General features: G+C 37.5%; 1 long non-coding RNA gene across 4 annotated transcripts; it reads left to right on the forward strand.

Annotated features, from left to right (window-relative positions):
- Nucleotides 1-13,920: 13,920 nt before the first annotated feature.
- LOC134484559 (uncharacterized) lies at nt 13,921-54,059 on the forward strand. Of its 4 annotated transcripts, XR_010062007.1 has the most exons (3): nt 13,921-14,886; nt 51,084-51,141; nt 53,631-54,059. It is a non-coding gene; the product is annotated as an uncharacterized LOC134484559 (long non-coding RNA). The 4 variants fall into 4 exon arrangements; XR_010062008.1 differs by lacking the exons at nt 13,921-14,886; nt 51,084-51,141 and adding an exon at nt 52,858-53,130; XR_010062009.1 differs by lacking the exons at nt 13,921-14,886; nt 51,084-51,141 and adding an exon at nt 52,858-53,113.
- Nucleotides 54,060-72,089: the final 18,030 nt, after the last annotated feature.

Here is a 72,089-nt window from a genome sequence, read left to right on the forward strand (position 1 = left end):
TGTATAATGAAAGAAAAATAGAATTCCATTTTGGTGTGCAGACAATATGGAAGATTTTAAAATATAAATTACAGTGATACTAAAACTAGAGTATTGTTTGAGTCATGAGTCACACAAACATTAAGACATTGATTATATTTTCCTCAGAAGTGTTGTTTTGAGTCTACTTAGAGGTAGGAAGGGCCATTAAGGCCAAAGTTTTGGAAAAAAAATGACCGAGAAACTGAAAACAAAGCCTAAAATTTTGAAGAGACACACAGTCTTTTCATAGTATTTAAGTAATTCTTCTAAAACTTCTATTACTTTAAAAGGAAATCCAATAGAAAAATACATTAAAATATTTTTTAACTATCAAAGGAAAATAATTTAAAATAATTTCATTGCTCCCTAATGGGGCGATATTAAGATGCCAGGTGTCCACCTAGTGCTGAACTGAGACAAAAAAAGCAGGAAACAATTTTTGGTATCTGCATCAAGTACATACAATCTCAACCTAAAAAAGAAAAAAAACGCTAGGCAAATCCAAAATCAGAGACATTCTACCAAAGTAATTATTTCTCTTCAAAGGTCTGGTCATAGAAGATAAAAATAGTAATGAATTATCACAGAATAGAATAACGTACAGTATGTAATAATTGAATGTCAATGGATTTCTGGATTGGATATGGGCATAGAATATAGAAAGTGTACAGTAGTACAAACATTGCTTTTATGATTTGGTCAACCTACTGTGGTACTTGTAATATGTTTTTTTTTTCAATTATCTAATTTTTGAGAATTAGTTATTAGATGGATTATGTAATATAAAATTCAGGAGTGGGGTACGATACAAAAGAGTATTGTTTCCTATCAATTAAATCTGATATTTTTCTGTATATTTTGACTTCTGCTTATTTTTTGTATTTATTCATTTTATTAATTTCTTTATGTCTCAAATGCTGCCCTCCTTCCTATTTTCCCCCTCAGAGTCCCTTACCTCAACCCCCATCCCTTTCACATTTCTTCTTTTAAAAAGACAAAACAACAGTAACTAAGGCATGTTTACTCCCTGAATAGCCATTCATTTGAACATGTATTAGAAAGTCTACAACATTGATAGTGCAGATATCAGAAATAGTTCCTAAAATGATCTTCAAAAATTATATATTCTCCAGTTATCAGCTATCAGCTATCAGGTATCAGCTTGACAAAACTGGAAGAAATCCAGAACATGAATATCCTTGTTCATATATACATAGAGAAAAATGATCAGACAACAAGAAAAACAGATAGCAGCATTCCTGGATTCAACAGAAGAGGACCTCAGTTCCTGTAATATATTCTGCATGAGTTTAGAGACTCTATGAGCTAATACTTGAAAATAAACACCTACAATATCCAACAAAAACTAACCACAAACTGAAACCTTTATAAAAGTTAAACAAATATGTGGAAAGTATAATTTTTCAGCTATGTATGAGTATACTAAGGTATATTATATGTATATTAATAAAATTTAAATTTTATTACTGCAAATTTTTATTACAATTTTTTAAATAAATAGATTTAAAGTGACTCAGGTGATTGCTAACTTTTTCTGGCTTTGATTATTATGGATTAATACAATTTTTATTTGACTGTGATTATCACTTTGAATATTCAGGTAAATCAAATGATTTCAACAAGGAACAGCTTAGTACTCTTTGTTGTACTTATGTAAGTGTATTACCTGCTTGTCTACATGTGAGACATATGCATGCCTTCTGCCCAGGAGGTTGAAGAGCATGTGAGATTCCGTGATGCTGAAATTACAGCCACCTGTAAGCTGTAACATGGGAGCTGGGGATTGGCCCTGGGTCCTCTGCAAGTACAGATAGTGCTATTAATCACCGAATCATTTCTTCATATTCAGCAAACGCCATTTTTTTTGTAAATATAGTGCCTAAGCTGCCTGTCTTCTGCATAGACCACTGTTGTCTCAAATGTGATAATTTAATATTAAATTCACAGAATTGCTTCTTACCTTCATATATATATATATATATATATTCTCACACAGACAACACACTCACACACACACACACACACAACTGCATCCTTCCTTCAAGTAGACCTAGTTATTTATATAGTTATTTGTTTATTTATGCACTTTACATACTGCACTCTGGCCCCCTCTAGTTCACACTTCTCACAATCTATCTCCCAGCCCTTTCTCCTCTAAGGAGTTTCAGACCCCACAGGGTTATTCTTTCATGATGCATGTCCAGTCTCTGTGATGCTAGTCACATCCTCTGCCACTGAGTCCAGACACATCAGTCTAGATGGATAGGGGTGGGGAGGTTGAGGTCATATACAGAAAGAGGCCTAGACCTGGGGTAAGAATGTTGCCCATGAATCAATGGGTTTTTCCTTACTTGAGACTCACAGCCTCAGTGATATCCACCTGAAGAGCCCTCCTCCTGTAGCCAGAGAGCAACCAAAATGGAGTGATAGAGACACTAACTTTTGACCCAAAATGTATTCTGACCACAGGAAATGCAGGGTCCGTGCATAGAGCAGAGAGTGAGGAATGGTCATCCAATGGTTAGTACAGATTGAGAAGTCCCCCATGGATCAGCACCGATCCTTGACACTATTAATGACACTCTGCTATGCTTGCAGACAGGAGTCTAGTCTCAGAGACTCCACAAATCTGCTCACTCAGTCAGATGCAAAAACCCATTAGTCAAACCACAGTTGGAGCTTGGGGATTCTGATGGAAGAATAGAATGAAAAAGTTTATGGCCTCTAAGGACATAGGCACTCCACAGTCTTTGTCTTCATGTGGATACCTAACAACTAGAATTGGAATTTCCCAAAACATATTGTCTGTTGATGGGATATCTGTTTCTTTAAAATTCATTTATTTACTTACTCACTTTACATCCAAAAATCGGTGCTCCGTCTTCATGGGATGGCAACACTCATTTTCGATGGCACCTGTAAAAAGACAAAGCTACACATTTGCTACCTATGTCCTGGGGGCTCAGGTTCTGTCCACTTTCACTCTCTGATTGGTAGTTCAGTCTTTGGCAGATCACAAGAATCACTGTGAGTTGACTCTATTGTTCTTCCTATGGAGTCCCTCATATCATCTGGGCCTCAATTCTTCACCTGTTTTTCTTTGTTTTTTTTTTAAGATTTCCCAAGCTCCAGCTAGTGTTTGGTCATGAATCTTTACACTTGTTTCTCTCAGCTGTTGGGTGGAGTCACTCAAAGGACAGTTATGCTAGGAATCTGTCTACAATCACGATAGAGTATCTTTAATAGTGTCAGGGATCGGTGCTTGACCACGAGGTAGTTCTCAATCTATGCTAACCATTGGTTGGACGTTCCTTCCATGTCTGTTGTATCTATATTTGTCTCAGAAGATCTTGTAGGCTGTGTTCATTTTGGTTTGAACGTTTTGTGGGTGTGTTTTCTTCCGTGTCACATCATTGGGAGTCATGCCTGGCTACAGAAATGGCAAATTAAGGTTCTGTATCTCTATTGCTAGACTCACCCCAATAGACACCCTGGGGATTCGCCTTTTACCATTCTCTGGCAATTTCTAGAGATGTGCACCCCACACTTGTGATTTCCATTCCCTTTTCCCTGCAATCACTATACCTAATTCTTCCAAACTCACTATACTTAATTCCTCCAACATACTCCCTTCTCTACCTCCCCTTCTATTCAGTTTCCTCCCTCCCTCCATCCGCCTCAATATCTATTCTGCTGAATGCATTTTAAAGTCAATATTTAGGAAAAAACACTAAGCAAGTATAGGAAGTATTCCATAAGTACTTGTGGTGGAAGTTTAGGCAAGACATGAACATATTTAATTTTATAGAGGCCTAAATTACAACATATATTGTTAGAAGAGACACTGTCTACATTATATTCAACATGAAGGAAAACCATTTATATATTCTTTTAAGTTATACAAGAGAATCTATTAAAAGTGTTACACACATCACACAACTTTATTACTTTGAAAACTCTCTTTATTGCAAATATTTACACAATGAAAAGTACAAAGGTTTAAACTCATGTGAGTATACTTTGTTGTAAAGTTAAAGTTTATATATACGGGTTGATGACAACAGCCATCTCAGATTCACAGGGGATAAATACATCAGGGAGTTCTCTATTACCTTACCTGTCTTCTTTCCTTTATTCCTGATGAAGACTCAACTCATCGGCAGCCCCTGCTGTGAGAGATAGATCATAAAATGCCTAACGGTCTACAACCCAGAGTACATCGATAGAAAAGATAAAAGACAACATCTCCAAATAGTATATGCAATCGAAACTTTCTTGTAGTTTTAAAAAAAAATTCAAAGAACAAACCACATCCGAGGTTATAACCACATATTGGAAACGGTAGCTGTAGGAAGCATTCAGGGGATTTTAAACATCTGCACCTAAGATCGAAACTGCCTCCGTCAACATGAAGGTTTATTCCTTTGGCAAGAAAGTCAGTCTTTCTCTTGACAGTCGTGCAGTCTGTCCTTCACTAGAGTGACGGCCATGCTATATGAATGTGTACAGATAAACACATACCGGTTTTCACATCTTCAAATAATTTCAAGAAGAACCTGAAAGAGAATATATAATGTTCCAGAGAAAAAAATACAGGAATTTAAATTAGCCAGCATTAATATGTTGTTAAAATTTTCTGCCTACAATATTTTAATAATTTTGACTCTTCCTGCTATAAATGAAAAGATGGTTATGTAATGTCTACCAACCCCCAAAACCTGTAATATTGTGAAAACTGTCTTATTTCTCCATAACTTGGGTCTTTGGTCACCAACCTTCTCATTGCCTATCTAAATTCTGTTCCTCAAATAGATCAGAAGACTATGTGAGGGTGTTACTCTCATGTAGAAGACCAAGGAACTTTCTGTACTTGCATGTATTTGCTCTTGGGAACATGTAAATGAAACTTTCAGTTTCAAGAACTAAAACATGGCCGTCGAATGGGACACACATGGAAAATAATCTTCCTGCCATCAGTGAACATTAGCACACTGGTAACAGCACAGACAATAAAATAATGTAATAATCCTGGAATAGTAATAATAATAATAATAATAATAATAATAATAATATAATGATGATTATTTTAATAATAATAATAATAATAATAATAATAGAATAATCCCCTCAAGGGATCACAGACTAAGTAAAGTAAATATTGAGACATGTTTTTCAAGGGTTATTTTACCCATGAAAGCTATTTTCACTAGGACAGACTCCTCATACATGAAAATCACTCAACCTTTCATGACTTCACAGAGAGATTTGAGAACCAGGGTGGTCTTTTCTTAGGACAGGAGAAAGATTTGCCAACTTTCCAAAAAGAAAAGCAAACCAGACAGTCTGTGTGAGGATGGTTAGCTTGTGCATGACTAACACACACACACACACATACACACACACACACACACACACACACACACACACACACACATAAACACACATATCCACACACACACAGACACACACACATACACACAGACACACCAAGAGAGACACAGACAGACAAACAGACAGATACACACACACAGATACACACACATACACACACATAAACACACATACACACACATACACACAGAGAGACATACACACATACAAACACTCACACGCATAAAAATACACACAGAGAGACACAACACAGGAACACACATACACACACATAAACACACATACACACACATACACAGAGATAGACACACACAGATGCAAACACACACAAACACTCACACACATAAAAATACACACACAGACACACAGACAGACACATAGATACACAGACAGACACACAGATACACAGACACACACACAGACAAATAGACACACACACACACACACACACACACACACACAGACATCTCTGATGTATGCTTCTTAGAGTGTCCAGGTGCAAAAGGATGAAGTGGCCTCTGGAATTAGTCGGTCAACAGAATCTTGGTCTGCCTGCAAGTGAGTTGGGGGTTGCTCCAAGGTATTCAGTGTCACAGCTCTGTTAGAAGGTATTCAGGGACGCGCTGTGTGCATATATTTTACTCAGGTTGAACAAGGGCTACACAAACCTTGAAGATCGGGAAGGGGTTTTCAGGTGGATTTACATCGATGGAGGCTTAAGGTACCAGAAGGGCTCATTTGCTTGAGCTTTTATAATCTTTTTATAATCTCTGTCCCAGCATCGGTCTGTTATTCAGGGATCTCCATTTGACCTCCTCAGAAACCGACTCCACTGAATGTGCCCCATCCCAAAACCTGAGGTTCCATTTGCTTGATTTCAAAAGATTGAAGGTTCGGACTCTGCGTTCTCTATCAGATTAAATACTCGGGAGGTTGTTCTCTAGACGCCATGAACTAACAAGTGCATCCATTGAGTTTCTGCATTAACCTATATGTCCCCCAGTTCTGGCCGGTTCTCTCTGCACAGCTCTATCCCTCCTTCTTCCCCACCAACCTTCAGCTCCTGTCTCAGTCGTCCGCACTTCAATCACAGAATCTGTTACAGTTTTCCTTTCAGAGAGGTTGATGCTTTCCCTCTCACCGGCCTTCTCCTTTCCTTTGTCCTCTCTCCATTTGTGGATTGTAGATAGAATATGATTTGCCTCACACCTGATACCATCCATAGGTAAACACGCGCCATGTTTGTGTCTCTAGGTCTCAGCTCGCTCTCGGGCTGTTTTTTTTTTTTTTTTTTTTTTCTAGTTTCAACTATTTTCCATGAAGCTTCATGATAGCATGACCCCATCCCCATGAGGATATGCCCCACTCCCATGATGTCATGCCCCACCTACACGATGTCATGAGCCACACCCATGATGTCACGCCACCATCCCCGTGATGTCATGCCTGTGCCCCTTGCAAGAATGGTTGTATATATTCACCAGGTAACATTCTGAATGCTGCACTGTCACCACACTCCTCCAGGCTCCCACCATTTACAGTCCCTCTTTCTATCCTCTCCCCACCTTCTCTGAGCGAGTGGAGTGCCCTAATGAGTGCACCCTCTCCCCTGGCACATCAAGTCTTTGCAGGGTTAGATTCATCATCTCCCACCAGGTCCTGAAAACGAAGCTCGAGTAGGAGAACAGGATCCAAAGACAGGCGACGGGTTTAGTGAACCCTCGTGAAGACCACTGTGCTCCTCTGCCTCTTTCAGTCCTTTCCTCAGCTCTTTGGTTAGACTCTCTGAGCTCTATCCGATCTTTGGCCGTGCACCTCTGCTTCTGTGTCAGTCGGCTGCTCGGTGGAGCCTTGCAGAGAACAATAATGCTATCCTCCCGTCTGCAAACATGTCAGTGTTTGAGGTTTGCCCGTAGGATAAGTCTCACATCCGGCTACTTATCCTTTGTCCATTCCCTCATTTCTCTTCCATCTCTGTACCTGTGTCTTTTATAGAGAGGGCAATTTCTGTGTCAAAATTTTGGGGGTGGCTTTGTGTCCTTATCCTTCCACTTTTGGTCCTCTGTGGCTATGGAAAGTGACCATTTCAGTATTTGTATCCCCACTGCTCCGAGTCTCAACTAAAGTCACCCTCATACACGCTAGGGTAGCCTCACCAATCCCAGATTGCAGGCAAATCTTAGAGATAGCACCCACCCTGGACAGTCACTGATTTCTCTTTATTCTCTTGGCCCTCTGTCCCTCTTGCTCGTCTCTCTCAAGAAATGATTCTCAAACCCCATTTCCCGTCCCATCCCCTCAGCCACCCATTCCTTTCCTTCCATCTGCCTCCTCTCATTATTTTATTCCTCCTTCTGAGTGAAATTCAATAATTTTTCTTGGGTCTTTCTTCTTGTTTAGCCTCTTTGGTTCCTTAGATCTTAGTGTTTGAATTCTGTACTTTATGGCTAATACCCTCTTTTAAGTGAGTATGTACATGTTATTTTGGGACTCAGTTACCTCATTCAGAACAATACTTTCTCATTCCATCTACTCCACCGCATCTTCACAATGTCCTTATTTTTCATAACTGTGTAGTATTCCATAGTGTAAATGAACCACATTTTCTGTAGCCATTCTTTGGTTGAGGGGCTTCTGGGTTATTTCTATTTTCTGCTCATTATGAAGAAAGCAGTTAGAACATTATGGAGCACATGTCCTTGCGGTATGGCAGAGGTTTTTTCAGATATAAGGCCAGGAGTAGTATAGCTGGGTCTTTAGGAAGAATATTCCCCATTTTCTCAGAATACACTGGATAGATATGCAAAGTCATTATTCGAATTTGATCTTCCCCCAGCAAATGTTATCTGTATCCTGATATTTATCTGCTTCCTCAAAGGAGGTTGCCGCTGACTAGTCCTCTTTCATGGATTAAGGAGATCGCATATGAACCTTCTGTCCCTTTTAACTGTTCTTTAAATGTTAAAGCCTATGACAGTGAGCCAGAGGGGAAAGTTGATACTGGAGTACTGAGGGTGTGGTTAGGTAGAGAGTCAGAAGAGGGTAAGAGAGGTATAGTTTATTACTATATAATAATTTAATATACTAACATAATATATTAGTATCAATTATATTTTATTATGATATAAATATATAATAATATAATGTATTAATAAAATATGACTATATTATTTATTTTAATAATAATATTCTTTAATATGTTAATATAGTATATTATTAATTATATTATTATAATGATTGTACATATCACTTTAATATATTAATTTATTATAATAATATTTTATATATGTGTATATATATATGTATTTATATACAATATAAATATATATGTGTTTATATATATACTGCATGGTATGCAACATCCACAAAGTTAACTCCAGGTGGAGCTCGCACGTTAATGTGAAATGCTGAGGGCAGAATATTTTTTTTTTTCAGTTCAGTTTGCTTATAGAGTGGATCACTTTGATGGGTTTTCATAGATTGATCCACTCCTGCAGCCTCAGGAGGTAGCCTACATGATGGCACTGAATGGCGGTTTTGATATGCCCTTGGATTTTATTTTCGAGCATTTTACCTAGTATTTTTTCCACCAATGTTGGTAAGGGAAATTCTTCTGAAATTCTTTCTTTGTTGTGTCGTTTGTGATTTATGTGTCAGGGCGACACTGGTGTCATGGAATCATTTTGGCGTTTTCCTCCTGTTTCTGTTTTTTTGGTGTAGGTCGAGAATTCTTTGAAAACCTGGTAGGAGTCTGCACTCAAACAATCTGGCCCTTGGGCTCTTTCAGTAGGGAAACTTAATTACTGTTTGTGTCTCATTAGGTGTTGTAGAGCTATTTACAGAGTTTATCTTACCTAAATTTACCTGTGGTCAGTGCAATCAGTCTACACAATCATCCACTTTAAAGTGAGAACTAATGATTATGTGACTTTCATCATTGTACATTGATATGGCTCCCTGTTCATTTCTGAATTTGTTATTTGGATGCTCTCTCCTCCTATTACATTATCTGTCTGAGGATTTGTCTGTCGGATTGATGTTCCCAAGGAACCAGCTCTTTTTTTTTGTTTTTTTTGTTTTGTTTTTTTTTTTGTTTTGTTTTTTTGATCTTTGTATTCTCTTTGTTTCTGATGTATCACCCTGAGTCTGATCATTTCTTGCTGTCTCCTCCTTTAATATGTATTTGCTTCTTTTTATTTTAGAGATCTAGGGTGTGCTGGGAAGTTGCTAGTGTGGGGTCTCTCCGGTTTCTTTATAAAAGCACCCTGTGCTGCATATGCAGGTAAGTTTGGAGAAGTTGTGCCTTCATTTTCATTAAATTCTAGGAGCACTTTTTGTTTTTCATCTCTTCCGTGAACTGGTGGATCTTAAGTTGCCAGCTATTGAATTTCAATGAGTTTATACACTTTTTCTTATTGTTGAAGTCCAGTTTTAATCCATGGTGATCTGAGAAGATCCAATGGTTAGTGCAGTATTTCTGTATCCATTGTGGCTTCTTTAGAGTGGGAGAACATGTTCATTTTAGGATAAGGTTCCATGTGGTACTGAAAAGAGAGTGTGTACTTTTGTGTTTGTGTGAACTATTCTGTAGATATCAGTGAGGTCAATTTTATTGAACCCCGTGTTTGTTAAATCATTTATTTATTTATTTTTTTAATTTCTGTCTCAATGGCCTGCCTTTGGTGAGATGGGACATTGATGTCACCCACTATTAATGTGTGAGGTTCGATGTGATATTTACGCTTTAGCAATATTTCTCTCACCAATATTTCTGCTTTTTGTCTTTGGCCTATAGACATCCAGAATTGAGATGTCATTTTGGTGGATTTTTCCTCTGATGCATATGAAGTATCCTTCCCCGTCTCTTTTGATTACTTTTGGTAGAAAGTCTGATTTGCTGGATGTTAGAATGGCTACACCATCTTGTTTCTTGTGTCCATTAGGTTGGAAATCTTTTCCAACCCCTTGGTCTGAGGTTGTGTCTATCTTGGTTGCTGGATTGTTTCTTGAGTGCAACAGAAGGATAGATCCTGATTTTAAATCCATTGTGTTAGCCTGTGTCCTTTTACTGTTGAGTAGAGGACATTAATTCTTAAAGGTATTAATGAGATGTTGCGGGAGCAGGGTTTTTTTTTTTTTTTTTTTTTTTTTTTTTTTTGCTTGCATGTTTTTTTGGTTTTTGTGTTTTCGATTAGGATGTTTGAGTATGTATGTGAGTATTACATCTGTTCAGTAGGGTGCATGATTTTTTTTTTGTTTGTATTTTTTTTTGTGTTTTTGAGGAGCTATTGGAGTATGCATGTGAATGTGAGATCCTTTCTGTAGGTTATGCTGTGTAATTATTAATTTCTAGGGGGAGGCAGAGATGTTTCAATTTCTGAAAATCCATCAATATAATTCACTATATAATGAAACTGAAAGAGAAAAATCACATGATAATCTCATTAGATATTTAAAAAGCTTGCAAAAATATTCCAACCCACCTTCATGTTAAAAGGGTGAGAGCAATCAGGGATACGAGTCCTATGCAGAAACATAATAGAGGCAATGGACAGCAGGCCGGTACCCAGCATCAACCTAAATGGAAAGAAATGTAAAGCAATTCCATTAAAGTCAAGGACAATGTAAGGCTGCACACTCTCCCTAATTAGTATAGTATTTGAAATTATATCTAGGGTAAAAGCATAGTTCAAATTTGGTTCTGAAATGGAGTATTGCCAAGGCCTGTGAAGGAGGAATGGCACAGAGCTTTAGAAATCCTGGGGTATGGCCCACTCTTCAGCACAGTCTCGTTGGACCTTGGTGAGTCATGAACCCCACGAGGATTTCAGGCAGAGTGGTGCTCAGTTATTGCACTCATCCTCTCTTAATCTAAGAAGTGCATGAAAATCCTCATGGAGCTTTCTACCACTCAGAGGGCAGTGCCATTGGCATTTGCAATAAGAGTGATACAGGTCTTTTAGCAATTTCCTCTAGGGTAGATCATTGCTTCTATCATTGCCCGAGGAAATGTAGAATGATTAGCGAGGACCACAACCCATTAAAAGCTTTTGGAAAAATAAAATTGTTTGTGAAGCTGGCTAAGATCTTTTCCCTACTGACTCTGATATAAAAAACAATGTATGGAACAATTTGTAGTTCGGAAAGGCTGGGATCTTTTAAGGTCAGGGATCAAGAACTATGGCGGCACAGGCTAATGGTGTGACTGTCACAAATGCTGGACTGTTGATGACTGCTTTCTGAACCAGTTTTACCCTCAGCTTCCTGATAGGATTTAATAAGGTTTGCCAATCACAGATGTGCATTCTGATCATTTAAAGCAGATATAACATTTTTATACAGATGTTTAGATTTCTGTTTCTAAAAGATTCTTACAAGTATCCTTTTAAGGATAAATAATACAATACTTTACCATTTCTCTGTGAATTCAAATTGCTTACTTATGAAGTTACGTTGACCTTGGGAGCAATTTGTTTTCTTTAGGTGTACTATATAATGTTTGTTCTAATACAGTACTGGGTATCACTTTTTTCATCACTAAGCAAGAGAAGAAAACTAGAATATGATCACATTTGTAATACAATATTCAATAAATTAAAGGTCTATAGGGAAAATACTGCCCGTTGCGAAACAGAGAAAACCTAGAAAATTGAACTGTATGTCACAGGAATAATCCTGGGAGTATAAATATTATCTAGAAGAATCACCTCCACTCCATCTTCCTAAATCTTTTCTACCCGTGACATGCCCCTGACTAACTTTCACCATTCAGAGCATGTAACCACTAATGAAGAAAAGAGAAGTATCTAACTTTATAGAGAGATGGAGTACGTAAATGTTTCCACTGTGACACAAGAGACTCTCCTGGAAAAGGCACTCTTGAAACTGGTCAATGTAAGGAAAGCTGTTCAGCATGTAGGCCATGGGCGTTCTAAGAGACATTATCATTAGGCCCTCTCTGAAAAATCTCTTGTAACCTAGAGAGCCCTAGCTACTTTTGTGAGGGCACAAGTGTTGTCCTGATAGCATCTGCCTCTCAGATATTTCTTCAGTACCCCTAGAGCTTACTAATTGGCCTTTAATTCAGAATAAACAGACATTTTTGAAGGGAGAACAAAGAGGATGAAGAAATCAGAGACGTTCAAAGAAAGCTTCCCTTCTGTTTTGGTATCAAAAAGGAAGAATTACCTGGTCCATTTGAGAGCTCAGTGAGTCCGGGGTAGGTGTTTAGTGGGTTCCCTGAAGAGACAGCCTTCATCTCAGCTTTCCACATATGGGAATGAGGACATGGGAGCCTCTCAAAATCATCTGGACTTACCTGTTCTTATGGTTCCTGGAAGTCAGAGAGTTTATATCATTCATTTCTTTATTCCAAAAGCCAAGGGATGGAAAGGGCACAGTTGTTTTCCTGAGAGTGCATGGCCTTTATTCTTTTTGACAAGAAGAAAAGGGACTTAAAGAACACAGGAAGGACAAGTTTTATAACCCTAGCTCTGTGTAAACTCCTCCATGCTTTAGATTCCTATAGTGCAGTTTGTGCCTGACCCTGATATCTGGGATAGAGAAGAGCTTCTATTTTAAACATCATCATCTCAGTCCTTCAACTATTATTTCTATGACTGTCATTACCTGATAGTGACTCATTAGATTTCTGAGTCAATAGCTGTAACTAGCTGGTAGTTTTCTTTTCTTTTATTTCTTATATCTTTTATTTTTTACAAATTTTATTTCTTTTTTTAAATTGTATATTTATATATTTATATTTAAAATACTGTTTCCTTTTAGAATTTCCTCCCGTACGATCCCTAACAGGTCCCTCTCCACTTCTTCTATAAACCATCCCATTACTGTCCCTTCACATTCCCTTTAAATGCAAGTCAAACCAAGGGAGGACCAAGGGCTTAACCTTCCTTTGGTGCCCAACAAGGCCATCCTCTACTACAAATGCAGTTGGAGCCTTAGGTCTTTCCATTTTCCACCTTTGAATATTGGTCTCGTACCAGAAAGATCTGGTTCATTGGCATTTTTGTTCTTAAGGGTTGAAAGCCTTTTCAGCTCTTATTATCCTTTCTCAGAATCTACCAACTGGAACTCCATTTCCAGTTTACTGGTTTGCCATTGACATTCACATTTGTATTTGACATGCTCTAGCTTTGTATCTCAGGAAATATCTATATCTGTTTCCTGGCAGAATGCATTTCTTAGCTTCATCAATGTTATCCAGTTTTGGTGGTTGAATATATATATATATATATATATATATATATATATATATATATATATACTTTAGGTGCTTCCTACACCTATTAGGTTAGGTGGAATGATTACATGGATTCTGCACAACTAGGTCAAGAATGTAGAGTTTGCAAATGAGTATATCAAAGAGACTCCCTCCTGTACTTATGAAGGTATTGAGTTGAGGTTTCACTATTCCTCAAGTCTTTCTTCCCCCTGACCATGCTCCTGTTTCTTATATATGACATTAAGGAAGAATCATGGCAACACATCTAAAACCTTCAAGTCTGGCCATGGGAACACAGGAAGTAGATAGTGTAGTACAGATATCAAATGTGAATAGAGAAAAGAATTGTATACTCCATGTGGTCCTTTGCTTTATTGATGTTGGTAATTTTTGAATAACATAAGGATTTGGGAATTTATAATTGAAGTAGGTACACCATATTTACACTGTTATTCTCAGTCTATAGATGGGCCCACTTTGTTTCCAAAATCATAGCAGAGAATGGAATTTGAAAACAGAATTTTTGAGTACATATTCAGGAATATTTATAATGTCCCCTATGAAGGAATGTACAATAGGAAAGTGAAATACAATATTCATTCAACGAAAGGTGTGTAGGTAAAGTACTGGCCTTTATAAAATTAAGAAAACCTAGAAAATTGAACTGTATGTCACAGGAATTGACCTGGGAATAAAAATATTATCCAGAAGAATCTCCTCCACTCCAAGTTCCTAAATAATTTCTATCCATGCCATGCCCCTGACTCATTTTCTCCATTCAGAAGTCACTAGCTTTAGAGAGATGGAGAACGAAAGTTTCCACTGTGTCACAGGAGACATACCTAAATTGGCACCCTCAAAACTGGTTAATGTAAGGAAAGCTGTTTAGAGTCAGGCCATGGCAGTTCTCAGTGACAATATCATTAGGCTCTCCCTGAAAAATCTCTTGTATCCTTGAGAGCACTAGCTTCTTCTGTGATGTAATAAGTGTTGTCCTGACTGCAAATGCCTCTCAGATATTACTTCAGTACCTATAGGTTTTACTAATTGGCCTCAAATTCAGGGGAAACAGTCATTAGGGAGGGAGAACAAAGACGATGAAGAAATCAGAGATGGGGAGAACGAAGCTGGTCTTCTGTCTTGGTATAAAAGAAGGAAGAAATACATCATCCCTGAGAAATCTCACTGAAGCCTTGGTAGGAGTGGAATATGTAAGTTGAAGAGATAGAATTGATCTGATCCTTCCACACATGGGATCAGGAGCTGGGAGCCTCTCAGAAGAATCTGGACTTCCCTGCTTCTAATGGTTCCTGGAAGTCAGAGAGTTTATATCATTAATTTCTTTCTCCCAAAAGCCAGGTGTTTGGAAGGACACTGTTCTTTTCCTTAGAGCTCATGGATTTTTGTTCTTATTGCCCAGAAGAAAATGGTCCTAAGGAAGAAGTGAAAAATAAGTATACTTTCCTCAGCTCAGAGTAAACTCCTCAATTATTTGGATACTTATAGAGCAGTAAGTGTCTGATACTGGTATTTGGGAGAGAGAAGTGCTCCAAATTTGATCTTCATCATCTCAATCTTTCCACTAGTATTATTCTGACTATAAATCCCTGACAGGAACCCTTTGGATTACTGACTCAATAGGTCTGATTAGCTGCTAATTATCTTTTGTTTTTTTTTCCTTTTTTTTTTAGCAAATTTTATACCTTTTTTTTTTTTGGTTCTTTTTTTCGGAGCTGGGGACCGAACCCAGGGCCATGCGCTTCCTAGGTAAGCGCTCTACCACTGATCTAAATCCCCAGCCCCGTATATACCTTTTTTAATTGGATATTTCTATATTTACATTTCAAATGTTATTTCCTTTCCCAGTTTCCTGTCCTTAATATTCCTAGCTGGTCCCCTTATCCTTATCTATAACCTTTACTGTGCTTTGACATTCCCTTTAACTAGGGAGAACCAAGGGCTTCTCCTTCCATTGATGATCAACATCGCCATACTATGCCACATATGCAGTTGGAGCCACAGGTCTGTACATAAACAGTCATGGAATATTGGTTTAATAGCAGAAAGCCCTGGTTAATTGAACTTGTTGTTCTTATGGTGGTTGAAAGCCCATTCAGCTCTTGTAATCCTTTCTCAACATCTACAAACAAGGGGTCTGTATTCAGTTCTCTGGTTTGCCACTAGCAATCACTTCTGTATTTGACATGCTCTAGCTGTGTCTCTCATGAAAGATCTAAAACCATTTATTGGCAGAATGCAATTTTATCTTCATCAATCTTATCTAGTTTTTGTGCCTGATATATATATATATATATATATATATATGTATGTATATATATATATATATATGTATGTATGTATATGTATATATATACACACATATATATATACATACATACATATATGAATACATACATATATATATAAGTGAATACATACACACACATATATACATATATATACATATATATACATATATACATATATATACATTTATATACATACATACATATATATATATATATATATATATATACATATATATATATATATATATATATATATATACAATTTTGGTGGATCCTACAACTAGGAATTTTGGTTTAATATTTGGATGGATTCTGCATAACAAGGTGAAGACTATAGGATCCACAAGTGACAATTGCAAATAGACTCCCTCCTGTTTTTTATAACCTATTGAATTTGAGGTTTCATTGGACCACAAGCCATTCCTATCACTGCCCATCACTCAGAAACTGATGTGTGGCCTGAAGAAAGAATCATGGTAAAACATCCAAAACCCTCAAGCCTATCCCTGGGAACACAAGAAGGTAGATATTAGAGGACTGATATCTAATAGAACTTCAGAACCACATTCTATACTCCATGTTGTCCTTTGCTTTACTGATGTCTTGTAATTAATGGATAAAATATGGATTTGGGAGTTGATCATTAGAAGTAGGTACACAATATTTCCACTCTTATATTCACTCTATAGCTGAGCCACGTTTGATACCAAATTCATTGCAAAAAATGGAATTTGAAAAATGAAATTTTGAATACACATGCAGGAACATATATAATGTCCCCTGTAAATGAATTTACAATCAGAAAATATAAAACAATATTCACTCAATTAAAGTTCTGTAGGGAAAATACTGGCACCAGCGAAACAGGGAAAACCTAGGGAATTGAACTTTATGTCACAGGATTTGACCGGAGAATAAAATTAATCTCGAGAAGAATATCTTTCCTCCTGTGTTCCTAGATCTTTTCTACCCATGACAAGCCCCTGACTAACTTTCTTCATTCAGAGCATGTAATCACTAATAAAGCAGAGAGAAGGCTCTAGCTGTACAGAGATGTAGCATGTAAATGTTTCTACTGTGTCACAGGAGACACTACTGGAAAGTGCACAACCAAATCTGTTCAATGCAAGGAAGCTCTTGAGCAGGAGGGTATGGCAGTTCCATCATCATTAGGCCCTCCTTGAAAATTCAATTGTGTCCTGGAGAGCCGTAGCTTCTTCTGTGATATCACAAGTTTTGTTTTGACAGCAACTACCTCCTTCCATATGTCTATGGTTTAGTAATTGGCATCTAATTCAGAGTACAGAGCGATTTGGGAGAGAGAACAAATAGGAAGAAGGGATCAGAGATGGGGATGAGGAAGCTGGCCTCTTGTCTTGGTATAAAAGTAAAGAAGAAATAAGTGGTTTTTGGAAAACACCCTGAGCAGATGGCTTTAGTTCTTTTGTTCTTCTATGGGTTAACCGAGCTCTTGGAGAAGTTGGTGAACATCCTAAAGACCTTTTGGCAGATGGTAAAGTTTCTAGATACCCCTTTTTGTATTTCAATGATCCTAGGGATTGTATGACTAAAGGTAATTGTTTTCTAGGACGAGTGCTAGAGCAAGATAGATTTTTAGGTGCTTTAAAAGACATGGAATTTTTCTGATATACTTGGACTAATGGCACAAGGTCTAAATGATTTTTTTTCGATGTGGACTTTCCCTCAGACCTTTGGTAATATAAAAAAAAAGGTTTTATATGTTTGAAGTCTAATTTGCACAATGACAAACCACTTTGAGCATGGAGAACACTTTCTGGAGCCCTAGAGAGGGGTGAAGAAATTCTCTTAAACCCTAGGGTAGACGGTGAACATGCCTTTTTTGTAGAAGGAGGAGTTACTTGAGCATCTTGGGACAATATGGAATGTCCAGCAAGTCCTTTCAAGGAATGGCATCTTTGCAAAATCCCTTAATATTTTTTGGAAATTCCATGGCCCTTTGGACAGATGGAGAAGGTTAGGACTCACCTGAGGAGAAGATGTAGCTTTTGCTGTCTCTTTGGCTGCAGAAGATGGCACAAGATCCCTTTTGGCAGAAGGGGGATGTTTGAAACTATCTTCTTTAGAGGAAATTTCTCAAGACTACATCAGAAGGATCAAATCTTAACCTTTTTTTTTTATAGAAACTGGATGCCTGTGGTCCACTTTGGTAGAGGGAGAATGTCGCCTCTTTATCCCCAGAGTGGACATGTTAAATAAATCTACTTAGGTATATGGGGATAGTTCTAAAACATGCTGTTCAGATGCAGTAGATCCTAAGACATCCTTCTCAGATGAGGAAGGTCTTAATGTACCGTGTATACGTGTAGAATCCTTACTGTGATATCAGAATGGAGGGTATGTATTAGAGCTACCTCTGAAAATGTGACCTCTCCCTGAGCATCATAGACATATTCTAGATATTGTTTTGTAACTGTGGAAGTTCCAAGAGAATTTTTCTTCTGCTGGAGAAGTGGAAACCGACTTTCCTATAGAAGTGTCAGGTTCCCTAGCCTGCTTGAGAGGCAAAACAGGCTCTAAAGCCCCTTCAGAAGATGAGGTAAAATCCAGAGCTTTTGAGGTATTTGGCAGATGTTCTGGGTCTGCTTGTGGGTATAAAGAAGGAATGGCAATCTTTTCTGAATATTTGGAAGAGTGTGTAGCATCTTCTGTAGTTGGGGAAGATGGCTGATTTTGAGGAGATAAGGAAGTTCCTATAGCCTACTGTGGAATTTGTGGAGGTCGTATTCATTCTTTTACACTAATGGAATACAAGGAATCCCTTTCCTCAGTTGTTGAGGATGCTACAGACTCTGGTGTTCGCATTTCATGGTTCACATATGGTTGGGTCCATAACCTTCTCTACAGATGGAATCTGTCCTAGAATATCTTTTGTATATGTGTCACATCCACAAGACATTTCTAAAGATGTGGCTATGGGTAGACCTCCTTTTGTAGAAGTTTCTTGTCCCACAGTCTCTTTTTGAGATAGAGTAATACTCAGAGAATACTGCTCAGTTTTGGGAAGTTCTAGCATCTCTGATGTATATGTGGAAAATTTTGGAGCCTCTGATTTCAGTACAGAACGACTTAGAGTCCCCTGAGGAGGTAGGGGATATTTTATCTTCTCTGCACATTGTATAAATATGGAGTCTGCATGGCTCATTGACAGTGTGTTTTGATAAACTTGGCTTTTGTGGGCCTAATGGGATGTCAGGAGGGTCCCTTCAGTGGTAGAGGATATTTGAATAATTCTCTATTATATAGGGACATTTGAAGTACTGGGGGATATGGTGAGGCTGCTAGAACATATTTTTTATGTGCAGAAGGCACAGGAGTTCCATCGGTGGATTCAGAAATTTCTACCACATCTTGCGTGGGTGTGGAACTCTCAAGAGCCCCTTCTGAAACTGTCAATGGTCCTTGATCTAATGGTGTACATGCAGAAAATTTTGTCTCTTCTTGGGCTGGTATGTGTGTTATGAGGTTCACTTGGGTATTTGTAACTGTATTTTGTACGCCTTGGATCATAAGTGATGATTTAAGCACATTTTTAATAGTGGAGGACTTTGAATGTCCTCTTGGCTTAATAGGGTAGTTCTGCAATCCGCTTTGTCAGCAGAATCAGGTTTCAAACTCATTTTACCCGAAGCAGATTTCATAAGCACGTTGGTGGAGATAGGGCACATCTTTGACTGTCTTTGTGAATGGACAGAGCTCTCTGCCCTGCTTTGGCAGCTGGCAAAGGTATTAAAGTCTCTTCTGGAGAAGGGGCAGGACTTATTCCACTTGTGGAATATGAGAAATCACTGAGATTACCTTTAAGAGAAGAAGATTTCCAGCCCCCTTTTTTTTTTTCTGATTGGGCCTGTTGTACCTCCCCTTAACCAGAGGCGTCTTCTCCAACAAAATTTGGAGGAGAACTGGAAAGACTGAGGACCTGTAAGATAGGGAGTGAACATTTGAAATCCTTTGGAAAGTCTGTGGGACAAGAGCTGAACACCCAGAAGAGTGTGCAATACTGAGACCTCAGCGAGGAGGCCCTGCTACTTCTTCCCACATGTGCTCAGATCCCTAGCCCAAGAGGAAACTGCATAGTGCCACTGGACACATGAATATAGGAGCAGTCAATCTGCAGGAGCCCTGCAGTCCAAACTGCAGCTGAATCTGAACTTGTCCAAACAGTATTCTACACCCAAATGTCATGAGGGGTGGGGAAGTATTACACTGTCAGAGGGGCAGAAACCCATGAGAACTCTGCTCAAATTCCTGACTCAAGAAAAAAACACCTAGCTCCATCTGGGCCTCCTGTGCATAGGAACCTAGGAGCAGTAGGGTCAAGACACTTCTGGTTGCAGCCCTTATGGAAAGCTGAAAGTCAGCCCAACAAGTGATTTCAGGCCTAAGAGAAGAGGTGATTCCAACTTTTCTGCTTGAAGCGAGCTCACTGGTTGACTCAGGACATGCAAAGGCAGAACTCCTCTGGGATCAGGCATTTCCAGTTTCTAGCTGGCTCCTGAACCTTGCTGATTCCAGCACAAAGCTCCCTTCTCCTAGAAACTGTGGGAGAGAGAGCTGATCACCCAGGAGTGTGGGCAATACTGAGCATACAATGCACACAGACTACCACTTCTGCCCACAATTGCCCACATCTCTGGCCCAAGACAAAATTGCATAGTGACTCTGGAATAGAGGAGGAGTAAATCTACTGGAGCACCATGTTCCAGACTGTGCCTGGATCGGAACTGACCTTGTCAAACAGCTCCCTGTACCCAAATCATGATGGTGGGGTAACTAGAGCCTCAGAGAAGCAGACACTCCTGGGAAATCAGAGGAGACTACTCTCTGCCCAGATTCCTGACTCAAAAGGAAAACACCTTGTACCATCTGTGCCCCCTCCCCCCACAGAGGGACCTAGGAGAAGTATGGGAAGTTCCTTCTGGTTCCCGCCCACAGGGACAGCTGAAAGTAAGTGGACAGGAGCAACTACGTGCCTGAGAGCAGAATACTCTGTTCCCTTAACTGGGTAAAAGAAAACAGGAAAACAGGTCTACAGCAGCCCTGACACACGAGCCTACAGGACGGTCAAGCCACTGTCAGAAAGAGCAAGACAAGGTAATTCCAGAGACCACCTGATGGCCACAAGAAAGCACAGGAACACAAACAACAGAAACCAAGACTACTTGGGCTCAACAGAACCCAATTCTTCCATCAAAACAAACACTGGATATCTAAACACACCAGAAAAGGAAGATCTAAATTTAATTTCACATTTATCATGACGATGGAGGATGTTAAGAATAATAACTCCCTTAAGAAAATGCAGGACAATAGAAAAAACTGAAGTAAACAAATATAATGCAAGAAAGAGGGAACACAAAACTACCTTAAAGAACTACTTGAAAAACAGCATAACAGGAGAAGGAAATAAACAAAACCACCCAGGAGTTAAAAATGGAAATAGAAACAATAAAGTAAGCACAAGGAAGATAACCCTGGAAATGGAAAACCTAGGACAGAGACCAGGAGTCATAGAAGTGAGAATCACCAACAGGATAAAAGACATAGAAGACATAATCTAAGGAGCAGAAGAATCAGACAACTGTCAAACATAATGTAAAACAGAAAAGACCTAGCTCAAAACATAAAGGATATCCAGGACACAATGAGAAGATCAAACCTAGTCTTAACAGGTATAGAAGAAAGTGAAGACTGGCAACATCAAGGGACAGTAATATCTTCAACAAAATTATAGAGTAAAACTTCCCTAATCTAAAGAAAGAGATGCCCATAAACATACACAAAGCCTACAGAACTCCAAATAGATTGGACCAGAAAAGGATATCCTCCCATCACATAATAGTCAAAACACCAAATGCACAAAACAAATAAAAATGTTAAAAACTGTAAGGAAAAAGGTCAAGTAATATATAAAGACAAAGCTATCATAATTAAATCAGAATTCTTTCCAGATACTATGAAAGTCAGAAGATCATAGACAGATGTCATACAGACACTAAGAGAATAAAAACACCATCCCAGGGTACTGTATCCATCAAAACTCTCAATTAACAAAGACGGAGAATCCAAGATATCCCATGACAAAACGAAATTTACACAATACCTTTCTACATATCTAGTCTTACAAAGGACACTAACTGGCAAGACCGAACACAAGGATTCAAGTAAAACCATAGATAAAGCAAGAAATTAATCTTTTCACAACAACACATAGAGAAGAGAAGCACACAAACATAAACTAACCTCCAATTATGAAAATAACAGAATGTGACCATCACTATTCCTTAATATCTCCAACATCAATAGACTCATTCCTCACTAAAAATACACAGATTGACACACAATATGTAATGAGGACCCAGCATTTTGCACTACAGGAAACACACTTCAGAGACAAAGACAGACACTACCTCAGAGTAAAAGGCTGGAAAACAATTTTCCAAGCAAATGGTCTGAAGAATATATAAAATCGACTTTCAACCAAAAGTCATCAAAAAGCATAAGGAAGGACACTTCATATTCGTCAAGGGAAAAATCCACCAAGATGAACTCAAAATCATAAATGTCTATGCTCCAATTACAAGGGCTCCTACATACACATAAGAAACCTTACTAAAGATCAAAGCACATATTGCACCGCAAAAAAATAATAGTATAAGATTACAACACCCCATTCTCATCACTGGACAGATCACAGAATCAGAAATTAAACAGAGATATAGACAGACTAGCAGAAGGTATAAACCAAATGGACTTAACAGATATTTACAGAACATTCTATCCTAAAACAGAAAGATAAACCTTCTTCTCACAGCCTCCTGGCACTTTCTCCAACATTAATCATATAATCAGTCAAAAAGCAGGCCTCAAAGCATACAGAAAGATAGAAATAATCCAACGCATCCTATCAGACCACCATGGGCTAAGGCTGTTCTTCAATAAAAATTAGGAAAGAACGCCCACATATACATGGAAGTTGAACAATTTTTTTACTCAATGATAACTTGGTAAAGGAAGAAATAAAGGAAGAAATTAAAGACTTCTTAGAATTCACTGAAAATGAAGGTACAACACACCCAAACTCTTGGAACACAATGAAAGCTGTGCTAAGAGGAAAACTCATAGCTCTGAGTGCCTGCAGAAAGAAACAGGAGAGAGCATACATCAGCAGCTTGACAGCACACCTAAAAGCTCTAGAACAAAAAGAAGCAAATACATGCAGGAGTAGTAGAAGGCAGAAAATAATCAAATTCAGGGCTGTAATCAACCAAGTAGAAAAAAAGGGACCATACAAAGAATCAACAGAACCAATACCTGATTCTCTGAAAAAATCAACAGGATATATTAACCCAAAGCTAGACTAAGCAGAGGATACAGAGAGTGTGTCCAAATTAACAAAATCAAATATTAAAAAGGGAGACAGAACAGCAGAATCAGAGGAAATTAAAAAAAAAAATTGCTGTACTACAAAAGCCTAGGTTCAAAAAACTTGAAAATCTGGAAAAAAAAAGACAATTTTCCAGACAAATACAAGATACCAAACCTAAATCAGGAAAAGATAAACCATTTAAACAACCCATAACTCCCAAAGGAATACAAGCAATCATCAAAACTCTCCCACCCAAAAAGAGTCCAGGATTAGATGGGTTTAGTGCAGAAATCCATCCAAAATTCATTGAAAAATTCATAACTATACTGTCCAAACTATTCCATAAAATTGAAACAGATGGAGTACTACCAAATTGCTTTCATGAAGTCACAATTACTCTTATAACTAAAACAAAGAAAGACTCAACAAAGAAAGATAACTCAGACCAATTTCTCTTATCAATATCAACACAAAAATACTCAATGAAATTCTTGCAAACCTATTCATACAACACATTAAACAATCATCTACTATGTTTAAGTAGGATTCATCCCAGGCTTGCAGGGATACTTTAATATACAGAAAACAAACACCATAATTCACTATATAAACTCCAAGATAAAAACCACATGATCCTTTCATTAGATGCTGAGAAAGATTTTGACAAAATTCAACATCACTTCATGAAAAAAGTCCTGGAAAGCACAGGAATTTAAGGCCCACACCTAAACATATACAGCAAATCCGTAACTAACATTAAACTAAGTGGAGAGAAACTTAAAGCAATCACACTGAAATCAGGGACTGAACAAGGGTGCCCACTCTCTCACAACTTATTCAATATAGTTCTAGACATCTTAGTCAGAGCAAGCAGACACTGAAGGAGGTCAAAGGGATATAGATTGGAAAAGAAGAAGTTAAAATAGCACTGTTTGTAGTTGATATGATTGTATACTTAGTGACCTCAAACATTCCACAAGAGAATTACTAAGCCTGATAAACATTTCAGCAAAGTGGCTGAGTATAAAAATAACTCTGCACAAAGCTAAACAAGCAGAGAAAGAAAGTAGGGATATGACACCCTTCACAATAGCCCCAGATAATATAAAATGTCTTGGGGTGACATTATCCAAGTAAGTAAAAAATATGAGCATATGAGCAGAACCTCAAGTCTCTGAAGAAAGTGAAGGAGATTTCAGAAGATGGAAAGATCTCCCATGTTCATGGACTGGCAGGATTAATACAGTAAAAATGGCCATTATATTAAACGCAACCTACATATTCATTCCAATCCCCATCAAAATTCCAATCCAATTCGTCAAAGATTTAGACAGAACATTCATTAATTCATCTGGAATAAAAAAAAAAAAACACAGAATAGCTAAAACTGTCCTCAACAATAAAAGGACTTCCATGGGAATCACTATCCCTAAACTCAAGAAGTATTACAGGGCAACAGTGATAAAAAAAAAAAAAAAAACAAAAAAAACAAAACTGTATGGCGTTGTGACAGAGGCAGGCAAATAAACCAGTCGAATAGAATTGAAGACCCAGAAATGAACCCCTACAACCATGGTCACTTAATTTTTGAGAAAGAAGTCAAAACCATCCAATGGAAAAAAAGACAGCATTTTCAGCATGTGGTGCTGGTTCAACTGTGGGTCAGTATGTAAAAGATTGCAGATCAATCCATTCTTACTGCCCTGTAGAAAGCATAAGTACAACTGGATCAAGGACCTCCACTTCAAACCAGATACACTCCAACAAATAGAAGACAAAGTGTGGAAACATGTCAAACACATGGGCACTGGAGAAAATTTTCTGAACAAAACACCAAAGGCTCATGTTCTAAGATGAAGAATCAACAAATGTGATCTTAAAAAAACTGAAAAACTTCTGTAAGGTACAGGACACTGTTGTTAGGATAAAATGGAAACCAATAGATTGGAAAAAGATCTTTACCAATCCTACAACTGATAGACAGCTTATATCCAAAATATACAAAGAACACATGAAGTGAGACTACAGGGAGACAAATAACCATTTGAAAAATGGGGTTCAAAGCAAAACAGAGAATTCACAGCTGAAGAATATCAATTGGCAGAGAAATACCTAAAGAAATATTCAACAACTATAGTATAAGGGAAATGCAAATCAAAACAACCCTGATATTCCACCTCACACCAGTGAGAATGTCTAAGATCAAAAACTCAGGTGAGAGCAAATGCTGGAGAGGATGTGGAGAAAGAGGAACACTCCTCCATTGTTGGTGGGATTGCAGACTGATATAACCATTCTGGAAATCAGTGTAGAGGTTCCTCAGAAAATTGGACATTGAGTTATCTGAAGACACAGCTACACCTATCTTGCGCATATACCCAAAAGATGCCCCAATATATAACAAAGACATGAGCACCACTATGTTCATAGTAGCCTTATTTATAATAGCCAGAAGCTGAAAGAACCCAGATGATCTTCCACAGAGGAATGAATACAGGAAATATGGCACATCTAACCAATGGAGTGTCATTAAGAGATACATTGAAATGCTAGCACTCTATACAACAGGGTTTTAGAGTCCCTTAGTGAGAGAATGGTCTTTTACAGCAAGGTCTTCATTATCAGACTTTGATTTAACCCATCTACCAATGAAGTGAAATTATCCCAGACATAAAATAGTGCCTCTCCAGAAACAGCTTTTATCCACAAATACGCATCTACTTCTATTTCATAATTGTCATGTTTATATGGGTTTAGGATACAAAATGTTCTGATTTATTAATGATATTTAAGTATTATTTGGGGTAATTTTGAAATTTTCAAAGGAACAAACCTATTTTATGATTGTATTCCATACTACTTGTAATTTGATCTTGAAGAATTTCATGAAAACTGAAGTATCGAAAATGTATATCTTCCCATTGAAAATTTGTAACATCAATCATGTGAAACTCCCGCTGAACCTCAGTGTATTGATTTCTCTGAAAGCATTTATAGACTCTCCTACTGCATTATTGCAACTCTACAGAAGCTTCACTCCCATAGTGGCAGTTCCAGATCAGATGTAAACAAACAATTTTCTTTGCCTTGGAAAAGATTTAAAATATTTTCATTAACTTTTTATATGAAACTAGTAAGGATTTTGAGAAAAGGGGGCAGACAGGCCCCAGAAAGTATGTTTTTAAAATTCTTTTCTTAAAATTAGTCTTTTTCATGCAATATATTTGAATTATGATTACTCTACCCTCTATTCCCCCCTTCTATTCCTCTCCTATCATCTGTATCTACATCCTTCTGACTCTCAAAACAAACCATCATCTAAGGGATAAAAATAAAATGAAAGTTAATGAATTGGAGTAGAACAAAACAAGCATATAGAAAAGAGCCAAAACAAGGGTCAAGAATCAGATACAGACACGGAGACCCAGACTTCCATTCACACACTCTGGAATTCCATGGAAACATAAAACCAGGAAAAATATATACACAAAACATACAGAGCAAAAATTAATAGATAAATAAACATAAAACAAAATGAAAAAGACATTCTGAAGAAAAAGTCCTGACCCATTATGAGACAAGGATCCTCCAAAGATGATGTTCAGTTCCCTTAGTGCTTTATACGCAGTCTACCTTTAAAATTAGTTTGTGTACCCAGTGATATTCCCTTGGAGAAAACTAAGTTTTCATTTTCACATGATTATCCAATGGAGATAACTTCCAAATTAGAGATAAGGTCATATGCAGGCCTTGGGTTCTTTCAAGGGCTTATTAATAGGTAAGGAGATCTGTGAGGTGCTGTCCACTGAGCATGATACAATTGTGGCCCTCCAGAACTCAAAATACTTACATCTATCTGAACAGACCCTATATAATATTGACACTGCCTATTCAAAAGAACTAAGTGAAGTGCTGGAGAAGAGAGAATGATGTAGCCATGGGTGTCTTACTTCATGAAAAAAGATTTTAAGAGACTAAAATTTACTATGAGTTGGTGTCTCAAAGTAACACCAGAAATTACATTGTTAACGTCTCACTAACACAACTGCCTAAACAACAGCTGATGAAGAGAGGGAATGGGGAAGAATGGAAGTTTAGTTCTCTTTCTGTTTAAATTCCTTCTTCCTCTTCTTCTTCTTCTTCTTCTTCTTCTTCTTCTTCTTCTTCTTCTTCTTCTTCTTCTTCTTCTTCTTCTTCTTCTTCTCCTCCTTCTTCTTCATCTTCATCTCCTTTTCCTCCGTCTCCTCCTCCTTGTCTTCCTCCTGTTCCTCCTTCTTCTTCTTCCTCTTCTGCTTCTTCCTGCTCTTCTTCCTCCTCCTCAATCTCTTCTTCTTCCTGTTCTCCTTCCTCCTCCTCTTCTCCTTCTTCTTCTCCTCCTCCTCCTCCTCCTCCTCCTTCTTCTTCTTCCTCTTCTTCTTCTTCTTCTTCTTCTTCTTCTTCTTCTTCTTCTTCTTCTTCTTCTTCTTCTTCTTCTTCTTCTTCTTCTTCTTCTTCTTCTTCTCCTTCTCCTCTCCCTCTGGTTTGATGTGTAGGTCCTTGATTCACTTTGACTTAGGCTTTGTACATGGTCATAAAAATGAGATAATTTGCATTCTTCTTCATGCTGATTTCCAGTTGAACCAGAATTATTTTTGGAAAATGCTATGTTTCTGCCTTTGAATGGTTTTTATCTACTTTTCCAAATATCAAATGATAGGTGTGTGGGTTCATTTCTGTGTCTTCACTTCTATTCCACTGGTCTATCCATCTGTGTCTTTACCAATACCATGCAGTATTTATCACTATTGCTCTGTAATACTGCTTGAGTTCAAGGGTGATGATTCCCCCGAAGTTCTTTTCTTGTGGAGGATAGTTTAAGCTCTTCTAGTTTTTTCTTATTCTAAATAAATTTGGAAATTTCTCTTTTTATCTCTATTAAAGAAGTGAGTAGGAATTTTGATGGAGATTGCATTGAATGTGTAAAATTAAATTGATTGGCAAAATGGTCATCTTTACTATATTAATCCTGTCTATCCATGAGCATGTAAGCTCTTTCTATCTTCTGAGATAGTATTCAATTTCTTTCTTCAGATGCTTGATCTTTTGTCATACAGATCATTCACTTGCTTGAATAAACTTAAACCAAGATATTTTATATTATTTGGGACTATTGTGAAGTGTGTGATTTCAATATTTTCTTTCTCAGCCTGTTTATCCATTGAGGAGAGGAAGGCTACTGGTATGTTTGAGTTAATTTTATACCCTGACACTTTGATGAAGTTATTTATCAGGTTAAGAAGTTCTCTGGTGGTACTTTTGGGTCACTTAAGTATATACTATCATATCATCTGCAAATGGTGATATTTTGATATCTTCCCTTCCAATTTGTGTCAGTTTGACCCCCTTGTGGTCTGGTTTCTCTGACTATAACATGGAGTCCTGTTTTGAATGAGTAGGGAGAGAGTGGGCAGCCTTGTCTAGTCCCTGATTTTAGTGGGATTGCTTCAAGTTTCTTTCCATTTAGTTTGATGTTAGCTACAGGTTTCCTGTATATTTCTTACACTATATTTTGATATGAGCCTTCAGTTCGTGATTTTGCCAGGACTTTTATTCACATGGGATGTTGAATTTTGTCAAATGCTTTCTCACCATCTAATGAAATGACCTTGCGCTCCTTATCTTTGAGTTTGTGTACATGATGGATTACATTTATGAATTTTCCTATATTAAACCATCCTTCCATCCCTTGGTTCAAGTCTACTTGATCATGATGGATGATTTTTTTGATGTGTTGTAATATTCGGATTGCAAGAATTTTATTGAGAATTTTTTCATCAATATCCCTAAGGGAAATTGGTCTGAAGTCCTCTTTCTGTGCTGAGTCTTTGTGTGGGCTAGGTATAAGAGTAATTGTGGATTCATATAAGGAATGTGGTTGTGCTCCATCTGTTTCAATTTTGTGGAAGAGTTTGGACAGTATTAGTATGAGGTTATCTTCCATTCTCATTTCCCTGCTTTCCCTATACCTAATTCCTGCAAAGGCCACTCCCTTCCCAACCTCCCCTCTCATTCAGTTTCCTCTCTCCTGCCATTCTCCTCAATATCAATTCTGCTAACTGCATTTTAAAGTCAATATTTAGGAAAAAACACTGAGAAAGTATAGGAAGTATCCCATAAGCAATTGTGGTTGATGTTTTGTCAAGATATGAACATATTTAATTTAATAGTTGTCAAAATTACTACATATACTGTTAGAAGAGACACTGTCTTCATTACCTTCAACATGAAGGAAAACCATTTATATATTCTTTTAAGTTATACAAGGGCATCTGTTAAATGAGTAACACACATCACACAACTTTATTACTTTGAAAGCTCTCTTTATTGCATATATTTACACAATGAAAAGTACAAAGGCTTAAACTCATGTGAGTGTACTTTGTTTCAAATTAAAGTTTAGATATACAGGTTGATGACAACAGCCATCTCAGACTCAGAGGGGTTAAATACATAAGGGCATCATCTATTACCTTACCTTTCTTCTTTCCTTTATTCCTGATTAAGACTCATCTCATTTGCAGCCCCTGCTGTGAGAGATGGATCAGAAAATGCCTGAGAGTCCACAAACCAGAATCCATCTATAGGAAAGAAAAAAGACTACATCTACAAATAGTACACGCACTCAAAACTTGTTTGTAGATCTTAACACTTGAAATAAAATGCAAAAAGAAACCCATTTTCTAGGATATTACAATATACAGGAAATGGTACCTGTAGGAAGCATTCTCAGGGGATTTTAAACTTCTGCACCTAAGAATGAAACTGCCTCCATGAAGGTGAAGATTTTTTTCTTTGGCAAGAAAGTCAGTCTGTCTCTTGACAGTTGTGCAGTCTGTTCATCACTAGAGCAACGGTGATGCTTTATGAATGTGAATAGATAAACACATACCAGTTTTCACTTCTTCAAATAATTTCAAGAAGAACCTGAAAGAGAATATATAATGTTCCACAGATGAAATGTGGGAATTTAAATTAGCCAGCATAAATATGTTGTTAAAATTTCTGCCTTTATTAATTTTGACTATTTCTGCTATGAATAATAAGATGGTTATGTAATGTCTACCAATCCCCAAAGCCTGAAACATTGTGGAAAACTGTCTTATTTCTCCCCAACTTGGTTTTTGATCACCCTACTTTTCATTGCCCATCTAAATTCTCTGTTTCTCATGTAGATCTGAGGACTATGTGAGGATGTCACTCTCATGTAGAAGACCAAGGAACTTTCTGTACTTGCATGTATTTACTCATGGGAGCATGCAAATAAATCTTTCAGTTCCAAGAACAAAATCGTGGCTGTCCATGCCCCACATGAAACAATATCTTTCTTTCTGCCATCAATGAACTTTAGCACACTGGTAACAACACAGATAACAATATAATGGAATAGTCCTGTAATAATAATAATAGTGATGATGATGATGATAATGATGATGATGATGATGATGATGATGATGGAAAAATCCCCTCGAGGGATCACGTTATAAGGAAAATAAATGTTGAGATGTGTTTTTTTAAGTGATATTGTATCCAGGAAAGCAATTTTCAATAGGACAGACTCCTCTCACATGAAAATCACTCAAACTGTCATGGCTTCACAGAGAGAGTTGAGAACCAGAGTGGTCTTTTAGGACAAGAGAAAGATTCGCCAACATTCTATAAAAAAAAGCAATCCAGATATTCTGTGTGAGGATGGTTAGCTTATGCATGGCTAACACACACAACATATACACAAACACACAAACACACACACCGACACATATGTATGTACACACACACAGATACACAGAGACACACAGAAAGAGACATAGACAGTTAGACAAACAGACATTCACACAGAGAGACTGACAGTAACAGACAAACACACAGACACAGACACACATAAACAGACACAAACACACAGACACACACACATATTCAGGAGCACAGACACAGAGACGATAACCAATATACAGATACACACACAGACACAGACAGACACACACACACACACAAACACACTTATGTACACACACACACACATACACACACACACACACACACACACACACACTCATCTCTTGTCTCCTACCTAGAGTGTCCAGGTGCATAAAACGTGTGAAAGGATGAAGTGGACCCAGGAAACAGTTAGCAGAATATTGGTCTGCGTGCAAGTGAATTTTGGTGTCTTCCAAGGATTTCAGTGTCACAGCTCTGTTAGAAGGTATTCAGGGACACGCTATGGTTGTGTGCATATAATTTACTCAGGGTCAAAAGGGCTAAACGAACCTTGGAGAGCAGGAAGGGATTTTTGTGTGCACTTACATCAGTTGCAGGCTTAAGGTACCAGGAAGTCCTCTATTGCTATATCTTTATAATCTCTGACCCAGCATCGGTCTGTTGTTCAGTGATCTCCATTTTACCTACTCAGAAATCGACTCCACTAAATGTGCCCCATACCCAACCCTGAGGTCCTACTTGCTCGATTTCAAAGGATTGCAGGTTCATGTTCTGCATTCTCTGTCAGAATAAATCCTCAGGAACGTGGCCCTCTAGACATCATGAATTAACCAGTGCTTCCATCGAGTTTCTGCATTAACCCGTATGTCCTCTATTTCTGGCCGGTTCTCTCTACACCCCGCTATCCCTCCATCTTCCCCTCTGAACTTCTGCTCCTGTCCTCAGTCGCACTCACTCACTCACAGAACCTGTTCCAGTTTTTCCTTTCAGATAGGTCGATGCTTTTCTTCTCAAGGTGCCTTCTCCTTTCCTTTGTCCTCTCTGCATTTGTGGATTGTAGATGGAATATGATTTATCTCACAGCCGATACCATGCATAGGTAAACGCCTGCCATGTTTGTGTCTCTAGGTCTCATTTCCCTCTTGGGCTGATTTTTTTTTCTAGTTTCATCTATTTTCTCTTTGGCTTCAGGATATCATGCCTCGACCACTATGATGTCATTCCCCCACCCCTATGATGTCATGCCCCACCCCCATGATGTCATGCCTTGGCCCCTTGTTAGAATGGTTGTATATATTCACCAGGTAACATTCTGAATTCTGCCCTGTCACCAGACTCCTCCAGGCACCCACCATTTACAGTTCTTCCTCCTATCCTCTCCCCTTCTACTCTTATTGAGTAGAGGACCCCTCTGGGTACACCCCGTCTCCTGGCACATAAAGTCTCTGCAGGACTAGACTCATCGTCTCCCACTAGGTCCTGAAAACGCAGCCCGGGTAGGAGAACAGGATCCACAGACAGGCGACGGGTTTACTGAACTCATGTGAGAACAATTGTGCTCCTCTACCTCTCTCAGTCCTTCCCTCAGCTCTTTAGTGAGACTCACTGAGCACTGTCTGATATCAAGCCCTGTGCCTGTGCATCTGTATCAGTCGGCTGCTCGTTGGAGCCTTGCAGAGGACAATAATGCTACACTGCCGTCTGCAAACATAAGAAAGGACCATTAATAATGTCAGTGTTTGCCGTCTGCCCATAGGATAAGTCTCACATCCGGCCACTTTTCCTTTGGCCATTTCCTCATTTCCTCTTCCATCTCTCTCCGTGTGTCTCTTATAGAGGGGGCAATTTCTGGGTCAAAATTTTGGGGATGTGTTTGGTTCCTTATCCTTCCACCTTGGGTCCTCTGTGGCTACAGAAATTGACCATTTCGGTGTCCGTATCCCCACTGTTATGAGTCTCAGCTAAAGTCACCCTCATGGACGCCAGGGTATCCTCACCCATCCCAGATTGCTGGCAAATCATAGAGATAGTACCAACCCTGGACAGTCACTGATTTCAGTTTATTCTCTTGGCGCTCTGTCCCTCTTGCTCATCTCTCCCAAGAAATGATTCTCAAACCCTATTTACCTTCCCATCCCCTCAGTCACCCAATCCTTTCCTTCCAACTGCCTCTTCTCATTACTTTGTTCCTCCTTCTGAGTGAAATTCAAACATTTTTCTTGGCCCCTTCTTATTGTTTATCCTCTTTGGTTCCATAGAACTTAGTGTGTGAATTCTGTACTTAATGGCTAATACCCTCTTTTAATGAATATATACATGTTATTTTGGGTCTCAATTACTTCATTCAGGACAATACTTTCTCACTCCATCTTCTTGACCGCAGCTTCTCAATGTCCTTATTTTTCTTTCTTTTTTTTTCTTTTTTTCAGAGCTGGGGTCCTTATTTTTCATATGTGTATAGTATTTCATAGTGTAAATGAACTAAATTATCTGTAGCCACTGTTTGGTTGAGGGGCATCTGGCTTATTTCTATTTTCTGTTCATTATGAAGAAATCCACTAGGAACATGATGGAGCACATGTACTCTCTGCATGGCAGAGGTCTTTTCAGATATAAGACCAGGTGTAGTATAGCTGGGTCTTTAGGAAGAATATTCCCCATTTTCTCACAATCCACTGGACAGATATTGATAGCATTATACAGATTTGCTCTTCCCAAGCAAATGCAATTTGTATCCTGATATTTATTTGCTTCCTCAAAGGAGGTCTCCCCCCACCAACTAGCCCTCTATCATGGACACTGGTGATCACATATGAAACTTCTTCCCATTTTAACCGGTCAGTAAATGCTAGAGCCTATTACAGATAGCCGGAGGGGAAAGTTGGTACCGAAGGTATGACAGTGGGGTTAGGTAGAGAGGCAGAAGAGGGTAAGAGGGGAAGGGAGAGGACTGAAGAAAAAGAGGAGGAAGTAATGATGGAAACAATCCATGTGGCCTGAAGAATGCACATGTAGCAGGGGTTTTATGGTTGGAGTATAAGTTATGATAACGTTGGATCTACCCAATACACGTTTATAGATTATAATTATAATAACCAAATTGTGTGTTTTCTTTATGGGTCATGGGGTTTGGAAATTCCAACAAGCTTTCCTCAACAGTATTTCTGAATCAAATTTTCTGTTAATAGAGATCACCCCTTGTAGGGGCTCTAACCATTGCTCCATAGTCCAGTAGATACAGCTGTTTCTTCCTCAGTCACGTCTCTTGTATTTTCTGTGGATATCTGTTTCTTCAGTGATCCATGCCCAGTGTTCCTTTTTCTCAAGGTTTTCAATGATCTCACCCAGAGGAGTTTCAGGTTTCTCAACTTGTTCCACTTAGTTAACTGCAGCTTCACAATGTCCTTATTGCTCATACCTGCATATTATTCCACTTTAAAAATTTTCTGATAACAGTGAACCGTCATGAGTAGGCTAAAATTTCACAAGAAAACATTAAACATTCAGTCTCTAAATCTAGATCTCCTCATCCCATTATGCTTGCTTTGCCTGAATGGCCATGGCATGAGCAGTTTTTTCTTAGGGACATCAAAGCCATTTCCTTCTCCAGTAATGGCTGCCATCCCTCTGTCACAGGTTTTTACCCTGGTTATTTTTGGTGATTGATGTGATTTAGAAATTGTAACACCATCTGCATGGTAGAAAGCCAGAGATGTTTCAGGTTGACCCTGCTTCCACAGCCAATGATGTCACATGTGCACAATGAGCAACCATATGACACCCAAACAGCAAGATGATGTCATCTTTGACTCCACATGTGACTGCAAGATTGCCTCTTCTCCTGCATGCACCTTGGCAACCATGTCATCCTGACTGCAAGATAGGAACTTTGAATCTACACCCAAAACTAAGATGGCCTCTTTAACTCTCTTAATCCTACCCGTCTGTGAGCATGGGAGGTCTTTCTGTCTTCTGCTACCTTCCTCAGTGTCTCTTTTCAGAGACTTGGAGTTCACACCAGAAATGCTTCTGATGTGCTAGGTTAGAGTTAATTTATATTTCATAATATATATATATATATATATATATATATATATATATATATATCCATTGTGATTGGCATGTCTTCCATAATTTCTTCTCAGCCTCTCTGTCATTTGCATGGCATATTATTTTCATTTAATTTTTCATCCATTCACTTGGCTGAAGGTGTTTTTCATATGTAGGTCATTTCTGGTAAAACTTTTGGATCACATATGTTCACTATTATATGATGTGTGAATGGTGATACACTGAGTTCTCCTTTTGCGATATCATCCCCTTGACCTCCTTTGGTTGTCTTATTGCTCTAGCTGGGAATTTAAGGACTTTACTGAAAGGATGCTGCGAGGTGTGCAGTCTGTTCTCATTCTCCAATTTAGTAGAATTGCCTTTTGCTTCCCTACCCCTTATTTAGATATTAACTGTTGGCTTGCTATATTGCATTTTATGTAATATTTTTTGTATTTATTTTAGTATTTTATTACATTAGGTATGTGCCTGACATCCCTGGTCTCCCTGAGACCTTAAATATGGAACGACGATGGATTTTGTCAAAAGCATTTTCAGCATTTAAGAGATAGTCTTGCATTTTTTCCTTCTTTCTTTAATTCTGCTCCTTCACACCATTGAGTAATAGTGAATATTAATAAATCATATTAAATATGTTAATAATTAATATATTATTTTTGATATATTAATGTAATATATCAGTTACATTATTATATCAATATATATTAATTTAATATAGTAACAAAATATATTAATATTAATTATATTTACCTTATTAATATAATAATTTAATGTATAAATACATGTTAATATTAACATAGTATATTAATATTAGTTATATATTATGATGTTAGGATATAACAATTTAATGTTACTTTATTAAAATATATATGTATTTTATTAAAAAAATATATATTATGATATGCAACTACCAAAAAGTTAAATCCAAGGGGAGCTCCCACGTTAATTTGAAGTGCAGAGGGCACAATTTTTTTTCAGTTAAGTTTGTTAATATGGTGGATCACTTTAATGGGTTTTCATAGATTGATCCACTCCTGCATCCTCAGGAGAAAGCTTACATGATTGCACTGAATGGCAGTTTGAAATGCTTTTCATTTTGTTTTTGAGCATTTTACCTAGTATTTTTTCCACCATTGTCTGTAAAGAAAATTCGTCTGAAATTCTTTCTTTGTTGAGTCATTTTGTGATTTCGGTGTCAAGGCGACTGTGGTGTCGTGGAATCTGTTTGGTGATTTTCCTTCTGTTTCTGTGTTTTGGAGTAGGTTGAGAATTCTTTGAAAATCTGGTAGAAGTCTGCGCTCAATGAAACTGGCCCTGAGAATTTTTCAGTGGTTAAACTTTCAATTACTGTTTGTGTCTTTTTAGGGGTTGTACAGCTATTTACATAGTTTATCTTACCTTAGTTTACCTGTGGTCAGTGTTATCCATCTACACAAACATCCATTTAATTCAGAGATTCTAATTTTGTAGAAAGCAGGTTTTTGAAGTGAGACCTAAGGATTCTGTGACTTTCATCTTTGTCTATCGATGTGTCTCCCTCTTCATTTCTGATTTTGTTATTTGGATGCTGTCTTACCTCGTATTACATTATCTATTTAAGGGTTTGTCTGTCTGGTTGATTTTCCCAAGGAACTAGCTCTTGTTTTTGTTAATATTAGTATTCTTTTTGTTTCTGGTGGATCACTCTCACCCTGAGTCTGATCATTTCTTTCTATCCCCTCCTTTAATATGTGTTTGCTTCTTTTTATTCTAGAGATTTCATGTGTGCTGGGAAGCTGCTAGTATGGGGTCTCTCCAGTTTCTTTATAAAAGTGCTCTGTGCTGCATGTGCACGTTCCTCTTACACTGCTTTCCTTATGTACCTTAAGTTTGGAGACAATATGCCATCATTATCATTGAATTCTAGGAACTTTTTTTTTCAAGTCTTCTCTGAACTTGTGGTTCTTCAGTTGCAAGCTATTGAATATCCATGAGTTTATAGACTTTTTGTTATTGTTGAAGTCCAGTTTAAATCCATGGTGATCTGAGAAGATCCAATGGTTAGCACAGTCTTTCTGTGTCTGTTGTGACTTGTTTATTGAGGGTGAACATGATCAGTTCAGGATAATGTTCCATGAGGTACAGAAAAGAAAGTGTGTACTTTTGTGTTCATGTGAAATATTCTGTAGATATGAATGAGGTCAGATTAATTGAAACCCCTGGCAGTTATATATTCTATTTTTATTGTTTTATTTTTAGTTTCTGTCTCAATGGCCTGCCCTTGGTGAGATGGGACATTGATATCCCCCACTATTAATGTGTGAGGTTCGATGTGATATTTGAGCTTCAGCAATATTTCTCTCACCAATGTTGCTACTTTTGTCTTTGGGATATAGACATCCAGAATTGAGATGCCATTTTGGTGGGTTTTTCCTCTAATAAATATGAAGTGTCCTTCCCCTTCTCTTTTGATTACTTTTGTTTGGAAGTCTGATTGCTGGATGTTAGAGTGGCTACACCATCTTGTTTCTTGTTTTATTTCTTGGAAAATATGTTCCAACACCTTAGTCTAAGGTTATGTCTATCTCAATTGCTGGAGTGTGCTTCTTGAATGCAACAGAATGACAGATCCTGTTTTTACATCCATTATTTTAACCTCTGTCCTTTTGTTGTTGAATAGAGTCCACTAATGCTTAACGGTATTAATGACCAGTGATATTAACTTCATGCTATTTTGATGTTGTGGGTGCAGGGTTTTCTTGCTTGCATGTATTTTGGTTTTTTGTTTTTTTTTGGTGGGATGTTTGAGTGTGTATGTTAGTATAAAATCTGTTCTGTAGGGTGAATGATTTTTTTTGTTTGCATGTTGTTTTTGTTTTTTTCGGGGGGGGGGGTTGTTAGAGCATGCAGGCGAGTACTTCCGTAGGTTATGCTGTGTAATTTTTAATTTCTAGTCGGAGGTTGGGATGGTTCAAATTCTGAAAATCCATCACTATAATCCACTATAAGTGAAACTGAAGGAAAAATTACATGATAATCTCATTAGATGCAGAAAAAGCAATTCCAGCCCCACTTCATGATAAAAGACTGTGAGTGATAAGGGAGACAAATCCTATGGAGAAACATAGTAAAAGCAAGGGAGAGGAAACCCGTAATGACCGTCAAGCTAAATATAAAGAAACTTAAAACAATTCATTAAAGTGAAGGACAAGGTAAGGCTGCCCACTCTCCCTATTCAGTATAGTATTTGAAATTCTATCCAGGGTAAAAGCATGGTTCAAATTTGGTTCTGACATGGAGTATTGCCAATTGCTGTGAAGGAGGAATGGCACAACATTTTAAAAATCCTGGGGTATGGCCCACTCTTTAGAACAGCCTCATTGCTCTTTGGTGAGTCATAGCCCCAAGGACCAACTGTACTGAGAACTTCATGCAGCGTTTCGCTCGGTTGTTCCCCTCATATCTCTCTAATTCTAAGAAGTACATAAAAATCCTCCTGGAGCTTACCACCACTCAGGGAGCAACATCATTGGCATTTGCAATAATAGTGGTCGAGGTCTTTTAGGAATTTCCTCTGTGGAAGACCAGTGCTTCCACCATCACCAAAGGAAATGTAGAATAATTAGTGACGACCAGCACCCTTAAAAAGCATTTGGAAAAATAAAATTGTTTGTTAAGCTGGCTAACATGTTTTAACTACTGCCTCTGATGTAAAAAAAAAAATTAGGGAACAATTTGAAGTTCGAAAAGACAGGGACTTTTTAAGGCCAGGGATCAAGAACAATGGTGGCACAGGCTAATGGTGTGACTGTCACACATGCTGGACTGTTGAGGACTGATTTCTGTCCCAGTTGTACCCTCAGCTCTCTGATAGGATTTAATAAGGATTGACGATCACAGGTGTGCATTCTGATCATTTAAAGTAGATATGACATTTTTATACACATATTTAGATTTGTGCTTTTTAAAAGATTCTTATTAGAGTACTTTTAAAGATAAATGATACAATATCAACCATTTCTCTGTAAATTCAAAATGCTGCCTACAGTGAAGGGAAACCGAATGAGAAAACTACTTTGCTTACTCTTTGTTACTCTATAACAAATTGCTTACTTATGAGCCTTGTTGGCCTTGGGAGTAATTTGTTTATTTTACGTGTACTATGTAATATTTCTTCTCATACACTATCACTCTTTTCAGCATCAAGCATGAGAAGAAACTAGAACATTATCACATTTGCAGTTTTACTTGGCTTGAAAGATTTCACTAGGATATCAAAGCTATTTGCTGTGGTTTGCCCTGAAGTTATCTGTATTTTGATGCTAATTCCACTGCCCCAAGGACAGCTGCCTACTCATGTACTCAGAACTCAGGTGACTTCACCAAAATCACCTCCCTATTGAATTTGTAAAGTACAGGTGTGGGGCAGGTACTTGATAGAAGGATGCTTTGGGAGTAATTTGTTTTCTTTACTTGTACTATGTAAAGAACTTTTCTTTACCATGTAAAGAAGGAGGTCATTGGAGGAGAAGGAAGAATGGGTGAGAGAGATGTTTGAAGAAAGAGGAGGAGACTGGAGGAAAAAGGGGAGATAGGAAGAGGAGAGGGTGAGAAGTCATGGCAGGTGAGGTTACAATTATGGTCTGTGTATTTACAGGTTATTTTTAATGTTCCTAAGGGATGGATGGTAAAGGGCTTTGCATATTTAAGTGCGCAATTATATCTTAGCAATTGGGTCAAAATTTTTGTGATGTGTGTTTTCTATGTGAGGGATTGAGTATAGGAAAGTGTGTGGCAGCAAGGGACACTGGGCTGACAGGGAATAGGGATGTGTTTTCACCAAGATATCTACCTATTATATTAGGACACTACGGTGCTAGTGATAGCATGGTAAAAGACAAGTTTTCTTTTTTTTTTACAACAACAGATGGCAAAACAAGGTGATGGGCAAGAATCCACTAGTAATCAAAAAGTTGAGAGAACCTTTTTATTTTCTAAGTAAGAGGACACCTGTGCCATATTAATTCTTGATAACTTAAGAGCAGAATATAAAAAAAAATGGGGAAGAAGCAAGGGCTGACAGGCTGTTGGTCCCCTGCTGTGTGATAAGTAATGGCAGTTCAGAGAGTTAAGAGATTAAAGCTGCTTTTTAATGAGAGTTGTTTAGTAAGTCTTTCAGGATACACATTTTCTTTTTAACAGGCTCCACAGGGGAATTTTGTGTGGAAATCCTAGTTACACTAGATACTTCTTCTATTAAGGTATTATTAACAAGTGTTTAAGTTTTATTTAAGAAAGAAGAGAGTATTTCAACACCCCACTCTCATCAATGGACAGATCATGGAAACAGAAATTAAACAGAGATGTAGACAGACTAAGAGAAGTCATGAGCCAAATGGACTTAACGGATATTTATAGAACATTCTATCCTAAAGCAAAAGGATATACCTTCTTCTCAGCTCCTCATGGTACTTTCTCCAAAATTGACCATATAATTGGTCAAAAAACGGGCCTCAACAGGTACAGAAATATAGAAATAATCCCATGCGTGCTATCGGACCACCACGGCCTAAAACTGGTCTTCAATAACAATAAGGGAAGAATGCCCACATATACGTGGAAATTGAACAATGCTCTACTCAATGATAACCTGGTCAAGGAAGAAATAAAGAAAGAAATTAAACACTTTTTAGAATTTAATGAAAATGAAGGTACAACATACCCAAACTTATGGGACACAATGAAAGCTGTGCTAAGAGGAAAACTCATAGCGCTGAGTGCCTGCAGAAAGAAACAGGAAAGAGCATATGTCAGCAGCTTGACAGCACACCTAAAAGCTCTAGAACAAAAAGAAGCAAATACACCCAGGAGGAGTAGAAGGCAGGAAATAATCAAACTCAGAGCTGAAATCAACCAAGTAGAAACAAAAAGGACCATAGAAAGAATCAACAGAACCAAAAGTTGGTTCTTTGAGAAAATCAACAAGATAGACAAACCCTTAGCCAGACTAACGATAGGACACAGAGAGTGCGTCCAAATTAACAAAATCAGAAATGAAAGGGGAGACATAACTACAGATTCAGAGGAAATTCAAAAAATCATCAGATCTTACTATAAAAACCTATATTCAACAAAACTTGAAAATCTTCAGGAAATGGACAATTTCCTAGACAGATACCAGGTATCGAAGTTAAATCAGGAACAGATAAACCAGTTAAACAACCCCATAACTCCTAAGGAAATAGAAGCAGTCATTAAAGGTCTCCCAACCAAAAAGTGTCCAGGTCCAGACGGGTTTAGTGCAGAATTCTATCAAACCTTCATAGAAGACCTTATACCAACATTATCCAAACTATTCCACAAAATTGAAACAGACGGAGCCCTACCGAATTCCTTCTATGAAGCCACAATTACTCTTATACCTAAACCACACAAAGACCCAACAAAGAAAGAGAACTTCAGACCAATTTCCCTTATGAATATCGACGTAAAAATACTCAATAAAATTCTGGCAAACCGAATTCAAGAGCACATCAAAACAATCATCCACCATGATCAAGTAGGCTTCATCCCAGGCATGCAGGGATGGTTTAATATAAGGAAAACCATCAACGTGATCCATCATATAAACAAACTGAAAGAACAGAACCACATGATCATTTCATTAGATGCTGAGAAAGCATTTCACAAAATTCAACACCCCTTCATGATAAAAGTCCTGGAAAGAATAGGTATTCAAGGCCCATACCTAAACATAGTAAAAGCCATATACAGCAAACCAGTTGCTAACATTAAACTAAATGGAGAGAAACTTGAAGCAATCCCACTAAAATCAGGGACTAGACAAGGCTGCCCACTCTCTCCCTACTTATTCAATATAGTTCTTGAAGTTCTAGCCAGAGCAATCAGACAACAAAAGGATGTCAAGGGGATACAGATCGGAAAAGAAGAGGTCAAAATATCACTATTTGCAGATGACATGATAGTATATTTAAGTGATCCCAAAAGTTCCACCAGAGAACTACTAAAGCTGATAAACAACTTCAGCAAAGTGGCTGGGTATAAAATTAACTCAAATAAATCAGTTGCCTTCCTCTATACAAAAGAGAAACAAGCCGAGAAAGAAATTAGGGAAACGACACCCTTCATAATAGACCCAAATAATATAAAGTACCTCGGTGTGACTTTAACCAAGCAAGTAAAAGATCTGTACAATAAGAACTTCAAGACACTGAGGAAAGAAATTGAAGAAGACCTCAGAAGATGGAAAGATCTCCCATGCTCATGGATTGGCAGGATTAATATAGTAAAAATGGCCATTTTACCAAAAGCAATCTACAGATTCAATGCAATCCCCATAAAAATACCAATCCAATTCTTCAAAGAGTTAGACAGAACAATTTGCAAATTCATCTGGAATAACAAAAAACCCAGGATAGCTAAAGCTATCCTCAACAATAAAAGGACTTCAGGGGGAATCACTATCCCTGAACTCAAGCAGTATTACAGAGCAATAGTGATTAAAAACTGCATGGTATTGGTACAGAGACAGACAGATAGACCAATGGAATAGAATTGAAGACCCAGAAATGAACCCACACACCTATGGTCACTTGATTTTTGACAAAGGACCCAAACCATCCAATGGAAAAAAGATAGCATTTTCAGCAAATGGTGCTGGTTCAACTGGAGGGCAACATGTAGAAGAATGCAGATCGATCCATGCTTATCACCCTGTTCAAAGCTTAAGTCCAAGTGGATCAAGGACCTCCACATCAAACCAGACACACTCAAACTAATAGAAGAAAAACTAGGGAAGCACCTGGAACACATGGGCACTGGAAAAAATTTCCTGAACAAAACACCAATGGCTTATGCTCTAAGATCAAGAATCGACAAATGGGATCTCATAAAACTGCAAAGCTTCTGTAAGGCAAAGGACACTGTGGTTAGGACAAAACGGCAACCAACAGATTGGGAAAAGATCTTTACCAATCCTATAACAGATAGAGGCCTTATATCCAAAATATACAAAGAACTCAAGAAGTTAGACCGCAGGGAAACAAATAACCCTATTAAAAAATGGGGTTCAGAGCTAAACAAAGAATTCACAGCTGAGGAATGCCGAACGGCTGAGAAACACCTAAAGAAATGTTCAACATCTTTAGTCATAAGGGAAATGCAAATCAAAACAACCCTGAGATTTCACCTCACACCAGTGAAAATGGCTAAGATCAAAAACTCAGATGACAACAGATGCTGGCGAGGATGTGGAGAAAGAGGAACACTCCTCCATTGTTGGTGGGATTGCAGACTGGTAAAACCATTCTGGAAATCAGTCTGGAGGTTCCTCAGAAAATTGGACATTGAACTGCCTGAGGGTCCAGCCATACCCCTCTTGGGCATATACCCAAAAGATGCCTCAACATATAAAAGAGACACGTGCTCCACTATGTTCATCGCAGCCTTATTTATAATAGCCAGAAACTGGAAAGAACCCAGATGCCCTTCAACAGAGGAATGGATACAGAAAATGTGGTACATCTACACAATGGAATATTACTCAGCTATCAAAAACAACGAGTTTATGAAATTCGTACGCACATGGTTGGAACTGGAAAATATCATCCTGAGTGAGCTAACCCACTCACAGAAAGACATACATGGTATGCACTCATTGATAAGTGGCTATTAGCCCAAATGCTTGAATTACCCTAGATCCCTAGAACAAAGGAAACTCAAGATGGATGATCAAAATGTGAATGCTTCACTCCTTCTTTAAATGAGGAAAAAGAATACCCTTGGCAGGGAAGGGAGAGGCAAAGATTAAAACAGAGACTGAAGGAACACCCATTCAGAGCGTGCCCCACAGGTGGCCCATACATATACAGCCACCCAATTAGACAAGATGGATGAAGCAAAGAAGTGCAGACCGACAGGAGCCGGATGTAGATCGCTCCTGAGAGACACAGCCAGAATACAGCAAATACAGAGGCGAAAGCCAGCAGCAAACCACTGAACTGAGACTAGGTCCCCCGTTGAAGGAATCAGAGAAAGAACTGGAAGAGCTTGAAGGTGCTCGAGACCCCAAAAGTACAACAATGTCAAGCAACCAGAGCTTCCAGGGACTAAGCCACTACCTAAAGACTATACATGGACTGACCCTGGACTCTGTCCCCATAGGTAGCAATGAATATCCTAGTAAGAGCACCAGTGGAAGGGGAAGCCCTGGGTCCTGCTAAGACTGAACCCCCAGTGAACTAGACTATGCGGGGAGGGTGGCAATTGGGGGAGGTTTGGGAGGGGAACACCCATAAGGAAGGGGAGGGGGGAGGGTGATGTTTGTCCGGAAACCGGGAAAAGGAATAACACTTGAAATGTATATAAGAAATACTCAAGTTAATAAAAAAAAAAAGAAAGAAAGAAGAGAGTAGAGAGATTACCTGAATCAGGTGGGGATTTTCATCTACTGCTCAGAACTTAGGGAAAAATTAGGCACTACCAAGTAGAGAGTTTTGATGAAATGTCTGTAACAACAGGGAAAGTGAATGCAGACATATATTGTAGAAGTTATTAACGATAAAGAAAAATCTGTGGCTTCAGGTAGAGAGCTTAACAGACTGAGATATTTTGGGCAAAAGTCCTGGTTTGAAGTTTTCTTATTGATATTAGAATTGATAGAAGGTATTCGATTAGTTTTATGAATTATCCCACTATATGGCTCGTTGATGACGCTTAGCGATGATTTGTGGTTACTTTTGATATTTACGACAATAGCAAGTTCAAATTCTCTTAACGTGGGCTCCATGGGAACTTTGGGTTTATTTCCTGATATCACCAAGTACTGAGTTATATCAGGCTCATTTTATACATAAATTCCTTTTTTAAAAATTGTTTAATCTTCAGGATGGGTGTGACTGAGTTTTATGCTTATATTATTACTCTGGGAGAGAGTGCAAGATACAAGCTTCTCTGGTTTCAGATTAAGAAACAGAGTATTTTGGAAGAAAGATTTTGTCCTTGTCTTTTTAAAAATTGTGATTAGGATTCTGTAAACCTCACAGAGTCATACTGATCAGGTTTGATATCAGTAGACGGCTATCAAATATATATTCGGGAGAATCAAACAAAAGATATATCGATTCTTAACCTTTTTCCTGAGAGTTGTATTTTGTAGAGTGTACCTACTTGGAATCCTGGTTTCAGTGAATTTCAGCTGGGTCCAGTCAGGACATATCGGCTATCGCATTTGTTTCATTTTTCCTACCCCCTACACCTAAGGATATCTCAACGCCCATGTACAACTTGAAGAAGTTATGGTGGATCCATTGTCTCAATTACCTGGAATTTGTGGGGTGGGGCTGGAAGTGGTTATTCTAAAGATGTTTTTATAAAGAATTGAAAATTGGTTGAAATTTAGCAGGGAGGAATAAGCTAGATTTAGTTATACAGTCATAATCGTATTTGGTAACTAAGCTTAATCTTATCTTTGTTTGGGTATTGAAATAATTGGAAAAAAATTTAAAATTACAAGAGCCAGTTCTATTATTTTTGTCATTACACACTTCTGAGTTGATTAAACCTGTGAGTCAAGATTGAAATATTAAAGTCATGCATCTGACTTTGTAAGAGTACTATCAAGAAAAAATTAAGATATAAAGACAACAGTCCAGATTGTCTTAGATAGATAGATGCTTTTCAAAAATGTAAGAAATCCACAAAATTTGAGATTTAAAGTTATTACGTATCTTTTGTTGAGTCATATCTTCTCCTAACTGTTCCCCTTTGGCAAATTTAATGAAGAATTTGAACATCTCTACCTCCAAATGAGGCAATACTTTGTGGTTAGGCAGTCACTGGAAAAAATGCCTGTTTCATATGCAGATTAATACTATCCAGAAAAGGACAAATTATGCAGAGGATTTGAGGGATAAACCCTGCCAATACAGGGTAATCAGCCCTTCCAAGTCTGCCTTTCAATAGGCTGTCAGTTGATCTTGTGTCAGGAGGCTGAAGACTTAAGCTCACATGTTGCTAACAGGGGATTGTGCTATTGGAGATTTGTCTCTACAACCTCTCAGTTCTAGAAGCCCTCTAAGACATTCTATGTGTATAGATATTTTGTCACTCTCAGATTTCTGATGGGGTAGGAGACAGATTATAGCCTCATTGCTTATCAGGCTGTATAACTCTGAATATACATATTTTACTGGATAGTTATCAGATAGTATACAAGCTAGCCAAGACATAATATAGATTTTAAGCCTTTCTGAAGCTGGAATGAAGAACTAAATGCTCTTTCTAACTGATATAGTGACAGACTGGGTTTTGAGTATATCAAATGCTTTATAAATTGTAGAATAGTAATAATCTTACTCAATTGATATATATAAATGAAATGTCTGTTTAACTGGACAAAAAGGGGGAAACGTTGTTTACACTAAAGTTATCTGTATTTTGATGCTAATCCACTGCTCCAAGGACAGCTGCCTTGTCCTGTACTCAGAACTCAGGTGAATTCTACAGAACAGCTTTCACATTAAATTTGTGAAGTACAGGTGAGGGGCAGGTACAGGATAGAAGCAGGCCTATCATTGGAAGAGAAGGAAGTATGGGCAGGAATGAAGTTTGAAGGAAGTAGAAGAGACTAGAGGAAAAAGGAGAGACAGGAATAGGAGAGGGTGAGAAGCCATGGCAGGTGAATTTAAGATACTGCTCTGTGTATTTACTGGTTGTTATTATTGTCCCTAAGGTATGGATCGTACCAGGCTTTGTATGCTTATGTGGGCTACTATATCTTATCAATTGGGTCAAAGATTATTGTGTTGTGTGTTCTTTCATGTGAGGTTTTGAGTGTAAAAACATGTGTGGCAATAAGAGACACTGGGCAGCTGAGGAGTGGTGATGTATTCAACCAAGATATCTAGCAGAGACTTGGGAAACTACAGTGCCAGAGATAGCGGGATATAAGACAACTTTTTTATTTTTATATTTTTGCAACAACACATTCACTTCTGTATTTGACATGCTCTTTTTGTGTCACTTAGGGAAGATCTATATCTGGTTCCTGACAGAATGTGCTTCTTAGGTTCATCAATCTTATCTAGTTATCTAGTTTTGGTGGCTGATTATATATATATATATCGGTGGTTCCTACAACTATGAGATTACGTGCAATTTTAACATGGATTCTGAGCAGGTATGTCAAGAAGGTAGAATCCACAAACGGCAATGCCAAATAGACTCGCTCCTATTCTTATGACCCTAATGAAGTTGAGGTTTCATTGGACCTCTAGTTCTTCCCTCCCTGCCAATCCTCCTGTATCTTATCTTTGGCGTGAAGAAAGAATCATTTTAAAACATCCAAAACCCTGAAATCTCACCCTTGGAACACGACAAGGTTGATATTACAGAGATCATATCTAATGGGACTACATAGTCCACACTGTCCTTTGATTTACTCAGGCAGTTATTTCTTTGCACAAAATAAAAATTTGGGAGTTTATCATTTTAAGTAGTTACACAATATTTACACTGTTAAATTCACTTCATAGCTTAGCCACGTTTGTTGCCAAAATCATTGCCAAAAAACTGGAATTTGAAAACAGAATACTTGAGTACACATTCAGGAATATCTATAAAGACCCCTTTCAAGGAATGAACAATTAGAAAATGAAATACAATATTCACTCAATTAAACATCTGTAAAGAAAAAATGGCCTGTGGGAAACAGGGAAAAAATAGGAAATTGATCTGTTTGTCAGAGGAATGGAACTGGGAATAGAATTATTATCCAAAAGAATCTCCTACATCCCATGTTCCTAGATCTTTTCTACTCAATACAAGCCCCTAACTGAGTTTCTCCATGTAGAGCCTGTAACCACTGATGAAGCAAAGTGAAGTTTCCAGCTGTAGAGAGATGTAGTACATAAATGTTACCAATGTGTCACAGTAGACATTCCTGGAAAATGCAAACTCGAATCTGGTCAATGTAAGGAAAGCTATTTAGGAGGTAGGCCATGGCAGATCTCACTGACATCATCATTTGACCCTCCCTGAAAAATTTCTTGTACCCTGGAGAGCCCTAATTTTGTGATGTCACAAAAAACTGCATCACATATATTCCTGCAGTACCTCTAGGGATTACTAAGTGGCCTCTATTTCAGTGCAAACAGCCATTTGGAAAAGAGAACAAAGAGGATGTATATAACAAAAATGAGTAGAAGAAAGTTGGCTTTCTGTTTTAGTTTGAAAAAAATGAAAAAAATATGTGGTACATGGGAAAGTGCAGTGAGTGCTGTGTAGGGTTTGTGAGGGTTCACTGAACACATGAGCCTTCCACATATGGGATTCAGGAAGTGGGAGCCTCTTAGTAGCAACTGGATTTCCTTGCTCGTTATGGTTCCTGAAAGTCAGAGGTTTTTTTTTTTTTATCATTAATTTCATTATTCCAAAAGTCAGGTGTTGGGATGGGTACAGCTTTTTTTTTTTTTTTTTTTTTTTTTGAGAGCACATGGCTTCTATTTTTTCTTCCAGAAGGAAAACGTCCTGAGGAGGAAGGGAAAGACAAGTATTGTATCCTCAGCTCAGAGTAAACTCCTTCGTGTACATGATTTCTACACTGTAGTTTGTGTCTGACACTGATATCTGGGAGGGAGAAATGCTTCTAGTTCAGACTTAATCATATCAGTCTTTCCACTAGTGTTATGCTGACTACCATTCCCTAACAGTGTCCCTCTAGATTTCTGAATCAATATGTCTGATTACCTTGCAGTTTTATTTACTTTTATCTCTTTCATAATTTTTTTTTAATTTAAGCTAATTTTAATATTTTTTGGATATTTCTATATCTACATTTAAATGTTATTTCCTTTCCCAGTTTCCTCTCCATAAGAGACCTAAATGTTTCCATTCCTTGACATTTAAACCACCCTTACTCTCCCTTGACATATCCTTGAACTGGGAGTCAAACCTAGGGAGGACCTTCCTTTGGTGTCCACCAATGCCATCCTCTGCTACATATGCAGTTGGAGCAATAGGCCTGTCCATGTACAGTCTTTGATTATCTGTATAGTACCAGAAAGTTCTTGTTCATTGTTCTGATGGGGTTGATAGCCTCTTCAGCTCTTGTAATCCTTTCTGAAAATTTATCAACAAGAGGTCCGTTTACAATTCTCTGGTTTGCCACTAGCATTCACTTCGGTAACTGACATGCTCTAGTTGTGTCTCTCAGGGAAGATCTATAAACTGTTACTGGCAGCATGCACTTCTTAGCTTTATTAATCTGAATCGTATCTAGTTTTGGTGTCTGATCTATTTATTTATCTATCCATCTATCTATCTATCTATCTATCTATCTATCTATGCATATATTTATCTATCTATCTCTGCCTCTGTCTCTAGCTCTATCTCTTCTCTATCTCTATATATCTATATCTATTTATCTATATCTATTTTTATATATATGTACATATATTTGATGGCTTATACATCTATGAAATTAGTTGAAATTTTAACATGGATTCTGAGGTCCTAGGTCAAGAATGGAGAATCCACAAATGCCAATACCAAATATACTCCCTCCTGTTCTTATGCGCCTATCGAAGTTGAGCTTTTACTGGGCCTCAAGGCATTCCTCTCCCTTCCCATCATCCTGTATCTTTTGTATGGCCTGAATAAAGAATCATGGTAAAATATCTAAAAGCCTGAAGTCTCACCCTTGGAACACAGGAAGGTAGATATTCCAGAAATGATACCTAATGGGACTACAGAACCGCATGCTATAGTCCATGCTGTCCTTTGATTTACTGATGTCTGGTAATTTTTGCATAAAATAAAAATTTGGGAGTTTATCACTTGAAGTAGGAACACAATATTTACACTATTACATTCACTCTTTAGCTTGAGCAGCTTTGTTGCGAAAATCATTGCAAAAAACTAGAATTGCAAAACAGAATTTTTGAGTACATATTCAGGAATATCTATAATGTGCCCTATCAAGGAATGAACAATTAGAAAATGAAATACAAAATCCACTCAATTAAATATCTGTAGGGAAACAATGGCCTTTGGGAAACAGATAGAACTTAGGAAATTGAACTGTTTGTCACAGGAATGGAACTGGGAATAAAATTATAATCCAGAAGATTGTCCTACATCCCATGTTCCTAGATCTTTTCTACACATGCAAAACACGTAATAACTTTCTCCATTCAGAGCATGTAACCACTAATAAAGCAAAGAGAACTGTCAAGCTTTAGAGTGATGTTCTACATAAATGTGTCCACTGTGTCAAAGGAGACACACCTGGAAAGGTCACCTTAGAATCTGGTCAATATAAAGAAAGCTCTTTAGCAGGTAGGCCATGGCAGTTCTCAGTGACATCATCATTAGGCTGGCCCTGAAAAATCTCTTGTATACTGGAGATCCCTAGCTTCTCCTGTGATGTCACAGTGTTTTCCAGACTGCAACTGCCTCTCAGACATTCATTCAGTACCTCTAGGGTTTATTAATTGGCCTTTATTTCAGTGTAAACAGCTATTTGTGAGGAAGATCAAAGAAGATGTAGATATCAGAGATGGGGAGAAGGAAGTTGGCCTAGGAAGTTTTAGTTCAAAAAACGAAGAAATATGTGGTACATGGGAAAGCACAAGGAGTGCTGTGTAGGGGTTGTGAGGGTTCACTGAACACATAGCCTTGATCTGAGCCTTCCCAATATGGGATTCAGGAGGTGGGAGCCTCTCGGTAGCATCTGGATTTCATTGCTTGTTATGGTTACTGGAAGTCAGAGGTTGTTTATCATTAATTTCTTTATTCCAAAAGTCAGGTATTCGGAAGTTTACAGTTGTTTTTCTGAGAGCTAATGGTTTTCATTCTTTTTCCCCAGGAAAAATAGTCCTGAGGAAGGAGGGACAACAAGTATTGTATCGTCATGTCATCTCAAGGTAAACTCCTCCTTGATTTGGATTCCTATAGTGCACTTTGTTTCTGACACAGATATCTGGGACAGAGATGTGCATCTAGTTCAGACATCATCATCTCAGTCTTTCCACTAGTATTTCTCTGATTACCATTCCATGACAGTTACCCTTTAGATTTCTGTATCAATATGTGTGATTCATTGACAGTTTTCTTTTCTTTTAACTCTATCATTTCTTTAGGAATTTTTATTGCGTTTCTAATTGGATACTTCTATATTTACATTTCAAATGTAATTTCCTTTCTCAGTTTCCTGTCCATAAGAGCCCTAACCTGTCCCCCTCCCCTTTTTCAATAACCCCCCTTACTGCCTCTTGACAGTCCATTGAACTGGGAATCAAATCTAGGGAGGACCAAGGGCCTCTTTTTTCATTGGTGTCACGAAGGCCATCTTCTGCTACATTTGCAGTTGGAGACATTGGTCTGCCCATGAGCAGTCTTTGAATATTGATTTAGTACCAGAAAGGTTTCGTGTATTGGCATTGTCCTTGTGGGGATTAAAGCCCCATTCAGATCTTGTAATCCTTTCTCAACATTTACCAACAAGAAGTCCATTTTCAGTTCATGGGTTTGCCACTATCATTTACCTCTGTATTTCACATACTTTAGCAGTGTCTCTCAGGAAATGTCTATATATGATTCCTGGCCGATTGCAGTTCTTAGGCTCATCAATTTTATATCATTTTGGTGCCAGATGTGTGTGTGTGTGTATATATATATATATATATATATATATATATATATATATATATATATATATACACACACATACACTTTTGGTGGCTCCTACATCTAGGTGGTTCGTTGGAATATTAACATAGAATCTGCTAAACTAGGTCAAGAATGTAGAATTCAGAAATGACAATGTCAAATAGACTCCCTCCTGTATTATGAACATATTGAGTTTGAGGTTTGACTGATAAACATGTCATTCTTCTCCCTGCCTATCCTCCTGTATCTAAGGTTGCTACTTAAGGACGAATAATGATAAAACATCCAAAACCCTTAATTCTGGCCATGGGAACACAGGAAGATAGGTAGTGCAGGTTTGATATCGAATGGGACTAGAGAACCGAATTCTGTAGTCCATGTTGCCCTTTGCTTTTCTGATGCCTGGTAATTTTTACATAAAAGAAGCTTTTAGGAGTTTATTAATTGAAGTGAGTACACAGTACTCACACTGTTATGCTCACTCTATAGCTGGGCACACTTTGTTGCCAAAATCACTTTGTTGCAGATAATGGAATAGGAAAAAAGAATTTTTCAGTACACATTCAGGAATATTTATGAAGTCCCCTGTCAAGGAAAGTACAATAAGAAAGTGATATACAATATTCATTTAATTAAAGGTCTGTAGGGAAAATACTGGCCTTTGTGATACATAGATAACAAAGAAAATTGAACTCTATATCTCAGGAATGAACCTGAGAATAAAAATATTATCTAGAAGAATCTTCTACACTAGATGTTCCAAAATCTTTTCTACCCATGCCAAGCCACTGACTACCTTTCTCCATCCCAAGTTTGTAACTGCTAATAAAGCAAAGAGAAGTCTCTAGCTTTAGAGAGATGGAGTACATAATGGTTTCTACTGTGTCACATGAGACATACGTGGAATGGGCACCCTTGAATCTGGTCAATGTAAGGAAAGATGTTTTACAGGTAAGCCATGGCACATCACAATGACATAATCAGTAGGCCCTCCCTGAAACATCTATTGAAACCTGGAGAGGACTAGCTTCTTCTGTGATGTCACAAGTGTTGTCGTGACTGCAACTCCCTTCAGATATCCCCTCAGTACCTCTAGTGTTTACTAATTTAACTCTAATCGAGAGTAAACAGTCATTGTGGAGTGAGAAGGAAGAGGATGATGAGATCAGAGATGGGAAGAAGGAAGGTGGTCTTCTGTCTTGTTATAAAAAAAGGATGAAATACATGGTACTTCGGAAAGCTCAGTGTGTCCTTGTAGGAGTTGAGTAGGATCACTGAAGAGATAGACTTGTTCTGAGCCTTCTGCATATGGGAATCTAGAGCTGCGAGCCTCTCAGAAACATCTGGACTTCGCAGTTCTTATGGCTCCTGGAAGTCAGAGTTTTTATATCATTCATTTCTTTATTCCAAATGCAAAGAATTTTGAAGGTAACAGATGTTTTACTGAGAGCTCATTGCATTTATTCTTTTTGTCAATTATAAAAAGGTCCTAAGTAAGAAATAAAAGGCAAGTATTGTGTCCTCTGCTCAGAGTAAACTTCTCCATGCTTTGGATACCAATAGTGCAGTTTCTCTCTTACACTAATACCTTGGAGAGAGAAGCGCTTCTAGTTGAGACTTCATGATCTCAGACTTTCCACTAGTATTTCCACTGACTAACACTTTAGATTTCTGAGTCAATTGGTGAGATATACTTGCCGGATTCCTTTCTTTCATTTCTTCCATTTTTTCTTTATTTTTTTAGAAAAACTCTCAAAACTCATCCTGGCTGACAATGTAGATTAGACGCATCAGATGAAATGAATTGAAAAACTCTCCTGGGAATGAAAGTGGTAAGGAAATCACATTGATGTATCCTAAATGCAGTGCTAAGAGCAATATTCAGACTAGTCTGTGGAGATGCTGCTGTCATCAGAGACCACAGACAATTAGTGGAGAATGATTCAGCATTAAACTGGGAATGGAAGATGATGGTTGATATTGTTCTAGTAGATCTCACTACATTAAAAAGTGTTTCTTCCAGATAACTGAATGATTATTGTAAAGCAAATCCCGGAATGAACTTATGAGACCCACCATCAGCCTGTCAAATAATGTGCGAAAGAAGAAATCTGTGTCTCTCCAGGGACAAATTGTTGCTTTCAAACCAACAGTAAAGTGTCCATTCTATGAATGATACATTGATATATACACATTATAGAAGGATGGATACAGAGTTTCTTCAGGTCCATGAATGAGGTATTCAGCAGTTGACCTGGATCAGAAATGAAGGTAATTTTTGCCAACTCTTCAGACTTGAGCTCCTTCACTAGGATCCCCATGATTGAAGAAAAGAACAAACTTCAGACAACTTGTCTCAGATTTTTATGTAGTTAAGATTTCCTGGTCTTGGTCCTAGGAAGGAAGGATATCTTGCTTTCCAATTCTTGTTTATCCTATAATCCTCTCTGCTGCATTCATGCAAATAGATTACTGTGCATTTCTTTAATAGGTTACAATTGCTATTTTAATTATGTTGCCAAGAACTATAGAAAAAAAGAAGGACTGTATCAAAGCATCATATGAAAATCCGACTAAGGTAATGTGGCCATTGGAAATTTGTAACTGACCTGAAACTCTTACTAGAGACAAAATGCCATAAAAGGTCTTCTCTAGATATCTGGTGCAGTAGTTGGTGTTCCCCAACAGACAGTAAAGGATGAATCTCTCTGTACAGAGAAATCGGACTAGTCACAATGATCACAGACTATGGAACACATAATTTAACAATGACTGACTATTTTTAAAGTCCTAGAATCCATTAGTTTATTAGTCCAAAAGGCAAGATGTCTTATCTGGTCATTGACATATGGATAAATATTCAGTATGCAGGTTCTAATGTCTATGAGGATTTGGTATCACTGTGAGTGCAAAAATGAAAAAGTAAAGGCTTCTTTCTTCCATGTTTTCTACGGGGATTCAAATAGAATGCATGGTTTAGAATACATTGGGTTTGCCATTCTCAAACAGACCAATATCTTCAACTAAACATTCTTTTCTTGGAAGCTGCTCCCTGTCAGCATGGCTCACGTGTATGTGAACTGCAAGATCTAGTCTGGGAAGGCGGTCCTGTTCATCGATCCAACCTGCCCCTAATACTGAAATACCCAAGACTTCCTCAATCAACTCCTTTGCAAACATGGTCTTCTGGGATTTGAAGACATTACATCTACTAACAACACCAATGCAATTCAAGATTACTTTCAACAGCTCCCTGGAGTGAGAATTGTTCCTTGGGTCCTTATATGTAGAGAAAGACTGCATAGGCAGACACAGTGATCTAATCTACCTGCAACAGAATGAAGAGATGATGATGTGGCTGAAGCTTTTGGAGCTCTGCATTTATTAAAGGGATGGCAGTAAAAGCCCATGCTGACAGCAGACATTCAGACATGCTGAAGCCATGCTGAGACTTGATGTTTGTCACAGATGATGTCAGTATTTTCTTATGACTGGGATTTTCAACAAATTGGCTTTCATTCTATTCCTCATTCCAAAAAATCTGTTGCTGTAGGCCTCAAACCATGGGGCAGGGAAACTTAAGAGACAACAGAGGATTGATAATCCAGTCTTCATTCACTGACTTGTCTCTACCTCAAAGTCCATGTTTCACAATCCAGTGCATTTAAATCTCCAGGGAATCAGTTACTGTTTCTCTACCATGCTGGTCTGCTGAAGTCATTTTACAGAAGTCTACTTCCAAGTAATTATTAAAGCAATGAATATTTTGAAGTTGTTTATGATCTACACACAGGCTTTTTACGCCCCAAGCATGTACCATCCCACTTCTGCATTTGTAGCTCTCAGCCAGTGTTCTCGACCTATCCATCCAGCAACCCTTAGATTCCACACTTTGTATAAGGATAATATTTGAAAAAACAGAAGAATAGCTGTAGCATAGTTGTTCTTCACTGAAGCCATATTAACACAGACGGCAGAGCATATGATGCATTCATCTCTGTTTGTAGTGTTTAATTCCCCATAAAGTCCCAAACAATTGAGAGTTGATTCTGTCAGAGTACCAGCAAAGTCAAATAGGAAATGCAAAATTTCAGAATTCTCCTGCCAAAGATGTTTGTGAAAGAAGTTGTTTGCAAAACACTGTCTTAATAAATTTATTCCATTCTCACTTTGATATTTTGCTTTGGTGTCTTGAAGTGACGTTTAATTATCACTGAAATGCAGGTCCCCTCTATAGTCTCCAGTAAGAAGAATTCATTCTTCAAAAGGATGTATCTGCAGATGCCTGAAAAAATAATAGAAAGAATATTTCTTGATAAAGAACTAGGTTAAAGTTGAAACATCCTGCCACAAAGATACATATAAGAAGTTCATTTGACATTGACCTTATATTATGCAGAAATTCTTCACATATTCCCTCTATCGTTGGGGTTTAATTAATCTCCAATGAATAGTTGACAATGAAGAGTAGCCTTTAGAATCATTTTACCCTTTTCAGTAATAGTTTTAAGCAAATGGAACACTAAAAGATCACAAAGAAGAAATGGTTATAATCAAAAGATACATGTGGGACAGTCTAACTCTCATGGTCAAGATGACTTTGCACATGCTCCTTATGGTCATGGATTGCTCTCATAATACTCTGCAGAAGGTTGTTCCTACTGCCTCACTTTAAGCTCCAGGAATTCCAAGCTACAAGAGCTGTTCAAGTTCCCTTACAATGCACTTGAAAGCCACATATGCTTAGGAACTTTTGATGTGCTTTAGCTCTATTGTCAGGTTTTTTTAAGCCTCTACCAAATAGCAAGCTGTCCTTTTTACCCCCTTCTCAACACCTCTAAATCTGCACTACTCAATTTCTCAATTGACATTAGCCATAGCTCAGCACCCCAAATATGCACTCATCTTACTGTGTTTTTAACATCCTGCCTGCTACACCAATGGCCACTCCATACTAGATCTCACATGACTGGTAACTCTTGCTCCACCCTAAATCCTTTCTCCACCCTTGTGTCTACTAGCCTGTTGGTAGAAATCCACACAACTGATTGGCCAAGAGCATCTTTATTGAACTAGAGAGAATCAATTTGGGAACAGGACCTTCAGTGTTCGCAGGATGATTCCCGATCTACGAATCAAAACAATAGCAAACAAGACTCAATCCATGTCTCTGGTTTTGGGAGGGAGATAGAGCACTTTGATTCAGAGTTGAAATTTAAATAATTATAATATATATGTAGTATTAATTATGCCAGGATAAAAGGATCCAAAAAGTGGAAATGGGCAACATTAAAGGCAAGAGAAAAATCCCTAGTACAGCAAACAATGTGGACCTGTTAGAAAGACTGGTCTCTTTCCAGCCATCTGAATTTGTACTTGAAATTCTTCTAACCACTCTTGATCTCTGCATGTAGAAAAGAACAAAAAGAAAAAGAAAACAAAATAAAACAAAAAATCACCAAAATGAAACCAAAAGCAAAAGCAATAGCTAATCAACCCAATCCTAAAAGAAGAGGACTGAGTGAAGATTGCTTGAGGTCCTCATTTTTAACTACAACTACAAGTCACCAATAGCTTTCAATGCAAAAGTTTGTCATTATTTTATTTGAAACTTCTCTGTGGGTCAAAGAAACAAGGTTTATAAGCTGCAACAACAGGAAAGAGAAAAAAAATCATACTGTAGAGCTCAACACTGATATTACTATGGTGACTGTGGGCAATGCAGAGAATATTGGTGTTTGACAATGGGTCTTGTGGTTTTCTATATGCTGGCAATATCTATGACTCTGAAATGAATTAGAGTCATCACCAAATCATCACTAAATGAACTGCTCCTTTCTTTGGAGCACAAGATCTGGCAAACTGTTGACTGACTATGATTTTTAACTTGGATCTAGCCTCTGTGGTAAAGCTAAGGCTTCTGATGCAAAATCCTCCACCAAAATACTGGACTATCAATTGAGCTGCCAGCCAAAAACCAAGTCCTGACTCTACCCTGCAATCCAGAAGAGGTTTCAAAGTGTCAAACATAACAATATTTTAATTGTGGCTTTGTCTTTTTTTCACTTTTTATTTTAAATAAAGTGTGATATCTGGCATAATTCCTTCTAATTTCTTCCTCACATAGAACTTCACTTTGACCTCAAATTCCATTCATGAAGGGGTACTCTTATCTTTCATTGGCTAAGTTTTCTATTTTGCTTTTATGGCTTGCTGTGATTGCTTATTGTGACTGTCTAAATAATGCATTATTGAGCAACTGACTCCATAAGAATGGCTTGCGGGCATCAGTATTTTGCATTTTCTTGATGGTTAGTTTATGTAAGGTGACTTAGCCCACTGTGGATGGTAACAGCACTAGTAAGCTGAGGAGGTTACAGAGAAAAGGTAGCTGAGCAGATTAGTAAGCAGAGTTCCTCTTTATTTTCATGCTGCTGCCTTGTGTTCTTTTCTTGGATTCCATTGATTATGAACTGGAACTTGTGAGGTGAATTAAACCTTCAATTTCCCACACTGGCATTTTTATGTTTACTATAACATAGTCATACTAACTGGAACATTTGACATTTTCTTGAGATCTGATCCGATAGTCCATCCTCCTGCTGGCATGTAACCTACCCTTTTAAATTAATAAATAAATCCAAGTCACTCCAAACTTTTGACATATTCACTCTGCCAACAAAATCACACTGTGTATGTAACTTACTTTTTTAATCTCATATTTTTCCTCCCACATTTTTCTCTTTAAAATTATCTCCCTAAACATGTTAGCACTTTGTCGTTTTAAGTTATCTTATGTCCCATAGAAATAGTATAGTCAAATTTTTGATTTTCATAAAAGTGGGTGATTTGTAGTAGTAAAATATTCTAATCAATATTTATTGCATTAACTTTATTAATTAATCAAAAATTGACATTATTATACTATCTAGTTATCCTTAAAACTATAAAAGATTTGATTCATTCAAGGCTTTAAGGTCCTTCAGAACATCAGCTGGAACGTTCTTATGTATAATCTGGATGTATCATGGTTACTTCATATGTCTTCTAACTCACTGTGTTCTTTCTAACAATGCGAATTCAGGGTATTTGATATATATTTTAAGAGTGTTTAAGTGGAATATTTCCCTGATGACTCACCCATAGTTTGAAATTGGAAAACAAAAAGATAACGTGTTTTGAGTGTTCACTTTGAATTCTACTATTTCATGAATGCATTTTCAGCTTTAAGAAACTTAATCTTTTAAAGAAAAATTGTCTCTATTCAGGATCACGTCTAGCTAATTCATAGTGCTCTTTGCATTTTAAATACTTTCGTCCACAATATTTTGTTTTGTATTTTCAGAGTATTGTGAGGGAAATTTCACCCATATTTCCTCACAGTATGGTTTGGATTGGCATAAAGGAGGCTAAGGAATGTTGTGTGTTCGTATGATATTCTGCTATTTTGACTGTATTTTTCAGTCTTAAGAGACTGACATATTTTTAGAGTTTTTAAAATGGTATCATGACATCTGCAAATGAGAACACTTTCATTTCTTCATTTTTCATTTTATTCCCTGGATCTTCTTCGGTTGTCATATTGCTCTAGCTAAAATTACACATACTGTAATACATAGTTGTGAAACCAGTGTTTATTCTTGTCTTCTTCCTGCTTGTAGTGGAACTGCTTTGAATTTTTCTCTCTTTAGCACGATGCTTGTGCTGGGCTTCTTGTACCTTGCCTTTATTATGTTGAACTATATCCTCCATATCTACAGCTTCCCCAGGACGAATCAAACTTTTATGTTGGGATTTGAAGAAAGCTTATATGGTAGAAGATTATTTTTAATGTTGACTTGAATCTGTTCACAAGTATTTTATTGAGAATATGTGTGTATATGTGTAAATTAGTGTGTAATTCTCTCTCTTCCTCTCTTTGTGTCAGTCGTTTGTAACTCTTTCTCCCTCTCTCATTACCTTCCCTTTTGCCTCATTGTCCCCATGTCTCATTCTCTCTCCTTATTTTGTCTGTCATTGTTAGATAATACCAGATTCAAAATACAATTTTAATGTATTCAATCCTTTTGTCTACTTTATTGAATAGTCTTAGACACTTTAAATGCTATTTAAACGTATATTCATTTCTTTTCAACTGAATACATGTGGTCCTATGATATTTCAGGTGGGAGAAATTAAAAACCTGATTCTTTGTAATTGTTTAGTATAGAGCTTTTTAAATTATGCAAAATGAGCTGATTTAATATTGGTATATAAATACATCTAGTATTTACTGTCACTTCCAACCCCGACCAGCAGGAAAGGAGAGACACCACACATTCTTCTCAAAGCAGTTTTTTCAGGAACCCTTTTGTCTGCAAGCAGGAACAATGCCTCCATCCAGCCCCCGAGCCCACTCCCTTGTATCCTCCCTCAACCACCTCAACCGTCCAGTCTGCGTGACCTCCATTCCTAGGTCCACGTCACATGGTCTGGTATATCGTCATGGTGCGCCTGCGCAGCTCTCACGATGGGGAATGGCTTAATTTCAGGTGCTATTAATGAGACGCGGCAGCAGTCCCGGGCTCCATTTTGGGATTGCCGCTATACCCGCTCCCCACAGTAAATCCGAATGCTTTAAAAAAATTCTAGATTTTGGACTGTAAATATAAATAATCTGTGTTTTCTCCATGTTTCCGATTTTCTCTTTCATTTCATTAATTCAAACCTTTCATTACCTAACATGGCCAGAGGTTATGACGATCCTGTTAATACTTTCCAAGAGTGACCCCTTCCTTTCATTCATTATATTGTCTACATTTGTCTACATTTTATTGATTTCAGCCATGATGAGTTGGATATACATGCTATACCCCTTCCCCAAGGCTAAAAAGCCATCCTGAAACAAGATGCAAAGAGACTATAGGTCCCCAAAATTGTGGATGGGATCAGACATAAAGCGTCTTCTTGATACAAGAGGTGCTGCCCTCATGTCACATAGCAGCTGTGGTTTCCTGCAAAGCTTCAAGCCAGTCAACAGTCACGAATGCAGTGAAAAGGCCTAAAAACTGCTGTACATAAAAAATTATTTGTAAGGGTTTATAATAGAGTTATTAAACAGTACTTTAATGTAGAAGATATACAAATTTAGGATTCAAAGAAATAGAGTGAGTGGGTAAAATAAATTGAAAGATTATCATCAAAATTCATTGGCGGAAATTCTCAAAGAATAAAATATATGAACTCTATTCCTCAATGTTATGTACATAGAAAATATTTTATTATATAGGGATACTTCATGAAGCGACCTTATGATTTCGCTTGGTTAAAACAGATCTGCCAATTCTGTGAGTTGAATATGTGCATTATGTAATTTGATCTTAATAAGTTTAAAGTGGCTATTTTCAAAAATAGTAAGCATTATTTCCATGTACATGTTCAAAAACGGGCTTCTATAAATAATAATAATAGAAAAAACTAAAACACTATATATCAAGAAAACATAATTAAATTTGGCTACATGTCTAAGCAAAATATTCAAAAGTGAAGAAACTCAAGTGACTAAGAATCGAAAGTGAAATATTTATCATCCTTATACAATACAGAAATGCAAATCAAAATTATTCTGATATTTTTTTCCTCCCTTTCAGAAATTTTAGTTTTATAACACATGAGTCAACTTACGTTTGCTGTGTTATGGGGAGAGGGGAACAATGATATTCTTCTGGTGGGAATGCAAACTTCAACAGCAACTTTGGAAATCAGTATGATGTTTCTTCAGGAACATGGAAATGTATGCACCTAAAGATATAACGAGAGGAAAATATATCCAAATGTTGATTCATGCTAGTATAGAGACTCTTGAATATTTAGAAATATTCACGTTGTTTTTTAACAAATGAATGCATAAAGAAAATGTGGTGCTTTTACAGATTGGAAAAGGAAAGCATGTAATTTTCAGGATAATGAATGGATCATGTGAAAGTCATCATAGATGAGATAATCCGGACCTAAGAGAAAAATGGGATATATTTTCACTTTAATCTGAATATTAATTCTCCACACTGTATCAGTTTGATTAGTTTAGTGTAAAAGTCAAGGGATGTGGTCCAGACTATCCTCACTTTGTGATGTACAAATGTACTTATGGATTGCAGAGGAACACTGTCAGGTACAGGAATGTCAAATGTGAAAAGAGTGGGAAGAGTATGACAATGGAGGGAATGCAGAGATGTACAGTTAAATTGGGAGACGTTTGAGGCATTGAATGAAAACCATATGCAACAGAAATAAAAACTATTTTTTTATTTAATTATGTTTTTTGTCAAACTAAAGATTTAAAGCTATAAGGACAGAAGATAAAACATTGATTGGGTGTTTCTATGTGAAATTTCAATAATAAGAAACTCACAGTACTTATGGATTTCAACTATCAATAAAGCTATAGTACAGATAATGCAATATACAGTCCTTAAGGAGACAGATGGGAATATCTCTGCTGTTAAAAAATATTAATTATATACATTATATATGTAAAATAATCTATTTATTTGCTTACATTTCAAATGTCATTTCCCAAACTGGTCTTTCTTTCTTGAATCCCCTAAGCTATTCTGTTCCTCATTTTTCTAATATGGTGCTCCCCCATCTACATGCGCACTTCCGCTTTAGTCCTCTAACATCCCCCTTCTCTGGGATATGAAGTCTCCACAGGACCAATTGCCTCCCTTCACACATATGGCAGATGAGGCAGTTGTCTTCACCATATACTCTGCTATTTGTGTAGCAGAAGTCTTCGACTGGGCAAAGCATACTCTAGGATGTGGAAAATTTCCTGAGGCTCTGAAGGTTATATTTAGTTGATACTGTTATTCTTCAAATTGGGTTGCAATCCCCTCCAGATACTTAAGGCATTCCCCTAACTCTTCTTTTGTGGCTGTCAGGTGCTCTCAAATGCTTAGGTGTTTCTGCATCTGTCACAATCAGGTGATGGCAGAGCCCCTCAGAGGGCAAACATATTAGGGTCTTATCTGTAAGCACATTTGAAATCAGGAATAGGGCCAGGATTTAGAGTCTGTGGAAGAAATGTTTCTTATGGTGGTGTGTTTCTGAAGGGCCTTTCCTTCAGTTTTTGCTCTGTTTTTGTATTTGTCTTTTTTTAGACCTTGGATGTATATAGGATAAAGATTTTGAATTGTGTGGGAAGCACCATTCCTTCACTGGTGGGCACGTCTAGCTACAGGAGGCAGTCTCTAATGGTTCTATCTCTTTGCTGCTTGGTATTTCAACTACCATCATCCCATTAGGTTTATCAGAACCTCTTGCATCCCTGGCACCTGGGCCTTTCCTGGGGAAACCCAAGTTCACCACCAACCACTGATGTTTATTGTCATTTATTACACTTTTCCTCTGGAATTCTCTCCTGTCTCTTTTCATTGTTGCAACTCCCCCCACTTTGTCCATCATTCTCTACCTCTAAATAAGTCCCTCCGTCCCTCTGCCTTCCATGATTATTTTGTTCTCCTTTCTAAGTTGTTTGCAAGGATTTGCAATCTGGCCTCCTAACATGTTACCTTTCATGTGATAAATGCTCTCAATAATGGGAGTTCTGAGCTTTATGGCTAACATCCATTTGTCACTAAGTTCATCCCATGTTATGTCCTTTTTGATCTCTGTTACTTCACTAATTTCCAGCACCATCCCTTTGCCTACAAAGTTCTTGGTGTCCTCATTTTTTATACCTTAGTAGTGTTCCTTTGTTTAAATATAGCACACTTTCTCTATTTATTCCTCAGTGGAGTTGAGGTAAATCACGCTTGTGCCCAGCATTCGACTATTGTAAGTAAGGCTGTTGTGAACCTGTTCAACCTCATGTCCTTTTTGTATGTGGATCAAGGTTGAGTATATGTGTTGAAGTGAGTGGTAAAGCTGGGTCTTCAGGTAAAGCTATTTGCAATTTTCTCTGAACGTCCATATTGATATCCAAAGTGGCTCTACAGGAACTAATAACACCAGCAGTGAGGGAGTGTTCCATTTGTCTACATCCTAGCTTACTCTGCTACTGCATCAGTTTTTTATCTTAGTCATTGAGATTGGTGTAATGTAGAATCTCTGGTTCATTTTGATTTGCCTTTTTCAGATAAGTATGGATGCTGAACATTTCTTGATGTTTTTCTCAGCTATTGAGGTACCTCAGTTGAGAATTCTTGGTTTAGCACTCTAACCAATTTTAAAAGTTTGGATATTTATTTGTCTGGGACATTAAGTAAGGGGATATCAATGTGGAGGGGACAATCACTATAAAAGGTGAGGGGTAGAGGTTAGCGGTGATGGACAGGAAAGTAGACAATATCATCTGTGATCTTTAATCAGTGTAAATATGCATGTATGTATGTATGTATGTATGTATGTATGTATGTATGAATGTATGTATGTATGTATGTATCTATCTATCTATCACTCTGATCTATCACATATTGCAGTACTTTGATATATTTTCTCCCTCACATAGGTCTAGTATTATCTTCTAATTATATCACATGCTGGAAAAGCTAATTAGTTATGTTTCATGCTAAAAGGTATACAGTCACATAACTAAAGTAAATATTTATGTTTTTATGAAATAGTTGAGAAATTTGATAGCATAAAAATTAATTATCTTTATTGAATCTGTTTTCTGAACTGAAATTTAACCTGAATCAAAATTTATAAAGCAGCTTTTAAAATTCTTGAGTAATAATGTATACATCAGAATTGTTTCATAAAATTAGAAAATAGAGTGCATTTGTATGTTACATATATACACGTACAGACACATATATATATATGTACACACATATATAAACATATATACACACACACACACACACACACACACACACATATATACATGTGGCCAATACACATATATACAAATATATACATATATACATATACAAATATAAATATATGTACAATATATAAACATATGTCCTTATGTACTCATACACATATAGACATACACATACATACATACATACATACATGCATACATACATACATACATGCTTTTAAAAAGCAAAATCCTTGCTTTAAAAGAATTTCCCTAGGCATGATGTATATGGTTTAGCCAAATAAGAGAAAAATGATGTTATTGCTAAATGGCTCTGTCTTAGTACTCATTTCTGCTTGTTTAACATGATGATGGTTCTACCAATCCGACTTCTATGTACTTGGGGATTGAAATGATGTCCTTTATTTCTCTAACTCACTCATACACTTTCTCCAAAAATAAGTGATTCCTTATCCCTACAACTAGATGCCATGTGCCTTTAGCCAAACATAATAGGAATAATAAAATAGGAGCTTCACATCTTGCAAACATTAGTTTATAAACTTGCTTGAAATCATAGTTTTGATAATTATCATTTTGATCAAAGGCACCATCAGGCTTACACATTCAAAAACACCTTGTTTTCACCTTTTTTAACTAACTTTATTTTATTACATACAAGGGTAAGAATAAGTAACTGCTATTGAGGTGGTTTTAAGAGTTTGCAGTACCATTAAAGCTCACAGGTTTTTAAACTTCTTATTTTGGAAACATGGTCAAAGCATCTCCTCTGATCACATATTGGATTACCCATTTCACCATTAGCGGCAATAGCTCTAAAGGATTGGAATAGTCTCTATACCTCTGAGGAGAAAATGTTGTACAGGATTACTCAGCAACAGTAATATATTTGTAGCAGCAAACGTTTCAAACACCTTATATATTTCCAAGGGAAATCTGGCAATATAGACTATGACAAACAAATAAAGCAGCAGGAACAATGTTTTGCATCTTGAGTCTCTGTTGATCTTCAATTCCCTGAGAGAACCACAACATAGAATGTCTCTCTGTCCAGGTTACTGACAGAAGCCTGGCTGTTATACTAGATTGTGCCACTGCTGCTCTTTCCTGTTTGTTATGACAAGTCTACAGACCAGAACTACTAGTGTATTCATGAAATGTTTGCTAATGGAACAAGCTGCCTATTCCAACTTGAGAACTGAAATTCTGGTTTCCAGAGAACACAGATGGGAGTTGCTCCAATGAACCTTTCTAAAGAGGGACACCACCCCCACTCCACAATGCCCCCATCCTTTCTTTTACCGCTGGTGCCTGGAGGGCTAGAGGGAGGTTAAAGATTTTAAGAGTCATCAACAAATAGTGATATTTGGAAAAAATAAAGTTTTAGTTTGTAGAGTTATCAGCTTTAGGCTCTCCTTGGGGTGTAATATCACTCAGGCATTTGACATATGCTGCATGGAAGGAGCCTGAGGATGCCAAGTTAATAGCAAAAAAGACAGGTATTTTCTGGTCCTGCATATATCAGTGTATATAAAGTATTTATCAACAGTGGTAAGAAGCAGGAGATTTGGGGTCTGGGAGGAGAGAGAAGGAAGATGGTTACTATGTGTAAAATGCATGGCATCTCAGCTCCATAAATTCAAAAAGATCTGGGTCAGAGAGGGTGTGACAGGCACACACCAGAGATGCTGAGTACTGTACAAAAATGATAGAGTGCTAAGTTTTGTGCTCTATATATATTGATACAAAACCAAACCAAAGAAAACAAAAAACATATAAAGAACCATGTGTGTGTGTAAAGATCTGCTGGAAGAAATTTGTCTGAGGCTCTCAATATTCAACACTAAATAAATAATCTCAAATAAATGATGACCCACTCACTCATGGAGATGGCCACCAAGTAATACTGGCAATAGTATTTTGAAACAGCATTGAACCCCACGGCAAGTGTTCACTACACAACATTTGGAAAATATTTGCATGCTTTTTTTTAGTGGGAACCAAGCTCTGGTTACATGTGTTCATGCATTTGTCTGAACATTCAGCTTATTGAGGTCCAGGATCACTGACCATTGTTTTCCCTACTGCAAGGACAGCACTGACAGCAGTGAATCATAATAAGCTTTTGTCCAGTGAATGAAGAAGGAAGTGAGGGATTAAATACCAATCAAAGAGTACACATGGAGGTATCCATGGCTTCAGCCTCATATATAGAAGAGCATGGCATTTTCTGGAATGAATAGGATGAAAGGACTTGGTCCTATGAAGTCTGGTTTCTCTAGTGTAGGGAATGCCAGAGTGTTGAGGTGTGAGTGGGCAGGCAGTAATCGTAGAAAACTCACAGAAACATGGAAAGGGTCGATGGGAGAGAGGGGAAACAGGAAAGGGTATAACATTTGAAATGTAAATACACACAATTTCCAATAAGAAAAGAAGGAAATGAGTGAGAAAGGAGCAGGAGGCTTACCTCAAAGAAATGAGAGAGTTTCTAGATGCTGGTTTAACTTAAAAGATTCAAGAATCTTTGTTATATATGAAAGGCAAGGGTCAGCAGACTGTAGTATTTCATGTTTTTAAAGAAATGCAATTGAAATAATAGTTCCATTTTCTTATATGAACACACAGAATCATTGGAAAGAAAAATAGACAGCTATTTTTATTACATTTATTGGTTGAAGAATCATTGGCATATTTTTCAACATAGCTTGATATACTCTCAAAAAGGTTTTTATGGGATAAGACAGCAATAGAGAGTATTGGGTCAGTGTTGGGATACAGGTATCTTCCATGTATTTTCAGACACATAGAAACATCCTTTTAAACTGTGAAAATATAAAGTTATTAATTGATTGAATGCAATACTATGAATATAATTCTTTATATGAAGCAGTACTATCTGTGTGTATGACTTTCACACTTAGTATAAAATTAGGAAATGAATTCATTTAAAAATTGTTAAACGTGCTGTGGTATAGTGGAGGGATGGAATCCAGGCTCTCCACTCTCTAATCATAAAGCAAACAAGAATGTAAAGAGACAAGTGCCTCTAAGAAAAGACTCACTATAAAACTTAAAATAACCTTATACATTCAAAAGAATAATATAAATATTTTAGATATTCTAATAGGATATAAGGATTATCATTTTAGAACGGGTTCATATTTCCATACAATATATTTTACTTAAAATTTAAAGCTCATACGTGTGCAGTTTTGTTGGTCCGTACTGTTTACCAGCTAGCATGCATTGATCTTCTTCATTATTTACCCCTTTAATTCTAATTGACTGGTTTTTATTGCAACCTTCTTAGTTGCCAACATTTTTTTCTGTTCTGTGATAACGACAACCATTTTTGTGCGGCTGAATCTGTCAAACATGTAGAGCCAGAATAAATCTGATGTATCATGGTGAATGGAATTGCGAAAATAGCTAAAATTTACAGGATATATTTTGATATTAAGTACAGGCATAAAGGAAACTCTGTAGTACATTTATTTTTCCTAATTTGTTTCTAAATATTTTGAGATAAAAATGTAAAAACATGTTATTTGAGAAATGAGAATCTCCTATTGCTAAAGTGCCAGAAAATATAAGATACTTATTTTGAATTGCAATGGAATGCAAAATCAAATATAACAAGAATAATTTGATGGGATGGCTATTGTGTATGCAAAATTTCTATGTTACAGAATTATATCCTTACATTATTACTCCTTGGTACATTAATATGCAAAATGACCAAACTACAGTTTATTTCTTATAGGACAGTTAAAAAAATAAAACAAAACTTTCCTTTTAAGTTCTTTTAAAACTAATTTTGCATTTAATAAATACATCCTTCAGTAAGAGTAGAATGACTCATAGTGCTAAGTGCCTGCAGAACGAAAGAGGAAAGAGCATATGTCACCTGCTTGACAACACACCTAAAACTCTAGAACAAAAAGAACCAAATACAACCAGGAGGAGTAGAAGGCAGGAAATAATAAAAGTCAGAGCTGAAATCAATCAAATAGAAACAAAAAGGACCATAGAAAGAATCAAATGAACCAAAAGTTGATTCTTTGAGAAAATCAACAACATAGATAAACCCTTAGCCAGACGAATGAGAGGACACAGAGTGTGTGTCCAAATTAACAAAATCAGAAATGAAAAGGGAGACATAACTACAGATTCAGAGGAAATTCAAAAAATCATAAGATCTTTCTATAAAAGTCTATATTCAACAAAACTTGAAAATCTGCAGGAAATGGACAATTTACTAGACAGATATCAGGTAACGAAGGTAAATCAGGAACAGATAAACTAGTTAAACAACCCCATAACTACTATGGAAATAGAAGCAGTCACTAAAGGTCTTCCAACCAAAAAGAACCCAGGTCCAGACGGGTTTAGTGCAGAATTCTATTAGACCTTCATAGAAGACTCATATCACTATTATCCAAACTATTCCACAAAATTGAAAAAGATGGAGCACTACCGAATTCTTTCTATGAAGCCACAATTACTCTCATACCTAAACCACACAAGGACCCAACAAAGAAAGAGAACTTCAGACCAAATTCCCTTATGAATATCGACGCAAAAATACTCAATAAAATTCTGGCAAACGGAATCCAAGAGCACATAAAAACAATCATCCACCATGATCAAGTAGGCTTCATCCCAGGCATGCAGGGATGGTTTAATATACGGAAAACCATCGACGTGATCATTATATAAAGAAACTGAAAGAACAAAACCACATGATCATTTCATTAGGTGCTGAGAACGTATTTGACACAATTCAACACCCCTTCATGATAAAAGTCCTGGAAAGAATAGGAATTCAAGGCCCATACCTAAACATGGTAAAAGTCATATACAGCAAACCAGTTGCTAAAATTAAACTAAATGGAGAGAAACTTGAAGCAATCCCACTAAAATCAGGGACTAGACAAGACTGCCCACTCTCTCCCTACTTATTCAATATAGTTCTCAAAGTTCTAGCCAGAGCAATCAGACAACAAAAGGAGGTCAAGGGGATACAGTTTGGAAAAAAGAAGTCAAAATATAACTATTTGCAGAAGATATGATAGTATATTTAAGTATTCCCAAAATTTCCACCAGAGAACTACTAAAGCTGATAGACAACTTCAGCAAAGTGGCTGGGTATGAAATTTACTCAAATAAATCAGTAGCCTTCCTCTACACAAAAGAGAAAAAAGCTGAGAAAGAAATTAGGGAAACAACACCCTTCATAATAGACCCAAATAATATAAGGTACCTCGGTGTGACTTTAACCAAGCAAGTAAAAGATTTGTACAATAAGAACTTCAAGACTCTGAAGAAAGAAATTGAAGAAGACCTCAGAAGATGGAAAGATCTTCCATGCTCATGGATTGGCAGGATTAATATAGTAAAAATGGCCATTCTACCAAAAGCAATCTACAGATTCAATGCAATCCCCATCAAAATTCCAATCCAATTCTTCAAAGAGTTAGACAGAACAATTTGCAAATTCATCTGGAATAACAAAAAACCCAGGATAGCTAAAACTATTCTCAACAATAAAAGGACTACAGGGGGAATCACGATCCCTGAACTCAAGCAGTATTACAGAGTAATAGTGATAAAAACTGCATGGTATTGGTACAGAGACAGAAAAATAGACCAATGGAACGGAATTGATGACCCAGAAATGAACCTACACACCTCTGGGCACTTGATTTTTGAAAAATGAGACAAAACCATCAAATGCAAAAAAAGATAGCATTTTCAGCAAATGGTGCTGGTTCACCTGGAGGTCAACATGTAGAAGAATGCATATCTATCCATGTTTATCACCCTGTACAAAGGATAAGTCCAAGTGGTTCAAGGACCTCCACTTCAAACCAGATACACTCAAACTAATAGAAGAATAACTAGGGAAGCATCTGGAACACATGGGCACTGGAAAAAAATTCCTGAACAAAACACCAGTGGCTTATGCTCTAAGATCAAGAATCGACAAATGGGATCTCATAAAACTGCAAATCTTCTGTAAGGGAAAGGACACTGTGGTTACAACAAAATGGCAACCAACTGATTGGGAAAAGATCTTTACCAATCCTACAACAGAAAGAGGTCTTATATCCAAAATATACAAAGAATTCAAGAAGTTAGACTTCAGGGAGACAAATAACCCTATTAAAAAATGGGTTCAGAGCTAAACAAAGAATTCACAGGTTTGGAATGCCGAATGGGTGAGAAACACCTAAAGAAATGTCCAACATCTTAAGTCATAAGGGAAATGCAAATCAAAACAACCCTGATATTTCTCCTCATACCAGTGAGAATGGCTAAGATCAAAAACACAGGTGACAGCAGATGCTGGCAAGGATTCGGAAAGAGGAAAACTCCTTCATTGTTGGTGGGATTGCAGACTGGTACAACCATTCTGAAAATCCGTCTGGGGGTTCCTCAGGAAATTGGACTGCCTGAGGATCCACCTATACCTCTCTTGGGCATATGCCTAAAAGATGCCCCAACATATAAAAAAGACACGTGCTCCACTATGTTCATCACAGCCTTATTTATAATAGCCAGAAGCTGGAAAGAACCCAGATGCCCTTCAACAGAGGAATGGATACAGAAAATATTGTACATCTACACAATGGAATATTACTCCGCTATGAAAAACAATTTCTTTATGAAATTCGAATCAAATGGTTGGAATTAGAAAATATCATCCTGAGTGAGGTAACCTAATCACAAAAAAACACACATGGTATGCACTCATTGATAAGTGGCTATTAGCCCAAATGCTTGAATTACCCTAGATGCCTAGACAAATGAAACAGAAGACGGATGATCAAAATGTGAATGCTTCACTTCTTCTTTAAAAGTGGAACAAGAATACACTTTTCAGGGAATAGAGAGGCAAAGATTAAAACAGAAACAGAAGGAATACCCATTTGGAATCTGCCCCACATGTGGCCATACATATTCAGCCATCCAATTAGACAAGATGGATGAAGCAAAGAAGTGCAGGCTGACAGGAGCAGGATGTAGATCTCTCCTGAGAGATACAGCCAGAATACATCAAATACAGATGCGAATGCCAACAGCAAATCACTGAACTGAGAATAGGACCCCCGTGGAAGGAACTAGAGAAAGAACTGGAAGAGCTTGAAGGGGCTCGAGACCCCATATGTACAACAATGCCAAGCAACCAGAGCTTCCAAAGACTAATCCACTACCTAAAGACCCTGGACTCTGACCTCATAGGTAGCAATGAATATCCTAGTAAGAGCACCAGTGGAAGGGGAAGCCCCGGGTCCTGCTCAGACTGAACCCCCAGTGAACATGATTGTTGGTGGGAGGGCAGCAATGGGGGGAGGATTGGGACCGGAACACCCTTATTTAGGGGAGGGG

This window comes from Rattus norvegicus, assembly GCF_036323735.1.
Source record: "Rattus norvegicus strain BN/NHsdMcwi chromosome Y unlocalized genomic scaffold, GRCr8 chrY_unlocalized_1, whole genome shotgun sequence".
In the NCBI taxonomy this organism is placed as follows: Eukaryota; Metazoa; Chordata; class Mammalia; order Rodentia; family Muridae; genus Rattus; species Rattus norvegicus.